We start from the raw sequence: 63,790 nt of genomic DNA on the forward strand, positions 1-63,790 counted from the left end.
TGCACTGTGCCTGGGATGAGCTTCCAGCCCTCTTGTAGGAGGGAGGAGCAGTTGGGGAGGGACAGGACATGGGTATCCAACTGTTCTACCCGGTGTGCCTAGTACTCGATTCCTGAGCCTGTTCTGCCACAGAAACTGGTGGCTTCTCGGCTTCTCTAGCTGCAGGTTTAGAATTAAGCTTTCCTGGGTCTGTTAATGACTACTCCTAATCCGTTTGCTTTCCAGCTTCTAAAATTCTGCCCCTTTCTCCTTTTTTCTCTGTCCTTACAGATCTACACTAAAAAAAAAAAAAAGAAAGAAAGAAACTTTTTGTCATTTTAGTGACAGAAGCCAAGTGAAAGAGGAAGCAAACATATGTGTTCTAGGCATCATTACCAAGAAATCTTTTTTTAAATTGAACTATCAATTTCACATGCCATAATATTAAGGCTTTTAAAATGGTACAGATAAGTGGTTTTCCTATATATCCACAGTTGTGCAACCATCACCACTGTCTAATTCCAGAATATTTTCATCACCCTGAAAGGATATCCCATACCCATCAGCAATCATTCCTCATCCCCTTACCCTTGGCAACTGTTGATCTACCTTCTGTTTCTATGGCTTGCCTAGTCTAGACACTTCATATAAATGGAATAGTACAATATGTGGCCTTTTGTGTCTGGTTTATTTCACTTATCATGATTTTTTAAAATATATATCATGATAATTTAATGGCATTATTAAAGTGTATACCATCCAAATTTAAACACTTAGCATCTAATCTCAGTTTCACTTGAAATAGATAAGTGAATTTTATTTACATATCAATACTTTTCACTCTTTGATGATTTAAAACAGAATTTTCTAAAATAAATTTTGTCAAACTGTCTCTTTAGATGTTTGGTCAAATTCACTTAGCATGATGCTTTCAAAATTAATTTTGTGGCATGAATCAGTACTTCATTCCTTTTTTTATTTTATTTTTTTTTTTTTACAAATCCACACTTTCATTTATTTTCAAGAAGTTTAAATCCTCGAAGGGTACAGCATCACACGGGTTCTGTGTCCAATGGCCTCAGCAGGAAGGTTGCTTCGGAATTTGGCGCGAGCCATGCCGCTGTCTCCGTGAGCTCGAGTTGTCTTCCCCAGGTTACTCTGGTTCTGTTAGGTTTCCCCCCAGGAGTTACTGTGTTGTTCTTTGCTTTGTACACATAAGCACATCTCTTGCCTAGATAGAATTCAGTTTCATCTCGAGCATATACACCTTCAATTTTCAGGAGAGCAGTGTGTTCCCTTTGGTTCCGTAGACCCCATTTATAGCCAGCAAAAATGGCCTTGGACCACAGCCTTCCAGACATATTTGTCGTTTTAGAAGTCCCGTTCCTGGCAGGCCTCCACAGGGTCCAAGATGGCTGAAAGAGACATTCCTTTTTTCTAAAAAAAAATAAGACTTGTATTGAGACATTAATTCTTCTTTATGGCTAAATAATGTTCCATTGTATGGATATACCACATTTTGTTTACTCATCAGTTGATGAATATTTGGGTTGTTTTTGCTTTGGGGCTATTATGAATAATGGTGCTCTGACCATTTGTGTATAAGTTTTTCTATACATACATGCTTTAATCTCTCTTGTGTAGATATCCAGGGGTGAAATTACTGGATCATATGTAACTCCGTATTTAACTTCTTGAGAAATTGCCAAATTGTTTTCCAAAGTAGCTGCACCATAGTACATTCCTGCCAGCAATATCTGAGTTCCAATTCCTTCACATCCTTGTCAACACTTGTAATTATTTGTCTTTTTGATTACAGTCATTGTAGTGAATGTGAAGTGGTACCTCACTGTGGCCTCAATCTGCATTTCCCTAATGACTAATGATGTGGAGCATCTTTTCATGTGCTTATTGACCTTAAATTTGCTGAAAATGTAAACATACACACAAAAGACATAAAGATTAATAAAACAAATATGGTTTACAAGCCACAGATAGTGAGAAATAAAACCATGCCAACAGTTAAACCTCCCCTGGGTACCTTTCCCAGACCCTCTTCCTTCCCTCCCTGTAGAGGCCTCCACTGTCATGAATTTGAATGACATAATCTGAGCATTAGGAAGCAGAAGGGTGGAATGGTTAAAATCAAGAGATGGATGCATGATTCTGGGCAAACATGTAGCCTCTCAAAACCTCAGTGTCTCTATCTGTAAATGGAGATAATAAAACAGCCCTCAAAAGGTCACTGTAAAGATTAAATGAAACATAGCATCCAAAATGATTAGCACAGTGCCAGCTCAAAGGAAGGCTGGGTAAGTGCTGGCAAATAGTACCATAGCCTTAGAACCAGGGACTCAGGTTCATAAAATGCTTGCATTAGCAGACAGCAGAGAGAACACTGAATCCAACTTTCCTCTCCTGGCTCGAAGATGACATAACTGAGGCCCTGAGAGAAGGAAAGGAATTTGTCTAAGTTCACAAAAGGGGGGCAGCCCCTTTATGTACCCACTCATCTACAGGTGAGAGGGGAGACAAAAAGAATTTTTGTCTTTTTTTTGCTTCAAAGTGATTTCCTGTCTAGGGAGTGAACATTTGCCTGTTTCTTGAAACCTCCGAAGAGCCTTATGAATCCACAGGTCTGCCCAGAAACAAGTGACGAGGGCCCTGGGCAGCCAATGGAAACATGCTGGCCTTTTCACCTGCCTCAGGGGGCTCCCCCTACTCATCCTGTCCCATTAAAGGCAACTTGCTGAAGTGGGGGTATTTCCAGCTTTGTGGCTTTCACTTCCACTTCTACAGGTGGGCGGAGTGGCCTCCTGTGGACGAATCAGATTCCTCCTCAGCCCCAACTTCAAGAGGTGAGCAGGGGGCTCAGCATTCCAGATACGCAGGCAGCAGCAGCAGCAGCAGGAGTGGGGAAGACCAGAGGTCAGAAGCATGGAAGACCAGCGTGACCTCATCTCCAACCATGAGCAGCTGCCCATGCTGAGCCAGCGCCCTGGAGCCCAGGAGAGGTATGTGTGAGCAGTAGGAAAGAGCAGCCAAATCTTGGACTGCACAGACGTACGTGCACAGGCGCCTCAGAAGGAGCACTAGACCAGGAGTCAGATGAGGCATGAACTTAGGCTCTGACTCCAACACTAACTGGGTGATCTGGGGCAAGTCTCTGGCCGTCTGGCTTCAGTTCTCCCTCTTGTAAAATGAGGGAGTTCCTCTAGGGCAGGGGTTTAACTTTCTTTGCATCCCATACTTCTCTTCTGAAAATCAGAGAGCTCTGTACTCTTTTCCTATACTTTCCCACAGTATCAGGAGCTTCCCAGAGTCCCTTGAAGCTGGGCCATGAGTCCTAGATTAGAAATTTTGAAAATATTATGGATCCTAGATGGAGAAGCAGATTTTCTAAAAGAGAATGGCAGAAGCAGCTCATCATAGAGGAGTTTCCTCCTAGTTGTCCTAAGTTGGTATATGTGTTTATATCAAGGGAATTATAGTTGCAGGTGTCTGTAGAGTAGATGAAGATGTTTGCTATCACAGGAGGGAATGAGAGATATTAGAGGAGGGTCAAAAAGGGAGAGGTGGGGGGCTCTGGCTAAATTTCTAGAAGGGGCTGTGGGTTGATGTGTGTGGTGCCCTGCCCATGCCCCTCTCCCTTGCAGCAAGGGGCTAGCGCAGCCATCCAGAGGACCCTTTCCCAGATCCTTATCCATCTGTTTCCCTGAAAAAAAATGGGGAATGGTTAGAATACAGCTACCCCAATGTCCCTGCATGCCCCCCCTAATAATTTGCATATTACAGGGACTTGTTGTGACGTCAGCAGTTGCCAGGCAGAAAGGGGTTTGGGAGAGACTCTCAGAGATGTCATGAGGAACTGCATACTGTGGGACATGTAACGAGATAGACCATTAGTGCCTGGCCTGTGAAAACCCTGGGAAATCCCATGGCTAGGAGGCCCAGCTCTTGTGAGGGCTGGATTCTGGTTGAGGTTCTGCAACTGTCGTGTATGACTTGTATAAATCACAGTTTCTCTCTGGGTCTCAGTAGTAGCAGCAGCAATAATAATGACAGTGATTATGATAATAGTTCCTATTCACTGTATACTTGTTGCCAATCCTCAGTCCCTGTTAGATATTAGTATGATTAGTTTTGTGGTGGGCATATAACTAAATGATAACCTCAATCATAATTCTTTTACTAACTCTTTAAGTTGTGTACTTTTATTATTCCCATTTTTACTTAAGAGAAAATTGAGACTTATATTAACAAGTGAGTCACCCAAGTTATTGCAGCTAGTGAACCCTGGAGCCAGAATTTGAACCCAGGACTAGTCTGATATTAAAATTTGAGTTTGTCTACCATCTGACCCCCTTCTAGAGGGACAATTTGCATGGAGGGGAAATGGGTCCCCTCTGAGCATAGGCCACCCAGTGAGTTGCAGAGCCAGCGTGGGCTCAGTGAGCAGAAAGGGTGCCCCCTTGTCAAATCCTTGTCTGGTTTTCCCTCAGTTCAATCACTGCTTCTAAAAACTGTCCTGGTCTGTTTTGGACCCTTTTGTGAACACTTCTGCCTGGCAACACTTGTACCATGATTCCTCCTAGTTCTGGTTGGCTCCTGACTTTGGCCAATTGTTTATTCAAGAAAGAGGCATTAGAAAGGAGGAAGTGACAAGAGTTGGCACTCATCCAGAACCAGGAGACAGGCCATCAAGATGCATAAAGAGGAAGGAAACCAGATGCTAAAGTTAATTATTAACTCCCTTGAGATTATGCTCAGTGTTACAGACTGCTAACTAGGCGCCAGGTACGGAGTCAAGAGCTTTATCCTGATCTCATTTTATATAACAATCCTTTGAGTAGATATTTTTACCTCAAGTTACTAAGAGAGGTTGAGTGACTTGCCCCTGTTCCCTGAGCTAAGGGAATGACAGAACCAGGATTACAATCCAGGTTACAAGGTCTTATCTTTATTACTACTCTCTAGATTCTTAGACCTTATGAGAAACTGAGGTTCAGAGAATAGACGGTGGGAGGCACAGCTGGGACTCAACTTGGGTGTGGGGTTGCTGAAGACGTGAGGCTATAGAGCTTGAACTCAGGAAGACCCAAGCTTGGGTGGACTTTTCACCACTTCAGAGGCCAGGCCGCCCCTCTTCCTTGGGAAGGCCAAAAAGTAGGATTTGTTTTCCTCTCCTGTCTGGTTTTCTCCTTTTCTCCACACAGGACTTTTACATTCTGTTTTCAGAGTAATAATCCCCTGGACTGGGCCTTGGTCCAGAAATCACAGAGGATTGGCGAGCAGAGAGGCAATGAGAATGAGCCATGTTTGTGATGTCATGAATTACTAGGCAGCAGGGTCTTCCTGGGGTTTCCTCAGCTGTCCTTGCTGGTTCCCTCGAGAAGACAAGGCCCTTGTTCTTGGCTCTTCCCCACACAGGGGCAGCTCCAGGATTTCTACCTGGGAGGGCTATAGGGGCAGCAATGGCTGAAGGTAGGGGGTTGGGGGAATATCATCAAGCTGTAAGTTCATAGGCACTTATTTGTGCTTAAAGCGTGTGTTTGTTAGGGGAAGCTGAGGGCAAGGGCTGGAACTGGGGGTGCACATTCCCCCATTCCCAGCCAGTCCCCGGGGCAGCCACCTCGGTGGACTCTCCTCTGACCTATGTCCCCCTCCTCTCCCCCACAGCAAGTGCAGTCGTGGAGCCCTGTACACAGGCTTTTCCGTCCTGGTGGCTCTGCTCCTGGCTGGCCAGGCCACCACTGCCTACTTCCTGTACCAGCAGCAGGGCCGGCTGGACAGGCTGACGGTCACCTCCCAGAACCTGCAGCTGGAGAGCCTGCGCATGAAGCTTCCCAAGCGTGCGTGCCCTGCCTCTGTCCCGACAACACCCCCTGCCCCTCACCTCAGAGAACCCTCATTCCTGCCCCAGCTGGGCCCACTGGCCTTGCCCTCTGGTCTGGAATTGCAGCCCCTCATCTGGGTCTGGGCTCTCGGTCCCCGGGTCTGAGTACCCTCTTCCCTGGGCACTGGGGCCACATTCAGGCTGTGCCTTCTACCCCCGCAGCTGCCAAGCCTTTGAGCCAGATGCGGATGGCCACTCCCATGCTGATGCGGGCGCTGCCCATGGCAGGCCCGGAGGTAAGGCCAACCCCAGGGCAGTAGGAGAGGGAAGCTTACCCCGCCTGGATGGAGGGCAAGTGCCAAGGGGCAGGGGAGGATGCTGGCCCAGGAAAAGTGCAGCTGGAGAGGGGGTCCTGGCTGTTTGGGGGAGGAACAGGAATTCCAGGGGTGAGGGAGGAAAGAGCCTCTTGGGGCCCTCTCTGGGAGGAAGGCCCAGCCCTCCACAAATTATAAAGTGCTTCTCATTTCCCAGAGCATCTCACAGTCCCTCCTATTTTTAGAGCCCTTGATATATAGATGATGTTTCTGTTCACAAAACTATCTCCTGTCCACAAAGCCTTGGGCAGGAAAGTTTATGCAGAGTAGAACAGAATATTGAGGCGGGAAGACAACCTGCTCAAGCTCTCACAGTGGGAGGTGGTAGAGGTGGACTTGTTGAACATCTAGGAATCCAGACTCTCACCCAGACTCCAGCTGCTGGCTCTGCTCTGGGCCCCACCCCCAGGGGCCAGTGCTGGGAACTCCTCCTTCCTTCCTTCCTTCCACAGCCCATGAAGAACGCCACCAAGTACGGCAACATGACCCAGGACCACGTGATGCGCCTGCTCTTGGTGAGGGAGCCCAGCCAGGCAGCCCTCACCTCCCACCCCATCCCCACAGGCCCTTGACTGGGGCTGTGCTCCAAGACCTGCACCAGGCCTGGCTCACAGCAGATTCGTGAAGGGACACAAATGTGGCCCTTAACCTTCTATGAACTTTGGCCCCACTGCTCCCCACTTTTTTGTGTTTGAGATGGAGAAACTAAGGCCCAGAGTCTGGAAGTGACTTGCTGAAGATGTCTGTTTTAATCCTTCCCAAATTTTTACTGCATGTCTACTCAGCACCAGGCACTGTGCAAGGCTCTGGAGCCACAGTGGGGAGCAGTCAGATCAGTTCCTAGTCCATGAAGATCGCAGGCTAGCATGGGAGACAGACAAGTGACCAGGTGATGAGGGATGTACAGGGGGCTTTGAGAGAAAAAGAGGCCGAAGATCTGACCTAGATGGGGCGGGAGGGTTGGATGAAGTCAAGGATTCCCTCTGAAGGAGGTGAGACCTGGAAGATGAGTAAGAGTCTGCAAGGATCAGAAGACTGAGGGCTGTTGGTAGAACTGGGCCTGGGTCTCCCGACTCCCAGCCCCGGGGTGTTGTAGCTGGTCCCCTGGATTACTGTAACACGTCCTCTTCCCCATTAGCTCCAGTGTGCTGAGGTCTGGACTCCATACCTCAGAACCAAAGATCAGGGCAACATGAGCTGTACATTAAACCTTGCCTGCCTGGAAGCTTTTTAACCTTCCTTCTTGCCTTGCTACCCTGCAGAAGGCGGACCCCCTGAAGGTGTACCCACAGCTGAAGGGGAGCCTGCCAGAAAACCTGAAACACCTTAAAGACACCATGGACGGCTTGGACTGGAAGGTCAGCAGCTTTTCCTGCACTGGTACCCTGCCTCCCTGTCTACAGCAGCCCTGGGACAAGGGGCGTGAGCAAGGAAGCCTTCTTAGGAAGCTGGAGGCGGCTTCCCAGCACTTAGGAAGCTCCCACCATGGGAGAATGCTTGGACTCGAGGAACCACCTTGACCAAACCCTGTGGGGTGTCTAAGGGGGAACCAGGTCCCCACTGGCTCTTCATGTCTCTGTCCCCAGGGGCACAGTCAGTAGGGTGGGAGTGGGCTACTAAGCCTGACCCTCTGCCTTTATCCCCATTAGCTCTTTGAGAGCTGGCTGCATCAGTGGCTCTTGTTTGAAATGAGCAAGAACTCGCTGGAGGAGAAGCCCTTTGAGGTTCCACCAAAAGGTAAAGGGAATGTGAATCTTGGGGAGGCGGGGTTTCTGGGAGCTCGCTCAGGGATAGGGCCTTGAGTGCTCCCTGATCCAAGCACAGGGCTCTCCCAGCCTCTCAGCTCTCACTCCTGTTTCTCCTGCCTGTTCTTCTGGGCTTGGCTGCCCCTAGCCCCCATCCTGTCCCTTCAGGAGGTGACCTCCCTTGTGGAGGATGGAACTGCACAAGGAGGCCTGGAGCAAAAACCACCTAAAACATCTCAGGAGTCATAGCAATGACCTTCCCCACTCAGCGCTGCATCCTGCAGGCTCCCATGATAGGGTTGGGCTCATGATTCCCACCCTTCCAAGGGACCTCTCCCAGGTCACACAGCCATGGCTGCTAGATAAGAGGGCCTTGGGGGTTCTTCCATCTCATAGGCAACGTGTACCAGGGTTTTCAGCCTGAAAGCGTTTATGGGTGCTCTGTTCTCATCCTGGAGCTAATTGGCTATGTGACTTTGGGCAAGTCTCTTTCCTCTGGGCTTCAGTTTCAGAAGTGGAAGATCAATCTGGAACCCCAGGATTCTCCATCATGGATTCATAGAGGGCACCTTGCATGTTATCTTGATCAACTCCCAGCTAATGTTCAAATCCTCTCTATAACAGCCTCATCACCTGGTAACCCCCATTTCTACTTGGATACCCCCAGGAATGTGAGCTCAGACTTAGCAAGGCGTCTACTGCTTTTCTCTAGAAATCAGAATCATAGGTGCAACTCTAAACTCTAATAGGCACTGAGTGTCAGAAGAAATCATCATGTTCTGGGATGAATTAGCATCACAGCCATTCACTTCCTCTCTGATCCTGGACCTTGTTGGTCCAGGCCTCAGTTTTTCCATCTGTGCAATGGGTAGAGCAGGTGCAGCCACTTGGACAGAAGGCATTAGGCACACAACAGTGGTACGTGGACCTCTGGTTCTGCTGAGACCCCAGCCCAGAGCCTGCTCACTCACTGTGTTCACCATGCCTGTCGCTTCAGTACTGACCCAGTGCCAGGAAGAGGTCAGCCGCATCCCTGCCATCCACCCGGGCGTGTTCAAGCCCAACTGCGACGAGAACGGCAACTATATGCCGCTCCAGTGCTATGGGAGCATCGGCTACTGCTGGTGCGTCTTCCCCAACGGCACCGAGGTCCCCCACACCAGGAGCCGCGGGCGCCATAACTGCAGTGGTAAGCAGTGGCCACTATGCCAGGAGCAGGAAGGATCAGAAAGGCTGAGGGGCAGGACGTCCCTACTGGCACACCATGGGCTAGGATATGCAAGGTGCCAACTCGGGGAGCAGCCACTCAGCCATGCATCCACCCACCTGTGCATTCCTTATTTATTTGTGTACTATTATTTCTCTCCTTATGTCTACACTCATCTACTTAATTCGTTTGTCCTCCAACCCTTCCACTCTACCCATCCACGCATGCATCCAGGGTCCTCCAGATCCACCCATCTGATTTCATCACCCCCTCCTTGGCCTCGCTCATTCAGTGCCCCCGTCACATCTCATTGCCGCTTGCAGCCATCCAACAAGCATCCTTCCATTCACATCTGTTCTACCAAGCACCAGGCTTGTGGCAAAGTTGGGCAGAGCTAGCCCACCCAGGCTCCTTGCCAGTGGGTGCAGTAGGCTGGACTGCAACTAACAAGTGGGCTCTCTGCTCCTTTGCAGACCCAATGGAGATGGAGTATCCATCATCCGGGCTGGGGCTGTAAGCAGGATTTCAGTCAGGTAAGCACGCTTGCAGGGCATCTGGTCTCCAGCAGCTTATCCGCAGAGGGGCCAACTCGCTCGTGGATGATGACCCCAGGCCATTCTCCAGTTTCCTTCTCACAGAGGAGGACCAGGGCTGGGGATTTCCGGGGCCATGGCGGTCAATTCTTGTATCCAAGCAGGAGGCAGTGGAGGGTGAAGGGCCCTCGACTGCTCTGAGGCCACAGGATGCTGGGAGGGGGCAGGGACAAGTGACTCCAGCACTAACCTGCTGCTTCCCTCCTTGCAGTCGCCCCGTGAGCTCAGCAGACGCAGATGCCAGCACCCAGACAGCCCTGCAAGACCACAGCTTCCCTCCCTGCCCCAGCCCCTCTCCTTCCATTACGCACCCTTCCCCTTGCCGTCTCCCACCCTGCACCTCATTCTATGAGACTCTGCCTCTCCATCATCTTGGACACAACAATCATATCAGAACAGCATAGATCAGCGGCACACTTGCTGCCCAAACTCCCATCCACTAGCAGGGACACACGGCCCAGGGACATGGACCATGAGTGAGGCTGACCCCCACTGCTGACACCATAGCAGGCTGACACGGAACTCCAAGACCGAGGCCCACGGAAGTGGTTGGCAGGTGCAGGGAGAAGGGACGGCACTGTCCCAAGTCCCAGGATGGACAAATCTGCTGTCCCCTCCCCTCCAGGCCTCGGCTTTCCAGCCCTTTAACTGGGGGCATGAGCCACCCCTTCCCTCTCCCCAGCATCATACACCCAAGAAGAACCAGCCTCCCCAAACTGCAGCCCCTCCCCTCACTTTCTGCCATCCCCCAGTTCCCTCTGCACAGCCAAGCTTGTCATCAGCCCTCCGGCCATGGCTCCTGTGAGAATAAAAGGTAGTGAGTAGAACACTCCTGGCTCTCAGCTGTTCTGTTGGGCGTGGTCTGTCTACCCCAAGGGGGTGAACTGAAGACGTTGAATCCTGTGGTCGACGAGGCAGGTCACAGCCTGGGGAGCCCACACACAGATGCCGGGCTGGGGTGCTGCAGTGTTTGGACACAGACCACTTGTCCATGTTTCATACAAAGGAATACTTTACTTGCAAGAAGTAGAAACAGGCTCTTGCCCGTAATTCTTTAAGCACCAGCTCTTCTGGGCCCAGCTTCTCCTGTCCCCGTTTTCATGTCTATACTAAGAACAGTACAAGTGTAATGACAGATGGCAACAACGCAGGCCCTTGTGTCGGGACCACCCGGGAGTGGGGGCTGTGGAACTGGGGGCCAACGTCCTACTTAAGGGGTGGCCGCTGTGTGGCCCCAGTCGCTTGTTGCTGGGAGGAACACAGGCCCCTGTGGTCACATTTCTGGACTTTCCAAGAGGAGCCCTAAATGAAAAAGTTTATTGAAATCTCCCCATTTCTATGTCTGAAGATTTGCTAGGGGTCAAAGGAACCCAACAGGACAATGCTCTGCAGCCTCTGTTCTAGCCAACACACTTAGGGGAAGAGACGCGACCTGGGAGGGAGTCCCTGCCCAGGGGCCCCCAGTTAAGGGTACAGTTGACTGTCACCCTGACTCTCCCAGACGCCCCAAGCTCAGTGCTGTTTCTGCACGGACTCTCGCTGTCTCTAGCAGAAGGCTAAAAGCCTTGGACCGCCATGACCAGAGGTGCTTCACGCTGCTCTGGGCCCAGGGAAGTGGGCCACCCCCATCACCGCCATCACAAACTCCTGTGGATGTCACCCTGACACATGTTTTGTGTACCTCCACTTCTTGCCTTCATCACAGCAGAACCTTTGTAGATTAGCCTGACCATGCCCAAGCTCCCCCTTAGCTTAGATGCCACCTCCTCCAGGAAGCCTTCCCCACCCCATCAGGGCCCTTCACTAAGTCTCCGCCTTTGGCAAACAGGGTGTCACTCACCACAGTATCCCAGAGTCTTGATACACCATCAAGAATAAATCTTGAGCATATGAGGTCTGTTCATCTCCCAGTGTCAGTCAGACTCTCCCTTCCAAGAAACAATCAATTGCAGAGCATTTGCCCAGAGGCACTGGGAACTTGCACCTTTCCTTCAAGTCTTTTATTTTTTGAGTTCTTACAAAAAAAACATACAAACAAAACAGGAAAAAACTGACAAAAGGAGGACAGAGCCTCAGCATCAGCCAGAGACCAGGGCATGAAGGAGCCGCAGACTGGGCCTCACTGGATCTATATAGCAGAGGCAGAAAGTCCTGAGGCCTTGGGGCATGTTGGGGCTGAGAAGGGAGGGGCAGGTCACTTAAAAAAATATATATATACTGTACACGTCCATCCATCCGAGGCATCCTGCGTTGGAGAGAATTCAGTGAGCAGAGGTCATGGGGCCAGGCAGGCTTCTTCTTCCTTGGACCAGCCTCCCTGCAGGGCTTGCTGGTTTGGCCAGCATGGACACCGCAGCTGGCCATCGTCTTCTGGGGAGGGAGGGGAAGTTAAAAATTCAATTCCCACCCTCGGTGGGCAGAGGGAAGAGGCATGGGGCTGGCCACCACTTGGCTAAGAAATCCCTGGGAGAAGGAGATATAATAAGACTTCCCCAACTTTTTCTCCACCAAGGAGAACAAAATCAAATCAAAAGTTCTCCCCATGCAGGAGAGGAGCATTAACTAACCCCGGTGGATACCTGGTGGTGCTGACTGTGTCCCAGGAACTGGGACGAGGGCTTCAGAGCTTAGCTTCACTGAAGCCTCACCACCTGCCCAGGCCTGTATCACCCCTGTTTACAGCAGACTGGGGCTTACTCAGCTGGGCGGAGCACTCCACCCCTTCACCACCACCTGGGAAGCACAGAGTCATCAGAATGGCTTGCTTTGAGCAAAACATGTTCCTTCCCATGAGGAAAGGCCCTCGAATTACAAAATTAGAAAGAAAAGGAGTGACAGTGGCGAAGGAGACTGAGCTGTCCCCGACCTCGAGCCTTATCCTCGCGCACAAGGAGGAAGCATGCCAGTGCGCCCCTCCCCCACCACATCCCAGCACTGCTCCGAGCAGCTCAGTGGTGGTCACTGTCCAGACTCTCCTGGGTCATTCTGACTCTGCAGCTCTGGTTCCCGGCATCACCCACTGCCCTTGGGGAATTGAACCTTCTTTCTCCAAAACCCCTTCCCCTCAGGCCTACCCACGAGGCCCAGTCTCGCTCCTGAGCACCACGGCAGATGCTGGAGCTGACCTCCCGCCCTCCCCAGCGAGCAGATGGTCAGCAGGGGTTCCCAGGTCAGGAGTGTACCTGCCGCCTGGTGTCCCTCAGACAGTCTGCTCTGCCGTCTTCTTCTGTGAAGAGAGAAGCAGGAGAGGCTCTTGTACCTGAAGTGTCTCTCCACCCACGCCACCCTCACCAGGAGGGGCTATGACAGTTCCTTCCTGAGGCTCCGTGGCTCCCCCAGAACAGATACTGGGGATACAGAGATCCTGAGGGTGCAGAGGGTGCCCCCTGCGCCCTGGAGGATGGAGCCCAGGACTTGGCAGCAGCAGACGCTCTGATTTTCTGACCACGGCTGTGGCCCTGCTGGCCATGGTGAGAACCACATCAGCGTATGAGGAGCTGAGGGTCCCTGGTCAGGCGATCAGCCCTTAACATGGATAAGGCAGACCGTTAGTGTTTCTGCCGTGGGGATACCCCGCCAGCTGGGGCACACACACCCAAGGGAACCTTTTCTCTCACCCAAAAACCTGCAACAGCCTAGCTGATCTCCTGGCCCCAGGGGGGCTTCTCTTTTTTTCACTCGTCATAATAGCCTCCTACCTCACAGGCAAGATAGGGCCACTCCATGGCCCCCACATGCACAGACCTTGGGCCTCTCAGGGTGGCCGCCACCTCCGAGCTCTTCTCTACTGTCTCACAATACACAAGCCCCCGTTCGGGACTCTGAGAATGGTAGGGGCACAGGGACTGGGTCTGGCTCACATTCACCCGGGGACTGGGTCTGGGTCCCCTTTTCCAGCCCAAGACTCCTTGGGACTCACTCTACCTTTCTCTTCTTTTTCTTCTGTGATGGTGAGCCAGGGTCTTTGGTTGAGGCCTTTTTTGCTTTCTTCTTCTTTTCCTTTTTCTCCTTGTCTTTCTTTTCTAAGGGAAGAAAGTAAAATTGCTACACAACAGATGTTAATCTTAAGGGTTGGGTCAAAGTGGGCAGACACAGAGCATGTCTCCAGGGTCCCTAGAGCTCGCTCCTCTCCATGCCCCACACCCTGAAGGGCCATCGAAGCACAAGTCTTATGATTTCTGCCCCCATGGAAGCCCTGGACTGTTACCATTTTAACTCACTTTGTAAAATTTCTACACACTGATTTTAAAAAGACACTTTCAACCTGTAAAATGGGAATGAGTGATCACCCATCAGACAGGGCTGGGGTGGGGGTTAAACGTGGCCTGGCTGCACAAGGACTCCAGCACAAAATGCAGCAAGGGGCGGCTGCTATCCAGGAGCCTGGACCCCAGGAGCCTGGGCTGCCAGTGCATGTGGCTGTGGCCGCCATGAGGGAGTGCAGGGCTCTGCGAGCAGAACACGCCCTGGAGCTGTGAGCGCCATCCTGGTGGTGGTGGCCCCGCTGCTCTAGCACCTGGTTCTGGCTTTGCCCATCCTGCTCCCAAGACGGACAAGACATTCTCCGCTCTCTCTGTGCTGGCTGAGGGCCGCTCGCACGAGTGGGGACTGACAGCCCTCAGCAGGACTGGGGAAGTGCGCTCTGGGCTGCAGCGGGCACTTACTCTTGTCGGATTTCTTCTTCTCTTTCTTGATCTTAAGGTTGCCGTGGTCTCCCCCGTCACCCTTCGGGGTCCCCAGCTCCCCTACTGGCTTCTCCTTGGCCCCTTGAGAGCCGGGAGACTCCTTCTCCTTCTTCTCCTTGACATCACCACCTGCTCTGTCCTTCTTGGATTTACCCTTGACAGTCCTGGGGGCCTTTTCTGAGGAGACCACCTGCTCTCCGCCATCTGTGGCTGCCAGCTGCTTCTTTTTCTTGCTCTTGGGGGCCTTGGGGGTTGTCTGGTCTTCGGACAGCTTCCGCTTATGGCCCAGGCGGCCCTTCCGGCTGCCTTCCTTGGCGGTGTCCACGGCCTTCTTCCTCTCCTGCTCCAGCAGCTCCGTCAGCACCTTCGCCACTGAGGCCTGCACCTGCGCCTCGCTCAGGGGCCAGGGCTCGCTCAGGAGGCGCTGGGTGATGTTGTTCTGCAGCGCCAGCATGGAGGCTGGGGGACTCCCAGGCCCCTTCCCGGGCTTCTGAGGTGTGGCACCAGCTTCTTTTTTGCCTATGGAGAGAGGACCCGGGGTCATGGACCTGAGAGAATTGGGGACTAGACCTCTGGTGGCATGAAAGCCAAGGGGGTCCAGCACAGACCTGACCTTCTCTGATGTGGTACAGATGGGACCATGGGAACCCGCCGGATCTCCTGCTCACACCTCTCTGCCTGCTTCTAACTTAGAGCTCTTTTCATGTCTCCTCACACTGAAAACTCAAGTTCAGGTTGGGGATGGAAATTAACTCCAGAATGTTAACTGAAGGGCTTGTAGTATTAGTTGCTCAGTCGTGTCCAACTCTTTGAGACCCCACGGACTGTAGCCCACCAGGCTCCTCTGTCCGAGGAGTTCTCCAGGCAAGAATACTGGCGTGGGTTGCCATTTCCTTTTCCAAAAGGGCCTGTAATCTGCCAACAAATCAAAGAATCTATGGGACAGGATAGACGGTACCTTCCAGTCAGGAGCCCAGGGCAGGGAGACAGGATGCCTGGGCCCTGGGTCTGAAAACCAAACTCAGTTCTCTGTTTATAAAATGAGGCACTGGATGAACACTGAATCCCCTCACTGTTCTAAACCACAGATGCATAAAAAAAAGCCAAGGTCATGTAGCCATCCAACTTATGCCCACTTGTACCCTGTGGGCCTGCAGCCCTCCGCGGTCAGGGGTCCAGGTGGCTTGGCCTGGGGGTGGGGGGTGCAGAGAACGTGCACATGGTGGCTGACTAAGCAGGTTTACTGCCTGCCAGAGCGACTTCTGCTGCAGCCTTTGTTTAGAATTTTCCACGCCTCTGCTCTCCTTTGATAATTGTGTGCTGACTACACGTGTGAAAAAAACCTTCCACAGCCCCCTCTAAAATGTCTCCTTGTCACACCCGCCTCTCACAAAGAGAAGAACACTGGGGAAGAAAATGAGCAATGACTCCTCTTGCTGACCCAGCACTGGGCAAGCCGCAGCTAGAGGCCCCAGGACTGGGAGCTGAGCATCTGTCCCGGCACTGCCCCAACTTCACAGGTCCCTTTGGGGTCTCACAGCATAAGAGTGGCGACACCCTGGGCTCTGGGAGGGGCTGGTAGCTTGGCCCTGCTCCATGTGGGGAGGATAAAGCTTTTCCCTGCAGGGTGCAGTGGGACCTGCAGCAGCTCTGGCTCCAGAGCCCCGGGGGGCCGGGGAGGTGGGCAGAGGGAGGCCCACTTTAGTCCTCTGGTGCTTCGTGGCAAGAACAGGAGTCAGCTAGAGAAGGGAGCCAAGGAGAACAAAGGGTGCCTCAGCAACCCACTTCTCTGCCTCCTGTCTACCACACACCCTAGAATGCCAAGGCCAGGGAACCTCGAGAGCTGTCCCAGGCAGACCCTCTGAGACACCTGTTCCAGAGTGCTGGCACAGTCAGCAGTGGCTGATACCCTAGGCCAGGTGACCTGAGCACTCAAGTCTGCCCTCCAAATACCACGTGACTTTCTCCACATGTGCCATTTCCTGTATGTGACACCAGTGGATCCATCAACCCCTGCCCTATGTGGTTAAGGTACCGAGGTCCAGAGTCGCCATGGGCTTCTCTGAGGCTTCAAAGCACGTCAGTCCTTTGCCTGGGGTCTTCACCATGTGCAGGAGACTTCTTCAAACGTGACCCCATCTTCTGTCTGAGCTATCCCAAGTACCTACACCCTGTACCAGGAGCCCACTTATTAGGAAGAAAAGTCAACAGGAACAGCTAGAGAGCGCCAAGGCCTAGCCTGTAAGTCAAGGTGCACTTCCTCTAAGGTAGGGATCAGCCTACAAGGTGCACCAGCATCCCACAGGGCTGGATAACCCCACCTCCGGGCAGCCCTAGACTACAGGAGCCAGACTCTAGGGTACAGGCCCCTGCACTTTTGACGAGCACCTCCAGGCCTGATGTAGCAGTACTAGACCTCACTTGGGGAGGCCCTGCTGGCAGACAGGACCATGTTGGTGGGACTGCTCCTAAGGGAAGCAAAGGGGCTCCTTGCCTTGTTCTTCTACATCCTGCTGTGTCCTTCCTGCGGCCCTCGACTCACCTGTTTTAGGGGACATGGTGCCTGCTGCTTGCTGGGGCTCCACTTCCTGCTTGCCCTCTGGGGCATCTCTGGTGGCCGGAGCAGAGGAAACAGAGGGGCTGGCATCTGGTTTGGGAGTGGCCTTTGAAGTCTTGGAACCGGCTGGAGTCAGCCCAGGAGTCACAAAACCTGACAGGAGAGACTGAAGAAGCCCAGCGTGAAGAAGCCCAGCAGTGCACGGCCCACAGAGGAGACCAGCCCCGGGACCCTCAGGCCAGCTAGGCGGTGGGCATATCAGCCCTGTGTGCGTACCTCCGGCACTACTATATTAATACATATTTTAAACGGGCGCACTTAAAAAGGAAACTTATTGCTGATGCAAACGGAAAAGCACTAGCACTTGCCACATACAGATGATAACCTTAAAAGAAATCCCATCTGTTATCTGTTAGAGAATGTTTTTATCTGGAAAACACCTAAAATCAAGGTAAAGCCTTTCTATAGACTCCAAGAGTCTGCTTCTCACAGTTTTATGCTGAAGTGGGACCTCAGGAGAGGAGCCAGGCAGACAGGACCCTGCCCAGGGCCCCTGGAAAGAGGACGGGCCTGGTCCCAGACCCATGACCCAGGGCATGGTCTCAGCCTACAACTGCATGGTGGGTGAGAGCCTGGCCTGGGACTCCCACCTCAAGGCTCCCGAGACTGCCAGCCCCTCCCCTTGCAGTTACCTGGGAAGGTGCCACCACCTCGTCGTCACTGGACTCTGGTGTGGTTTCTTCCACCAAGGTCTCCCTCCTGGAGGGGGCTGGGCCTACAGGAGAAGCACAGGTAACTGTTGGAAACCCCAGGTTCCCTCTGCCCGCTGGACAGGCCAGAGCGCTCCGGGAACAGGAGGGCCCCAAGGTGGCCTGGTCCCTATTGACACGCCTCACCCTCTGATCTAAGGCATCATCTGCCCCTCATTGCTCCCTTCCATGGTCTATTGCTATACACGGCATTTCCAGTGAGACACTTGCATGCCCAAACCTTCTAATCCCCAAGAGAGGTATGGTCCTGGGACTCTGGGGATCAGTTAGGGAAGCCTGATCCCAAAAGGTTTGGCGTGGCCAAACAGTCAAATAAAAAGATTTTTCATGTTGTGTGGACCAATTTGGTCACAGGGCTGTGCAGCTGGGTAAACTGAGGTCCTGTGTGAGATGCCTAGGTCAAAGTCACAGAACATGGGCAGATGCAGAGCAGAGACCTGAGCCCAGAGCTCCACCAGGCCCGCCAGCATTCCCCTCCCAGGAGCCTCACCTGGCCTGTGGGCTGACGGGGCCGCCTGGGACCCCTCGGCATCGTCCTCGCTCCCTGAAGAGCTGCTGTTGCTGTCATCCGAGGGCGCGGGGGCCTTGGCTGTGGGGTTCCCCGAGGGAGTGGCTGTGGCCCGCTGCGCTGCAGGAACCTCAGGCTTTCTGAGCTTGTTGGCCATTCTGGCCGGGGTAGGGGTGCTCTGGGGACTCGCCGTAGAGAGTGTTCCCACAGCACTGTCAGTCTGATTCGGGGACAGGAGAGAGGGTGGAAAGGGAAAATTAGAGGAAATAAGATCTGGTGCTTACTGAATATCTCAGTGAAGGGCCAGGTGCCACCAGAGGCTCCGCACACAAGCCCCATTTAATTCTCCCACCACTCTCTAGGATGGGCAGTGGGAGACTCCCTGGCAGTGATTAGGACTCCAGGATTTCACTGCCAAGGGCCTGGGTTCAATCCCTGGTTGGGGAACTAAAATCCCTCAAAAAAAATGTTTTGGTGGGGGGCATGCACAGTAGAAGCCTAGGAAGGTAAATGCATATGCTGAGGTCATGGGGTAGTTAAATGCTGGCGCTGGGACTGGGGTCCCTGCCTGCACCTGCCTTCTACCTCCTGTGTCTCTGAACACTATAGCCTCTGGGGTGAGGCCTGGCCCCCAGCTCCCCAGCTCACCCCACTTGAAGACGGGGTCTTGGCAGCAGGAGGCTGGGCCTCACTGGCTTTCTGGGCAAGAACCTTCAGGGCAGCCTGTGTTAGCGGGAGGTTCCTCTTGGTCACCTGTGAAAGGCAAAGGTGAGGAGCTAGCCTGGCTCCATGCAGACAGGACCCTGCCCAGGGCCCCCAGAAAGAGGACCGGCCCAGACACATGACCCAGGAGCTGGCCTCAGCCTAACACTGCATGGGTGGGTGAGAGCCTGGCCTGGGCTCCTAGGTTCTTGGCATGCCATCTAGGCCACACCCTGGTCACATCCTGCCTGGCTGGGGCGGGAGGGGACCCATAGCTGCCAGAGGAACGTGGAGGTGGAGTGGAGGGCTGAGGGGTGGTTGAAGGGGTACTGCCACTGACTGGGCAGAAAATAAGCTAATTGTATCATTCTCAGAGGATCCACAGACAGCTCCCAGCCCAGGGGAGGGAAGGGGCTCAGGCCCCCCTGGAGGCCCTACCACTGAGTCTGAGCCTCTAGACTAGTGGCTGCAACAGACTCAACAGGCTCCCTGGTGCCGCTCCTGTTTCCCACGCCTGCCAGCAGCCAAGGAGAGAACGGAACGAGAACTGGGTGTGATCCCTGGCTAAAATCTCCAGGCCCCCTTCAGCCCTCACCATGGGCCGTGAGGCCTGGCCCCTCTGCCCGTTACCCCACCTTCTCCCAGCTCTCACACCCCCAAGTGCTTCCCTAGAGGCTTCTGTGCCTGGGTTTCCCTGCCTGGAGGGCTCCCCAGCTTGCCCAGACCTGGCTGCTTCTCTGGCCCCAGCGTTGGCTCCTCTGGGAGGCCACCCCGGCCTATCATTTCTAAGGCAAGTCATCCCACTGTTCCTTGCTTACATCAATACTACTCCCTTCAAAGCACCCACCAGTTGGTGAGCACTTTAACTCTTGGTCTCCTTGCTTAATGGCTGTCCCCTGCCTTGGGAATTCCATTGAGGGCAGGGCCCCTCCCTGTCTTCTTCCTGCCGTACCCCTAGTTCCCAGCATGGACAGATGCTCAGCACCATCTGCTGGCTGAAAGGCCAAATGGATGCAGGTTGGTGGGTGCAGTGACCACAACCCAGCCACCCACTCAGCAACCATGCTCCCAGGAAGCTCTTTTGGGTCGGAGGTTGTGATGAGCCCCAATGAATGGAGGTGCCCAAGTTCTGCTTCAGCCTCTCCAGCTCTTGCTCCTGCCATCTCAGGAAAAACGGGGGCGGGTGCAAGGGCTTGGGAAAGCAAACGGCTATGGCCCCACAAGCAATGGGCCCCAAAAACAATGAACGAGGATCCAGGAGCCCTGGGTTCCGACCCTGCCTGATTCTGGACACGTCTCAACCCTCTTGCTGAGGGCGTGGCGCTCAGTTCCATCGTTTGAACAGCGAGCCATCAACTCTCCCTTGCTTGGTTTTTAGGTTCCAGCAAGGACCAGAGAAATAAAAATGCACTGAAAATAGTGAAGGCTCGGAAGAACACTACTGGTCACTATGATGAACATTAACAAAGGGCAACTTTTGTTCACAGCAAACCGTGAGAGAAAAATCAAACCTAAAGCCTGATATTGTTGGAGAAGCTGCTAGAGTCGTGTTGGTTCTGCCCAGGGAGCCACGTGCCAGAGGATGCTTCCTGACCTTCAGGGACACGGATCAGGGTTATGGCCAGGCCAGGAAAGGCCCTGGCTTCCACGGGGTAGGTGAGAGCAACTACAGTGCCACCCAGCAACCCTGAGGGGAAATGGTGTTGAGGAGGGGACCCCTCAGCCCACTGGCCCGTCAGCAACCCCTTGTCCACCAGGTACCTGAGTGGCTGAAGCCTCCTGTTTCTTGCCTTCAGACCCCCGACTTGTGTCCTCACTGCTGGGGGCCCCCACCACACTGGCCCTGAGGGCCGCCTTTGGGGGGGCCGTGGGCACAGTCACCACGCTGGTCCTAGTGGCTGAGATGGAGGGGGAAGGGGTATGTCAGGGCAGAGAAGCCCTGTGGCCTCCACCAAGCAGCAAAACCCGCTCTATCAGCCCATCCTGGGAAACTCGTGTGGTGCCCAGGGCCCATGTGGTAGAAGCCCCTTAAGCCCCCTCCCAAGCCTTCCAGGCAGGAGTGGCCACTGTCTCCATGTTTTATAAGGAGATGAGACAGCAGCTGTGGGCAACACCCCAGGCCTCTTCCTCAGCTCCTCCCCACCTGCAGTCCCCCTCACTGGCTAAGCCGCTCCTCCTGAATGACAGGCAGAGCACTGGAGCCAAACACGACTCTGCGCATTTAAAACCCTCTCTCTTAGAAAAGCCTTGGTCATGTGCAGAGGCTCAGTCACATGTGTTCACTGCAGCACTGTTTGTAACAGCCCAACACCCCAAATAAAACCCTTAGCTTCCTCCAACTCGACACTGACTGAAAAAACTGCAGGATTCCCAGGTGACCACTCAGTAGCCAGCGGGGATCACGCTGTAACTACGGAACATCACAACATGTCAAGATTACTGAGCATATGTACAGTATGGTCTCACTAAAAATACACAGTGAACCTTTGGTTTTTGTAAAGTTAATAGCTGTAAAATGTTAACAGTGATTATTTTGGACAGTGGGATTACAAGTGATGCTTTTTCTTTTGTGCTAATCTGCATTTCTTAATAAACCCGATAAGATCAGGTATTAATATCCTCATCAAAAAGTGTTCTGGTAACAACAACAATAATGATTACCCATTTTCTTGCTATCACTGTGGGAATCACAGATTGTCAAAAGTCAAAGAAAGTCCAGATCTGGTCCTGTCTCCAGAAATTCCTCCCTACACCTCTCTGTTTAGGGATTACTTGATCTCCTTTACATGCCACCAGGAATGGGAGGCTCACTACCCTGCAGCTCTCTCCAAGTTCAGTCAGCCAGCTGTTACAAGGCTCCTTCTGAACTACAAACCTGGTCAGTGCAGCTTCCAGTCTCTAGTCTGGGTTCTACCTTTTGGAGCCCGCACAGAGAAGCCCTAGCACAGTTATTGCTCAAGCCAGATCCTCATGGGGATGAGCCAACATAGGGTCGAAACCTTGCCCTAAGCCCCTCCAGAACAACTACTTGCTGACACTCAGCCAGTGTCTTCTCCCTTTGGCACCTCAATGGATGTGTGCACAGGCCTGGCAGCTGCAGCCAGGAAGTCAGCCCTGCAGGGTGGCCCGTGCTCACCAGGAGTCAGGCACTGTGTAGCGGGGATCACATCCTCATCCTCGCTCTCAGAGGAGCTCCTGGCTGTGCTCTCCGAGGCCTGAGCCTTCCTCGGGGTGCCTGTAGCCTGTGCTTGGGCGGGGGTAGCAGCTGGGCCAGCTGGACTACGATTAGGGTCGACAAAAATCAGAGGGGTTTTAATCACCTTGAAAAACAAAAACAAAACACACCCCCCCAGTGATTAACAGCTTGGCCAGGGGAAAGGGAAGGTAGGTAGGGGAGGGTGTTACAAGGCAAGGGTTCCAGAGAGCTCCCAGACTCTGCCAACTCACTCCCAGCCCAGGCACCCACCAAGACCCTGCACAGCATCTCAGAGCTCACAGGAGCCCACCCGACCCTCAGAGGAACCCCTGAGATCAGCAGTATCAGCTCCATCACACAGATGGGAAAACCACAAGTCCTGAGAGTGGGGAGAGAGTTGCCCAAGGTCACACAGCCTAACTGAAGCCGAGTCAGGCCCAGAATGTGGAGGTCAGCCTCCTTCCTCTCGCTGACTTCAGAGACACACACCTGCTGTGCGGGGCGTTCTGAGCAATGCCCCGTCAGCTGCCTGACGGTTCGCCCAGGGGGCTGTTCACAGTCTAGTTGCCCCCATGCCCAAGACTCGGATGCTGCCAGGATGCAGGAATGTGGCCAGGATATGCAGCAACCCAAACTACACAGGCCCAGGATCTTCAACAGGTAAACTGCTCAGGGAAAACCAACTAAGACCAAAGGGACCCAATGTAGCCGGTGGCTTTTATCTAGATTCCTATTTGACCAGATACAGAAAACGTCATTAGGCAACCGGGGAAATGGGGACGCTGACTAGGTGGGCCAACTTTTTAGTGATTGTGCTTTTAAAAAAAAAAAAAAAAGGAGGAATCTAGTGGTGTTGGGGAAGAGAGTGAAGATGTGGATGAACCAAGACTGGTCACAAGTCCAGAGCTACCAAAGCTGGGATGGTGACTGGCGACTCTACACTGTTCTAGCTTGGGGCATGCTCTGCATTTTCCAGTAAGACACTGGAAAAAAAGAGAAAAAAGTAACACTCCCTGTGGACTCTTGGCGGACGTCTGGGAACCGCAGCGCCAGTGAACGTGCCCACCGCATAGAAGGACACCTGGGGAGCCTACGTTCCACTCCCCAGAGGTCAGGTCTGGTCTGAGTTCTGCCCCCACCCCGACCCCACAGGGAGACAGAGGGCAGCAGGAGAGCAGGAGGGAGCTGCCCATGGCCATGGTCTGGAACCCAGGTCTCTGCCACCCCACTGGGACTGACTCCGCATCCTCCAGGTTGCTGCAGGAAAGGCAACATGAAATGGAAAGCAGAAAGGGGCCCGCCCGAGGGGGAAGCTCTGCTGGGCCCGGGCCCTGCCTACCCCTGCCAAACAGCCTCCCCCACAGCCGCTCTGATCTGCCACTTCCAGAGACTTCCTTCCCACGTGATGAAAGAGAGAAGGATGGAAGTGGGAGAAGGCTTTCAGTTGAGGGAGGGGGGATCTATATATATGTGAGAAGACAGAGGAACAGATTGTCGGGGAGAAGAGAGGCAGAGAACCCACTGAGGCAAACAATAGCGTCTGGGATATTAAAAGCAGCTCCTCGGCAGAAGCCTCCACCCTGCTCTACCTGCCCACGCTGCCGGCCCCGCCTCTGAGCTGGGGGTGGGGGTGGGGGGCCCACGGAGCCCTGGATGGGAGAGAGGGTTCAAAGGGGGTACGTGGAACACACTTCTGACCCCATCTCTGCCACGACCTCGCTGTGTGGCCCAGCCCCTGAGATTCGTGAGCCTCATTCTCCCACCTGCTGGAAGGGCTCTTAGTAATCCAGTCTGGGCTCTCTCACCAAAGAGCTTCTGGTCTGCTTCGCAAACCACAAAGCACGATACACATGGGGTGACAAGGACCTTCTTTCTGGGGTGGGTCAGGAAAAGACTCACTGAAGTGGAAGCAGCCTGAACACCTGGCTGGACCCCCACTCTGCCCCTGTAGGTGCTGGGCAGTGAGGGCGCAGAGGGAACACACAGGGTCCCTTTCTACTGCAGGGGTCAGTGCCTGTAGGACCAAGCCCAGTGGCCTTCTAGAAGTCACAGCTGAGTGCACCACAAGAGTGCCCTCGTTCAGGCCATGGCGGGGGTGGGGGGCAGACTGGCCTAGCCTGCTGACCCCGGGGACAAGGCACACAAACACGGGGGACCCAAGCCATGGGAGGCAGCACTTCTGAGGCCTCGCCCAGGACTGTCTGGAGTGGTCACACATCCTAGGCCCACACCTGAGGGAGCTGAAAAATCCCACTCCTGGGCATGTGGCCCAGAGCCTCCATGGTTCACCAGCCCTCAGGGAGTCTCACCCCAGGGGTTGAGAGGGCCAGTGGCCTCACACAGGGTAACCAGCAAACTGGTGTCAGAGCCAGGGCTGGAAGCTGGTTCTCCAGGCACCAGACAGGAACTCTTAGGATCAACCATGCTAGACCTTAGATCTCTGATTTAACACCTTAGCTTCAGCTTCTTAGAGGTCTCTTATTTCTCTCCAACTCAACCTGAAACTCTAAAGGCAGGGTCTTGCCTGTTAAATTTGGTACCTACCCTAGGCCTGGCACAGACTCTGGCCTGGGATTAATGCCTGCACAACAAGGCTGAGCCGCGCAGGGACCATCCCCTGATCTGTCTTTGAGAGCAAAGGGGTAAGCCCAACCCCTGCAGCGGCGGAGACTGAGGCACAGTGAGGGGACCTGGGAATGGACCCACAGCCCCTCTCTGCCTCCCAGCCTGGGGCTCTGCCCACCACCCTGGTATCAATCCCTTACTCTCAGTGATGGGCTAATAATAAAAACAGTGAAACTCATCAGTAGAGAAGTGCTTGATAAATGCATAATAATGATAATAATCATAATTAGAGAGCTGGGGATTAAGGAGCTAAAAAACCCCAAAGTTGGGAGGAGGCTGCAGCTCCCCCAGGCTGTGCCGTCTTCCCTGAATCCTTCCGGGGGATGCACAAAGTGCTGACTGTTTTTTCTTTTTCTTTGCTAACAGGGACTCCAAAACCTTGAGGACTAACGTACCAATTAAATGGTTCAGTTTAAGCATGATGTTCATTTTAATTGTGTTAGTCCACCCCCGCAGAGAAGGGCAAAGCGGCCCCCTCCCTCCCAGCTGTTTAGATCCTGCACACAGAAGGAGGCAGGCTCCAAAAGGCTCCTTGGAGAGCCCGAGGGCAGGGCCCGAGCCCCGCTGTCTTCCTGCCACAGGGAGGGGAGTGTCAGGGCAGGGCCAGGGAGCGAGCAGAGTATGGGCAGCCTGGGTTCTGACGCCAGGTCTGTCCCCTTATGACAACCATGTGACGCCAGGGCAGCTTATCCAACTTCTCTGGACTTATTCATTCCTTCCTCCTCAAAATGGTAATAAAAAGAAGCACCTTTCCTCATAGGGCTGGTCTGGGGATTAAACAGAAAAATGAAAATGGGGACTAGCATAGTCCTTGGCACTCAAGAAGTGGCCAATGGTAGACGGAGTTGTTCACAGTTTCTCTCAATAGCCTAGGTTAGAAGAGTAAGACAGTGAGCACCCCAACACCATGGGTGTGCATGACACCTGACCCTACTGATGGACTAATCAGTGTATGATATGATATTTAAGGGGAGCTGGATAGGGAGACCCCACTCATCTGACGGTTGGGGACTCCGGCATCTCTGAGGGGCCTGGCTTCTAGTACCTTGGGGCTAGGTGAGGACAAAGGGCAGTGCCGGCTGTGGGAAAGGCCTGGGGTTCACACAGAAACTCAGACACCTGCCAGGTGAATGCTAGCAAGCCTCTGGAGCTGGGGAGACAGGGGGGCTTGGTCCCGCCCTCAGGGGTAGAGCCAGGGGAGGATGGCTGGCAGCGTGTGGAGATGGGCCGCAGCTTCCTGAGCGAGGTCTGGGACCAGGCCCGCGGGGCTCTGACAGACCCTGCAGAGAAGGCTCCTGGGTCCCAACAGGAAGTAGGGTATACATGGAACCAGGGCCCAGTGCCTGCCTCTTCCCGGGCTTCTTAGGGGTCATAAGAGTTCGGGGCGATCACTCCAGCTTGTTGGGCCTCGATTCCTGGCACACCACATGCCTCCTGCAGTAACAGGCCCTCCCTGTCAGGCGGCATGCTGTGTATCCGCGCCTCGGAGGTGGGAGCCAACTCTGACCCTCCTTTGGCAGGCTCTGCTTCCTGCCTCCCAGGGTTATTGTGGAGATGAAAGTGTTAAAAAAAAGAAAGGGCTCGGGAAGCGCTGTAAGTGGGACAGACCTGCCCTCCCCATGCCCCCCGCCCCCGCCCCGCCGTCTCCCAGGCCCATCTGCCCAGCTCTTAGCCTAAGCAGCCTCAGGGACAGGCCCGGCCTACCTGGCTTGACGGTAGGTCCTCGTCACTGCTGGTTGAGGACTCCTCTGCTTTCTTCTCCAGGGATGCGGAGGCCAGGGTCTTGCTTGTGGCAGTTTTGGAGCTACCCTCTTTCTGAGAGGACAAGAACATGGTGGGCAAGGGGGCATTTGTTAGCTGAGAGGAAGCACAGCTGAGAGGCCAGCGAGCAACGATCCTCACTCTCCCGGGAAGATAGCATGACGCCCTTTACCCACAGCGTGTGTGGCGGGGTGGCCAGCATGCCCCACAGACACCGGGAACACAGGCCTCCACGCTGCCTATCCTCCCCCCAGAGCTGACTCCAGCCATGAAAGGGGTGTGTGAGTCAGGTACCACTAAAACCCAAGGGCTGGCGGGCAGCTGGCCAGGCATCTGAATGAGAGGTGACGGCAGCCCGGGACAGGTGGCAGGGGTGAGCTAGAGGCCCCAGCACAGCTCACATCTGGCTGTCACATCCCCAGCTAAAAGAAGGAGCCGGTCGAGAGCAGTTCAACCAGCTGTTATCCTCTCCTGCCAGCCCACGAATAAACGAGGGGGCTGGCTGGCGATGGCAGTCAGGAGCCAGAGGAGGACCTAGAGCAGGGACTAAACTGAAAGGTGCTGGTGGTGGAGGGGGGCCCAGGCCAGGGCAGAGGGCAGCTCTGTGCCTCCCTGTTGGTGTGAAGGTCCAATTTTTACCACTCAGAAAAGCAGGACCAAACTGCTAGGGCCTCCAGTTTCTTGAATGCACTTGCCAATGCAGGAGACTTGAGACATGGGTTTGATCCTTGGGTCGGGAAGATCCCTTGGAGGAGGGCATGGAACCTACTCCGGTATCCTTGCCTGGAGAATCCCATGGACAGAGGAGCCTGGCGGGCTACAGTCCATGGAGTCGCAAAGAGTTGGACATGACTGAGCGACTTAGCATGCACAGAATTAATTATTTGGCTATACTGGGTCTTAGTTGCTGCATGTGGGATCTAGTTCCCTGACCACAGGTTGAACCCAGGCCCCAGCACTGGGAGCACAGAGTCTTAGCCACTGGACCACTGGGGAAGTCCCTGGAGTCTCCAATTTCTTAAGAAAAGCTAGAAGATCCTGATTTGGGTGTGCACTTCCAAATCTTTTACTGGGTCGACTACAGTGCACACTGCAACAGCCAAGTCCCCGTGTCTCCCTTGCTAACAGAACCCTGACTCTGTCCTGGCGAGCCCCACCACAGGCTTTGGAGAGGGTGGCCCTTTCTCCCAGGCAATCGTAGGAACTGCAGGCCCCTCATCAATGTGTGGCATTTTTTTTTGGGTGGGGATGGCAGAGGACAGGTAGACCACATGCCTTAGATCTGGTCAAGGAGCTAAGTGGAGGGGAAGTCAACTGGAGGATTTTTCTCTTTAGGAGATGCTGCAGCCCTGCTGTGACAATGAGGCAGATAAAACATGGAGACAGAAGAAATCTGAGTCACCAATGATGCTAGGCTGAAGGGACCACCTTCACAGAAGCCCTACCATGAAACTTCATGCCCTGAGATAATCAATCCCCCTAAGATCCATCTGAGCGCTTATGAAGTAGCTCTTGTTTTCTCTTGCAGATTAAGATGTCCTGACTGATACAATAAACCTGATTAAAACTTTACAAAAAGTTTCATGGTCCAAAACACGGCTAGGACCCTTGTGTCTCAGTCTGGCATTTAGGCTCCCATAGATATTATTGGTAACAAGCAACTAGAAGTGACTGCTGCCTGCAGGACAGCTGGCCTTTGCTGAGCCCATCTGACTTCACAACCCCTCTCCTTTCCACACTCTCCCATCTCTTCCCTGTCTCCACTTCAGTGTCTAGAGAACCCCAGGTCTTCCTCCAAGCTCAGCTCAATCATCTCATCCAGCCTCTCAGACACTCATTTTCCCAGCTCCATCAGAAGAAGCACTACCAGAACATGCTCCGGTAACCCCGTCACCTTGTCTTACCCTACAGACTACAAGTTCCTTGAGGGCACGGCCAACGTCTTTCATGCCTTCATCTCTATCAACAAGACAACACACTCAGTAGTTGATCTGCTACACCGAAGGCAGAGAGGTTAGTGCTATGAGCACTTACACCTCTTGGTGCTTCTTTACTTGTGAAGAAAATACAAATCTAGGAGGGATTAGAGCTCAGCCTGGAGCAGGGATTGCCAGCTTCCCTTAAGGAATGGAAGATCTGGCCACACATGTCCATAAGGTCACAACTGGCTGGAGCCGAGAGGGACCATCGTTCTAGTTTGCCCTTGTTGCCACCACTCCCTCGGTCTCTCCTGACACCAAGGCTTCATGTCAGCTGCCGTCTATCACCTCCACTAGGCCTGTACCACTCAGGTCATTTCCTCCACATGTCTGAGCCCTGTGAGTCCTGGAGTCTGTCACCCTGAACTACACATTGTAGCCACTCCTGCAAGCAGACAGAGGAAGAATCATCCAGATAAAAGTCGGGTCCTCATTCCTTCTTTCTCCCCATTCCCCAGGCTTCACACTGAGCTAGAAGAACTCTCTCTGAGACACACACATACCAACAGGAGGCCCTAGGCCCCGTTACCTACAGGACAACAGGGTGAGGGATGTGGCTTCCTCCTACTCCCCAGGGCCTCATGGTACCTACACCACATCGAAGCCCCCTCCTGGTTCTCTGACTGGGACATCCTTGAGGGCCTTGCCTGGCCTCCCATGGGGCTGGTGGGCCCATTAGCATCGTGGAGGCCTTGGTAGATATGGGAGTACCAAAGCCACCTTTTATTGGGGAGGCCCTGGTTTCGCTGAGGGCGTGGGGGGGGGGTTGTTTACAGGAGGTTTTACCTAAGGAAACATGGGAGACAGCAGCAGGGGGAAAGGTCCCTGGAGTCAGAGCCTAAATCTGGTCTTGCTTCCTCACTTGGCCCTGAACCCAAGTTTTGACATGGGAGTAGGTGGCGGTAGCTTGGAGGCCTGGCACCACAGCTGCTTCCTCGGGAGGCCTCACCTGGGCTGAAGGTGCAGCTGCTGGCGCGTCCCCGTCACTGTCCGACTCCTCCTCGCTGCTGCTCTCCGAGTCCTCCTCCTGCCTCCTGGCCTGGGCGGCTAGGGGTCCTGCCTTCCCAGGGGGTACCGGGGTAGCCCCTTTCTTGGGGGATGCCTTGGTGGGGGCTGAGGCAGTTCTGACCTGGGGGGTCTTTCCTGAGGGCTTCGCCTGGAGTGAGAGAAACAGGATCAGGAAAGGGGGGGATGGGAGACGGCTGGGGCACGTGCAGCTGTGCTGCGGGTGGCTCCTGGCCCAGAGGACAACCACGGGGCTGCTCTCCGCCCCCCGGGGCCTCACCTGAGCAGGCGCCTCTCCCTCACTGTCCGACTCCTCCTCACTGCTCTCCGAGTCCTCCTGTGAGCCCCTGACAGGCCCCGGCTGGGCCTGGGCTGTTGCAGCCACTGCCTTCCCCACAGCCGGCACAGACGCCTGGCCCCTCCCAGAGACGGCGCTGCTCTGGGGGGCTCTCGCTGGCGGTTTTACCTGAATCGGGAGGCGGGAATGGTATTAAGAGGAAAGAGGAAAGCACTGTTCCCTTTAGGTGAAACCCCAGCCAGGGCACAACTCTGGGGAGGTCACTCCCACCTGTGCAGAACCCTTGTCCAGGCTAGGACCATTGCGTGGTCCTCCCTTCCATTCCACCCCGGCACCTCTTTTGGCTCTGGTCCTACTTGCCTTGGCTGGGGACCCCACTTTGGCTTGAGCAACAGCAAGGGTCTCCTTTCCAGGAGCTGGTGCTGCCGCTTTGGCTGAAGCCACTCTGGTGGCAGAAGGGTTGGCTTTGGTCTGAGGGGTTTTCACTGAAGTCTTCACCTGGAAGAAAAGGGAATTAATTATGTAAAGGATGTAAGCAATGAGCCAAGAATGCCAATTCTGGAGTCAGATGCCGGAATCTGGATTCTGACTCCTCCAATAACACCTGTATGAACCTGGACAAATCATTTGATGTCACTGGGCCTCACTTTCTTCCTCTGTAAAATGGGAATGAGGAAGGGTGAGGACAAAACGTGAGATATCACAGTGTTTAACACAGTGCTGGCACACAATAAGCACTCAAACTCATTACTGTTGTGAGCACTTTTTCTTCGAGTTAGCTAAGCATAAGACTACCCTGAACAAAGGTTTTCCAGGCTCCCTTTCAGCTAGGTGGCCATGTGATTAGCTAACGAATGTAAGTCAAGCATACATTTGACTTTCTTACTCATGTAGATTTGTCTTCTTCCTTCCTGCTGCCTGGAATACTGAGGCAATAGCTGGAGCTCAAGCAGCCATCTTAGTCTATCAGGTAGAAGCCAGGTACTCAGGATGGCAGAACAAAAAGGAAAACCACTGTTGTCTGAGGTTTTCTTCAGCTTAACCCTAACCTTAACTGATATCCAAGGAATCCCCTAAAAGTTTATCAGTGTCTCCAGCAAATACAGACCTAGAAACACAACAGCAACAAAGAGCAAAATCCTTAATAAGAGTGTGAAAGGAAACCTTGCTAACGTGAAATAGGATGAGGGATTTGGCAGCATCTCAAGGCCCATCTCATTCAGAGATGTCATCTGAGCAGAGGTATGCCCCATAATTTAGCTTCCCTCATTTATATAAGACCGAGTGAAATTAACATTCATGAATTGAATAAAGAAAACAGTCTAAAGCATAGCCTATGTGTGATGAAGAAAAGGGGCTAATCAGCACAGAACTCAAATTATCAGAGGGGAGTAACGTCTTTGACATAGACTTACAAAAACAAAAGACACCATGTCTAAGTTGCCCTAAAAAGTCAGTAAGTTTAAAAGGATTGAAATCACACAAAATATATTCTATAGCCACAACAGAATTAAATTAAAAATCATCAACAAAAACAAACCTGTATTAATTCCATACATTTAGAAATTAGCCCACCCTTTTTTTTTTTTCCTGGTGTGTGGCCACGTTGCATAACATGGGAGATCTTAGTTTCTTAACCTGGGATTGAACCAGCCTCCCTGCAGTGGAAGCACACAGTTTTAACCACCGGACTGCCAGGGAAGTCCCTCAACCCACTGTTTTTTAAAGATATTTACTTGGCTGCACTGCATCTCAGCTGCAGCATGGAGGATCTAGTTCTTTGACCAGGGATTGAACCCAAGCCCCCTGCATTGGGAGTGTAGAGTCTCAGCCATTGGACCACCAGGGAAGTCCCAACACACTTCTTAATAATCCATGGCTCAAAGAATAAAATTAAAAATACAGTACTTTAAAATTCATGGGACAAAGCTAATACAGCCCTCAGAGGGAAATTTATTGTGTTAAATGTTTAAATTAGAAAGAAAAATCTAAAATAAAAAAAAAAAATCTAAGTTTCCATCTTAAAAGGCTAGAAAATGAAGAGCAAATCAAACTCAAAGTGAGGGAAGAAATAATAAAGATCATTGGAAATTAATGAAAAAGAAAACAGGAAAATAAGAGAAAAAAAAAAAAATCAATGAAGCCAAAAGTTATTCCTGTGAAAAGAATGAAATTTGTAATTCTTTAGGTAAAGTAACCAAGTAATAGGACAGAAGACACAAATTACCAAAAATTATGAAAGAAAGCAGGACATCACTACAGATCCTATGGATAGTAAAAGGATATAGAGGAATGTTATGGACAAACTTAAGCTAATCAACTATACAACTGAGATGAAAATGGACAAGTTTATAGAATGGCACAAATTATTAACTGCACAGAAGTATTAAAAGGTACAAAATATAAACTTAATTCAAGAGGAAAAAAATCTGAATACACCAACATCAATTAGAGAAACTGACTGAGTCATTAAAAATCTTCACCCACATACACAAAAAGGCCAGGTCCAGATGGCTTTACTTATGAATTTGAATTGCGTGAAGAAAAGAAATAATACCAGTGCAACACAAACTCTGATAAAAGAGGTTTTATGAGGCAGGATCACACAATACCAAAGCCAGGCAAAGATATCACAAGGAAACTACAGACCAATATTCTTTGTAAACACAAGACACAAAAATCCTCACAAATGATTCGCAAACCAAACTCAGCAACAAATAAAAAGGAGAATGCACTCAGACCAAGATGGACTTATTCCAAGAATGAAAGATTGATTTAATACCCCCAAAACAACTAATGTCATACATATTAACAATAGAAAAAAAAAATCACTTTCATAAAGAAGAAGCACTTGACAAAAACTAACTCCAATTCATGATAGGAACTCTCAACAAATTAGAAATAGAAGGAAACTTCCTCAATCTGATCAGAAGCATCTATGAAAAACTTAGAGCTAACATCACACAACTGAATGCTTTATTTTTAAGATTAAAAATAAGACAAGGATGTCTGCTCTTACCACTACTATTCAACATTTTATTGGAGGTTCTAGCCAGTCCAATAAGGCAAGAAAAAGAAATAAAAGTTACCTAGATTAGAAAGGAAAAAGTAAAACTGTCCTTAATTTGAAGGCATGATCTGTATATAGAAAATCCTAAGGAATCTACAAAAGTCACTAGAACCGATAAGCAAGTATAACAATGTCATAGGACATAAGATCATATACGTCACAAATTCAGGCCCATAAGGCACCACACTACTTATTCAGCCATTCATCAAACACTGACTAAACATCTCTCCCCTGCCTTTCTCACACCAGGGCTATCTTTCTTTTCACAGCATTTAAATCATGAATTATCTCCTTTCTGAGTCTTTGGCACATTTGGTTTTCCAGAACCCATCCTGACTTGTTAATTTGTTTGTTTTGAACTTCAGTTTCCTCAGTGGACGCTTTACTTCCAGCTGGCTGGGTGGGTATCTCTGAGCAGATCAATTTCTGACCTCAGCAATGCTGAGAACAATGATTAGAAATACTGATTAGAAACCAGTTAATATATATGGCACTGAGGGTGAGGCCATACAAGTATTGTCTCATTTAATCCTCATAATAACCTCACAACAGAGGCAGTTATTATCTGCATCCCTGGATGAAGGTAACGAAAAGAAGTTGGCCAGTTAGACTCCTCTTGTTAGTCCTGCTTGTTTTAGCAGAGGCTTGTCAGACCTCTTGAAGCTAGGAAAGGCAGTTTCGTCTGACAGAGCACCAGGTTATAAGGCTAGGCCCCTGCAGAGGGATTGGCTGCTCTTTTTCAACCCAGGAGAACATAATGCCCCAAAATATGACTATTTCTGTGGCTGGAAAAGTTGTGGTAAAAATGTAACAGAAAGGGACTTCCCTAGCGATCCACTGGTTAAGACACTGAACTTCTATTCCAATGGCATGAGTCTGATCCCTGGTTGGGGAACTAAAACCCTGCAATGCATCTTGGCCAAAAAAACAAAACAAACAAAACCTTAGTAGAAGGAAGTGGGAAAGGCTTTGGAGTCAGGGGCTGGTGGGGCTGGATCAAATCACCAAACAACTCCTCTATGCTCCAATTTCTTTGTCCAGAAACCAAAGCAAATGAACACTGTCTCATGGGACAGGTGGAAGGCTCAAATGCGAAGACTAGTACTTAAGTGATCAGCACAATGAAACTTTGAAGGCACTGGTCTGGAATGTCTCTATAGCATGGAAAAACAGGATAGGAGCCTATTGAGCTGAGACTCTGGGAAGGCCAAGAATAGCTTAAAATTTCAGTAAAGGAATTACGGGACCTTGGGTCTCACAAGATAACAGTGAGAGCAAGACAAAAAAAATTCACAGAAATGTGTACTCTGGTACAGGGAAACAAGAAATGACTAACATGAGTGGTTAGTGAAAAAAAGAGCGACAATTAAAAATAATAAACGGTGGGTGGGTGAGTGAGCAGGGAGTGAGCTATCTTCACTTCTCCCTGCTTTGCCGGTCTGGAAGACAACTCTTGAGTCTGCTCCCTCAGGGAGATGGATGAGAACTTGCTGTGTGCAAGCCCCTTGGCTAGATGTGGCAGGTGAGAGCTCATCAAATTCAACTCTGTGCAGGTCAATTTCCAACTTACAGAAGAATAAACAGAGGCCCTGATGGATTGTAGCACTTGCTAGGACATGGAGCTGGGACTTGAACCCAGGCAGCCCAGCTCCAAAATTCCCACCACTTCCCATTGACATGGTCTCCCCTAGTGATCCCACCAGAACGCTCTGCTTGGGGAACTCAAAAAGCCAGGCACTCTCCTGGCTCTCGTACAAGCTAGTTTCTCTGCCTGGAAAACTTCACATCACCTGGCCAACTCTTTCAGCCCACAGTTCAGGTGCCACTTCATCCAAGAGATCTGCTTTCCTGCAAAAGCCCTAGATATCATCATCTGCCATGCTCTGCTGGCCTAGGCACACACCCTCCATCTCAACCCTGTTATACATGCTGATACAATCTGTGGACATATCCGTCCCCCATCTAGGCTGGGAACCATGAGAGCCAGGGCCAAAGGAGCCCCAGACGGGATGGAACCTGGTCGATGGAGTACTCAACAGAGCTGGTGTAAAAAGAAACCTCAGTGGGAGCTCAAAAGGCGATGAAGGAGACCCTGGAGCTTGACCCTGCAGCTCTTACGGGCAGAGGAGATGAGTGGAAAGTGCAGAATGAGGCTGAGCTGAGGGTGCCGCTCAGGCTTCTGCATACCCAGGTGGGGCAAAGGCAGCCCAGGTTAGCCCATCCTCAGCCCCGTCCCAGGCCTCACCTGTGTGGGAGTTGCGGCCGCTTCCTCATTGTCTGACTCCTCACTGCTCTCTGAGTCTTCCTGCACCTCAGTCTTGACCTGTGCCACTGCGGGTCCTGCCTTCCCAAGGGGCCCTGGGGTGGCCCCTTTCCCTGAGGGCCCCTTGGTGGGTGCTGAGGCAGCTTTCACTGGGAGGCTCTTCCCTACAGACTTCATCTGGAATAACACAGAAGAGAGGCCTATCATAGGGGCCCAAGGACCCATGGGGGCCGGCCCCAACCCAGCCAAGTGAACTTGGCCTCACCTGTCCCCCTGCGGCAGCAGGAGCTGTCTCCTCCTCGCTCTCGGACTCCTCGCTGCTTGAAGAGTCCTCCCCCGGCTTCTGGGTGCGCCTGACTACGGCTGGGGATGATGCGCAGGTGGGTGTACTCACTGTTGCTGCTGTCCGGGGGGCTGGGGTGCCAACTTGCACTGGGGGGACCCTGGCAGATGCGGGTGTAATGGGGGTGCCCTTCTTTGGGGAGGCCTTGATCTGAGAAGTTTTCACTGCTGATTTTGCCTGAGGGGACACATAATTCAGAAGCTTGAGAAGGATCATGGACTCAGAGCCCCCATGTGCCCAGGGCTGGAGCTCACTGCCATCCCTCCCCACAGCCCCCCGTGGAGCTGACTGGTTGGCGGGGGGCAGTTCAGAGGCAGGCCGTGTAGCCGCCCCTCCCAAGACCCTACCTGGGCTGGAGTCTTGGCTACAGGAGCTTCATCCTCACTGTCTGACTCCTCCTCACTGCTCTCCGAGTCTTCCTCAGCCCTTTCGACCTTGACCTGGGTGGTTGCAGGCCTGGCCTTCTGAGGGGGCCCCTTGGCGGGACCTGAGGCAGGTCTGACCTGGAGGGCTTTCCCAGAGGACTGTGCCTACAGCGAGACACAGAGATGAGAGGCTCACCCGGTCCAGGGAGGGGGCTTCCGGCACTGAGCAGGAGAGATGAACCTCGCAGGCAGAGGACTCACCTGGGTTGAGGTCCCTGCCGTCTGCACCTCCTCCTCGCTGTCTGATTCCTCCTCACTGCTGCTCTCTGAGTCCTCCTGCTTCCCGTCCTGGGCGGCCACCCTTGCCTTCTGAGGGAGCGCTGGGACCGCACCCTTCGCCGAGGGTCCCGCACCCGTGGCTGAGGCAGCTCTGACCTGAGAGTTTTTCTCCAAGGGCTTTGCCTGGGAGTGACAGAGGACAGGACGGGAAGCTTAGTGGGGACCGTGTGAGGTAAGACAGGAGGTGAGGAGGGTGACAGGGTCTCTGCAGGCGACTCCCAGGGCTGGGCTGAGCATCCTCCAGCCTCACCTGAGCCAGGCCTGTAGTCTGCCGCACGGCCGTGGACGCCTCGCCCTCGCTGTCCGATTGCTCGCTGCTGCTGCTACTGCTGCTGCTCTCCTCCTCCTGCTTCCTGGGCTGGGTGGCTGCAGGCCCTGCCTTGCCAGGGGGTGCTGGAGGGGCCCCTTTCTTAGGGGAAAGCACCTGGGTGGGTGCTGAGGAGGTGGCTTTAACCTGGGGGATCTTCCCAGAGGGCTTTGCCTGGAGAGAGAGAGAAACAGAATTGGGGAGAGAGCCCAGACGGTGGACTCGAGGAACACAGGAGAGCAGATGGGGTCGAAGACACCAGACACCACATGGCCCTGTGCATGACCGGGGCATGTGGAGCGGGAGAATAAGCCCTCAGAAGGCCTCCTGGGGTGGGGTGCCAGCTCCGGGATCCTTTCTCCAGGTCCCACCTGCACTGGGCTCTTAACAGCTTGTGTCTCCTCCTCGCTGTCTGACTCCTGGCTGCTGCTCTCCGAGTCCTCCTCTGGCTTCCCCGTCATGGCCTGGGTGGCTGAGGGCCCTGCCTTCCCAGGGGGTGCTGGGGTGGCCCCTTTCCCAGGGGTCCCCTTGGCAGGACTAGGAGCAACTTTGATTGGGACGGTTTTCTCCAAGGCCTTCACCTGGTAAAAGAGAAAGCATGGTTTGTTCATTTCTTTCTGAAAACTCTCTTGCAATGTCTTAAGAATAAAGCCTGAGCCCTTAGTGAGGCTCACGAGACTCCTTGCTTCTCTCCCTACTCCCTGCTTTGACTGACACTCCAGCCAGTGTGACTGACCAGCCAGATGGCCATATCTCCTCATTCCTGGGGCCCTCACACCCCCGTCCATCTCACCTCACCACCAATGCCTCATCCCCTGGGCACCAGATAAGATACCAGTTCCTTATACCAGTTTTCCATGATGGCCAGGGTGGATAGGCTCCTCACCTGGGCAGGCTCAGGGCTCTAAGGGCCTTTTACCACCAGTCTGACCCCTCATCCTTGCTGCTCTCTGACTCCAACAGTTTCCCAGTGCCTCTGGTTTTCCCTCAGGACATGCCCAGCTGCAGCTCTGGCCACCCACGCAAGAAGGGGATTCTAGCAGATGGACTAGAGCTGGACTCCTATTTGCTAACAAGCCATGATTTGGCCTGAGAAGCCAGAGGGCCAGGTAACTAAGACTTCTCAAGTCCCTTCACAGCAGGACCAGCCGGGACAAAGACAGCAGCCTGTTTACTAGACAGGGGAATGGAGGTGAAGGGGGAACTGGGCAGGGTTCTTCCCTTTGGGCAGGAAGGGCAATTTCCAGAAGCAGCTGAAGCAAAATCAGGTGCCCTTGCCCTTCAACTCCCAGAGCCCCGCCTCCCTCTCCCCAAACTCCAGGGCCAGTGTCCTCTGGCAGGGGAGGTGTTCTTTACACAGCTGCCCTGGCACCGGAAGAGCAGGCCTCCCTTGGGCCTCACCTGACTGGGTGTCCCCGCAGGGGCCTCCTCCTCACTCTCGTCGGACTCCTCGCTGCTCTCTGAGACCTCTTCTGGCTTCTTGGCCCTGCTGGCTGGGGTCACAGCACTGCCTTTGACTTGGGGTGTCACAACCCCTGCCTTCCCTGGGGTTGGGGCTGCACTTTTTCTCGGAGACTCCTTGACTGCAGCGGCTGAGGATCTGACCTGCAGTGGTTTTACTGCGGCTTTCACCTGGAACAAGAGCATGGGATCAGAGAATCACCCTGTCTACCACTGAGGAGTGTAAGATGCTTCATTGTCTATAAAGCTCTCTCTTAATATCATCTGGTTCTCAAACAACTCCCTAAGATACCATCTTTACACCCATTTTCCAGAAAAAGACAAGAGGCTCAGAGGGGTTAAACCACTAACGCTGATAGTAAGGGGCAGAGCTCTCAACCACCAGCCTCCTTTATACCACCTGGCACACAGGGCTCAGTGGAGGGGCAGCCTCTCTCAAGCAGGACAGCTCATACTTGTCTACCCCTCCAAATACTAACACAGGATCTGATCATGGTAGCTACAAGGGCCAAGAGGCCAGGACCTGAACTCTAGTCTTGGCACCAGCCTGCCCGGATTCCTGGGGCACACTCCCTCCCTCTCTGGGCTCTGGCCCACTGAAGCTACATGTTTGGCTGCTGGCTTCCAGGGCCAGGTGTGTGCCCCTTCCCTTGACAGAGCCTGGAGATGGAAGCCCAGGGTGCCTTTATAGCTGGCTGTAACTAGGGCCCAAAGGTGGGATGGAATGTGAGAGGCAGCCCGCAGTTAGGCCTGCATCTTCAGGGGTTACTGGTTGAGGTGGGAAGGTAAGGTAGGAAGCACTGTGGGTGCCAGGTCAATTTGATCCCAGAATCCTATTGTTCTCTCTCCCCACCTCTCTGCTGGCTGCCCTGGTGCCAGCCTTCAGCATCTCCCGCCAGTATTACTCCAATAGCCCCCTCAACCATCTCACTGCATTTATGAAGCACCGTCCTCCAACCCAGGCCACAACCAGCGATGTTGTGGAACCATAAATCAGGCCATCTCACCTGTGTGCCTGTAACCCTGCAATGGTTTCCCACGGCCCCCAGGACTAAACCCAAACTTCTCTCAGTGGTCCTCATGGTCAGGCACGGATCTGGCCCCTGCCTACCTCAGACTTCATCTTACATCACTTTCCCCTTCATTCATGAAATTGTGGCTCACTGTTCCTGAAAAGCACCAAATCTGCTGTGTGTCCATCCTTGCCCATGCTGTCCCTCTGCCCACATCACATTCCTGTTACTGCTCCTCACGGCTTTCTACATTTTCCATTCATACTAACCATCACCACTGCAGTTAGATTTCTGAGGGTCCCTTTCACTCCCCCACGGCAGCAGGAACCCTGCCTACCACTCGGAAGGTGCACACTAAGGAATAACCTGCAGGGACTCCAGGTCACGCTTCACAGAAGAGACAAGGCCACGGACTTCCTCAGGCCGGTGCTGAGACCCAGCACTCACCAGCAGACCCAGAACCCCCTCAGTAGCCTGACCCCAGACGGCCATGCGCCTGACCCCACGGCCTTCGCTTGTGCAGCTTTTCCTGCTCGAACACTCACGCCCTGACAGGCCCGCGCCGGGGAGCCCCCTGTGCGTCAGGCCCTGGTCCCCTGCCACCTCTCCCAGAAAGTCTGCCCCCACCTCACAGGTAGGATGGCGTCTCCCCCCACCAACTCCAGGCCCTCTTCCTGCCCAGAGCACAGTGAAACTCTGGCTCCCAACCTGCCCAGGGCTCAGCCTTCCAGCTCCTGGTCACCCCAAAACACCCACTGAACGGGGAGAGGTACCACTGGGAGGTGAGGCCCCTGGCCAGGCCCCGGGAGGGTTAGAGGTTTGCAGAGGGCTGCTCTGAGGGTCGGGGACAATTACCTCCAAGTCTGTCTCATCGCTCGAGCTGGTGGTATCCTCACTGGAGCTGTCAGCCTGGTCGGCGGATGCCATTCCTGAGGGATAAACAAGGAGAGGACTGAGGGCCAACCCTTTATAGACCCGCCTGCCTCTCGTTGGCACCCTCCACGCCAATTACTCAGGGCCAGGTATGAGTACTGCCTCCTCCCCGCGTGGAAGACGAACAGCTGAGGTGCATCCCACACTCCCCCCTGCCCCTGCACAGCTGAGGGCCTGGTAAGAGGTGTAACAATAGGTCCTAACACACAAGCGCCAGCACCTGGGGGCTTAGAAAACCTCCTTCCCCCATCACAGGGCAGCAGGCAGGGCAAATGCCTATTTTACATGCGATATAGAGGCAAACCCAGGCCTCTCGGCTTAGCCTCTAAGCCTCTGTGGAGGGCGCTGGTACCCACCCAAGAGCAATAAACCAGAAAATGCTCCAACCCCACGCCGGCTGCTCACACTCCCTCAGCATAGCCTGAGGTGTCCCTGCAGCAGATTCTCTCTCACCCAGGGGAGGGGAAAGTGGCCTGAGGCGGGGGTCCTCGCCGTCATGGAGACAACCGCCTGAATTCCAGAATGTCCCGGGGGCCTGACAAAGCAGTGACCAGGTCTGCCTCCCCAGCCTGCCCTTGGGGCCTGGCCCTAGAGGTCGGGGCTCCTTACCAGGCATGGTGGCGGTTTTCAGGGCTGACACGCTGCCCTCCTCCTCGGTTTCTGACACCAAGACAGCATTTGCTGAGGGCCCTGTCGTCTTCTGGGGTGACTTCCCAGCGAGGAGGTGGGCCACTGCCTTTCCAGGGGCAGGGTGTGTCGTGGAGTTCACTGTCTTGCTGGCTTTCGTGGTCTTTGCCTACAGAGAACAGGAGTGACAGACACTGGGTACGGTCAGGTGGAGAAGAGCACAGACCACTTCGGCTCCCACCTCCGCCACTTCTCAGACCCGTGAGCTCGGGCGCACGACCTCCGTAAGCCTCTGTTTCTTCATCTTCGAAGTTATGGATTCATCACCAACCTGTGGCCAGTCAAGGAAGGCGCTGAAAACGGTACTTCCCCTCGCAGAGGTGTGAACTGAATTACAGTTCTTAGGACACAGCAGTTTTGCTAAGCAGTAAGTAGCAATTTATTGTAGATGTTATCATGGCCTCGTGATTATTTCTACATATTTTTTGCTAATGCTCCAGTCAGTATCAGGGACACAGTCCTTAACATGTCTGAGACACTGCTTTGTGGATGACCAGAAAATGATATTCTGCCTTCCAAGTAGTTTCCAGTCTAGAAAATGTTTCTCGAGCTTTCAAAGCCACAAGTGTCTTGTTTGCTATGGTGTCTCCACTGCCTCACGTAGTACCTGGAACATAACTGTATTGGGAATGACTCTCTGAGTGAAGAGCTGAATGCAGGGCCAGAGCTGAATGCAGGGCCAGAGGAGGAAAGGAGCCGTCTACCCCAGGTATGTAAGGTGCCCAATGGCTCACAGCAGTAGGCATCATCGCCATGTTACAGACAAAAACCTGAGGCCCGAAGAGGTGAATGGGACACACCATGATCACACAGCTGGTGACTGAGATCTGAATCCAAGTTAGGCAATTACCCACAACCCAATCCTTCTCTGATGCCAGGGAATGTATCCTACAGGGCACTTCACCGCCCATGGGTGACAGTCTGGTAGATGGTCCCACTCACCTTGGCTTTTTCTTTCACACTTGAAGACGAAACTGTCCCTGTGACTGAGGAGTTGGTAGCTGCTAGTTTCGGGGCTGCAAGACACAAATACCCGTTGGGTGAGCCAGACCAGCCTTTTCGCAGGGAAGAAGAAAGGTTTACAGCTCACCTAACAATTCAATTTGTATGGCTGCCTGGTGTTGGCATGAGATTTGAGGCTGCGCCTGGACTGAGGAAGGGCTCGGTAGTGCTCAACCACATCCCCCAGGAGCAAGAGGGGAGAGTGGCGACATGAAAGTTGACTGACTGCATCCCCAATGGGGTCCCAGCTCCCTGGAGGCTCGAGATACCGAAGGCCCCAGAGGAAAAGGGATTGGCTCCCAAACCCACTGCACACTACCCTGAAGGCCCAAACAACTCCAGGGATGCCATTCCCACAGGCTACCTGCCACACTGCAGCCCCGAACGCCACTTAGCAAGACAGGGGCAGGTCACGCAGCCCCAGGTCCACAGAGAAAGCTGCTCGAATTTAAACCATTTCCCAGTGGGTGGGGAGCTACACTACAAGACTGGAATCTTGTTAGATGTTGGTTTCTAGATCCTTGTTGCCTTGATACCAGGATACTGTCTCCTTTGAGCTCAGGTTAGGGAAAGATTTCTAACGTATGCTGTAAAATAAAGAAGATGCTGTTGGGGGCTTCCCTGGTGGTCTGGTGATTAAGAATTCGCTTGCCAATGCTGGGGACACAGGTTCAGTCCCTGGTCTGAGAAGATCCCACATGCCACAGAACACCGAGGCTTATGCATCACAACTACGAAGCCGGTGATCTACAGCCTGTGCTCTGCAACGAGAAACCACCACAAGGAGAAGCCTGTACAACCAAACAAGAGTAGCCACCCCCTCTCCGCAACCAGAGAAAACCTTGAACACAGCAAGGAAGGCCCACCACAGCCAAAAATAAATGAATAAACAAAGCCAAGAGAAACAAGTGTTGATTAGGTTAAAAAATATGATGCTGTTGAGAGGAATGACATGATCTTTTCCTGACATTTAATTCCATCTCTCATTTTTTTTTTTAAATTTATTGGCTGAGCTGGGTCTTTGTTGCTTTTCTCTAGCTGCAGAGAGCAGGGCTACTCTCCAGTTGTGGTGCGTGGGCTTCTCACTGTGGTGGCCTCTCTTGTTGCAAAGCACACGCTCTAGAGGGCAGGTTCAATAGTTGTGGTGCACGAGCTTAGTTGCTCCGTGGCATGTGGGCTCTTCCCGGACCAGGGACTGAACCCATGTTTTTTGCACTGGCAGGCAGTCTCTACCACTGAGCCACCAGGGGAGCCCTCTCTTGATTTTTAATTATGGAACATTTTAGGCCCATTCATAAGTACCGAGGAAGAGGATTAAGCACCCAGCCCCAACCATTATCAACTTGTGGCCAATCTTATTTCAACTGTGCCCCTCATTCATCCATCCCCAGTGAGTGTTATTCTGAAGAATACACCAGACATCATATCATGTTGCCCAACAATATTTTAGCAAGATTCTCTCAATGAGGACTCTTAAAAAGTATAATTATAATTCCATTGTTAGAGTTTAAAAAATTCATTAATATTGAGTAACCAATCAGTAGGCAGTTTTACAGCTGTTGTTTCAAATAGTTTGTAAGTATGGAAGTAGGCCTGTATGGATGTCTATCTGTATAAGTGCAGATGCAAAGGGGAGCGTCGTCAGCATCGTCAGGCTACCCTCCAGGAGATACGTTTAGGGAGAGAAAAGGGAGCAGGCAAGGGGAACAGGAAACCTCCCACTTCTCTGTTTCTGCAGCGCTCACAGTGAACTTGTTTTGCATTATAATTTTCAAAGATTAAGCAAAGTACAAAATATATATTCAGTATGATTGCCAATATTTGAAAAAACATGCTCAGGAAAAATAAATGGAAGAATAATTTGCCAAATTATACATGGCCAAGAATATGGGTAATTTTCCCCTACCTCTCTAAAAAGTCATTTTCACTTATTCTATAATGAATATAATGAAGCCTGTATTTCTTTTATAATCAGAAAATATATTTAAAAATTAAGAAGTTACCTTCTATGTAAGTAAAAATCAATAATTCAAAGAAGAATGGTAATTCTTCTGTGGAGCTGTGACCACTGTTGGTTAAAGCACAAACTACCTGGAGAATGGGGGGAGGAGGGGTTGTGAAGGCCTCACAGGGTGGCCCCTGCCAATTCACTGGAGCCAGAGTGCCTGGGACAGCGTGCAGGTGCTAAACCTGCTCACTTCAGATAGGCAGCTGCTGAAATTGCCCCTGAGCACACAGAAGAGGCGCCCGCCAGCTGTCGTCTCTGAAATCTCTCTAGCAGTTCTTCTGAAAATGTGGGCTGCTTTTCTGTTTTTATCAGAATTATCTGGAAGGCTTAAAAAATGCAGCTCCTGGACTGGAGAGACTGATTCTACAATCCTCTAGACTCTAAGAGCCCATCCATGTTTTTGTTCACCACTGGATTCCTAGCGCCTGGGACACAATGTCTGGCCCAGAGGAAGGGCTCAAATCAAGACTGAAATAGGTATGTGGGGCTGTTACAACCTTCCCTTTAAAAGGAGCTGGTCCTCTGAGGGCTCATGGAAGGTGCAGCTGGAGGTGGACTCTCCCTTGGAACAATCCAATATACAATAGCCTGTCCCCAAGAGGAGCAGGGTACTGCACTGAGCCCCCAGCTCAGAGACAGGGGCCTTCTCAGCACCCAGGGCTCTTACTGGGTTTGGCGGTTTGGGCTTCTGCCTCCTCCTCCTCCTCCTCTTCTGAGCTCTCTGAGCTGCTGATGGGATCTGATACGCGGGTCCTCTTGGCCTGCAAGGCCGCATCTTCCTCTGCCTTCCGTTTCCGGCCAATCTCCGAAGTTCTGCAGGACAAGGGTGACTGGCAAGCTCAACCAGGGGGCAAGGACAACCCTAGGAGAGTTGGAAAGGAAGACCTCCCACATCCTCCCTGTCCCCAAAGGGAAAGTGTATGAAGAGACTTTAAACAGTGATGAAACAGAGTGCAGAAACAATTTTGTGTTGTGCATCTTCACTCATTTCATTGTATTTTTACAGTATATTCATCTCCAAACACTCAGGAAGGGTGGACAGTATTTTCTAACAGCGGCTAAGAGTCACAGAGCTCTAAGTGCCGGCACTATATACACTTCACAGAACCATCCAGGCTCCTCCTTCCTTCAGGACTTGTGGCACCCACAGTAACCTCTTCTTGGAAGACTGCCCAGGTCCCTGTTGTCCCTCAGGCCTCAACTCCCGTACAGCCTTCTCAGAGAGGCCCTCCCTGGTCACCACCGTCCTCTAAGATATTCTCTGCCCTGTTTCATTTTCTTCAAAGCACTTTTCTCTCTCCTGTTATTTTACTTACTTCCTACTTGATGCCCCCACTGCATGCCCTGGGAGGGGAGGGCTGGCAGAACTTTTTCCAGCTCACTATAGTACCTAGCCTAAGTCTCACGGCTAAGTGACCTGTCCAAAGTCAGTCTGAGGCTCTGGGGAGGATAAGCACTCAGATGGCTGAGTTGCCAGAATTTTCAAGCATCACATCCTTTGAGCCCAGCCTCCTGGCCGAGGGGGTCACTGTCTGCGTGCCACACTCTCCACGTGGGACAGATGTCGCTCTGCCATGGTTTGGGATGTGCTGCCTGGCTCCCTTGTTCCCAGGAAGGCCACTTGTTGGGAAATCTTCTGCAAAAACATGTTTCATTTATCACACATATAGGTTCACTCTGCCTCTCTTCTCCCCGTGGAATGTAACTTTCACAGGTGCAGAGATTGTTTTCTTCCAGTTTGTTTCCAACTACATCGAGAACAGTTCTGTCCCACAGTAGGTGCTCACTAAACAGAGGTGAGTAGAGGGGTAATGCCTCCACTGGCCAGGTTTAGCACTTCATTTACTATTATTATCTTCATTTTACTGAAGGAGACAGACTTGGGGAGGTCAAGTTTGTCCAAGGTCATACAGCTGGGTTTGAACCACCAGGTTAGGCTGGCTCTGATGGGTGTGAGGTCCTCATCCAAGTCAGTACCCCTCATCCAGAGAAGGGGCTGGTGGTAGGGGAGGGCATGTGGTGCAACTCACTGAAGCAGTTCTCTGGGGAAGGAAGTGCTGCACAAATAGCCAGACACCTGGGCACGTGGAAGAGGAAGTGGGGGGTATGCCCTGTGCTCACCTCAGCAGCAGAGAAGAGCCAAGAACTGAGGGCTGACAAAGCTTGCAAAGACCTCAGCTCTCTACTGGAAGCTGGGATCCCTTCTCTACCATGCCTGCCTTTGCTTACACACCTCTGATGACAGGAATCTCACCACTCTACCGTAGCCCACATTAGTTTTGGACAGCTTTGATGACCAACTGCTTTTATTCAGAAGCTGACACTTGTCTTCCTAAAGCAGGTTCACATGGGTCCCACTTCAGTCTCTCAGGCCCCAGGGAACACCCCACTCCCTTTGTCTCCAAACATGTGCAGATAGTAGTCCCTCCACTGCCCCTCTGCCAACTCTTTTCCACCCAGACAGTTGCGTATTCACTATCATTCCTCATGGGTCACAACTGCAGGTCCCTCACTCCCATAGTTGGCTGTGGTCAGCCCAGTTCATTGAAGGAACGATTATCCCCTCCTTCATTTTCAAACCATTCCTCTGTTGATATGTCCTTGGATTATCCGCCCTCCTTGTTTTGCATGTTTCACAGGCATTTCACGTTCAACATGTCTTTGAAATCTTTCACTCCATGTTGGGTTCCTTCCATTCAAGCGTACAAGTCAGACACCTGGGAGCTGACTACACTTCTTCTCCAAACCATCTGCAGACCCTCATCTCATCCTCCAGTATTCTTGCAAACTGTCTCCCTCCTACGCTATTCCTGCCTCAAGCCCATCAGCCCTTGTCTGGAAGCTGACATCCACAGCCTGCCCAATCAAGCCAGTGATCTCACTGCTCTCCACTTCACCCTTCCATGGCTGCCACGGCTTTTGGGGCAAAGACACAACTTCTCCTCATGGGTGATCAGGCCTGTTACGGGGTGGTCCATGATGACCATCCAGTCTCGTCTGCACCGCACTGCAGTTACAGGCCTCAAATCAGCAGCTCCCTCTGCCAGGTACACTCCATCAGCCTTTCCACACCTATTGCCGAGTTCACTTCCCCGATCCCTGCAGTTCTCAACTCAAAGGTCACCTCAAGGAAGCCATCCCCTAAACACCTAAATGAGGTGAGGCTAATCTATTCAGGCAGTTTTGGCGCCAGGCACCTCTTTTTCATAATCCTCACCACCACCGTAATTTTACACTCACTTGTCTCATTCTCTGTGGCGTGCTTACCTCCCTGACTCCAATGTCCGCTCCAGGAAAGGAGCCACCATGCATGTCTCACTCATGACAATATCTCTGTACTGAGAGCCCGGCATTCAGTAGTCACTCAATAAATGCTCATTGACTGAATGAATAACAAGCTGCCGAGAAGCTCTTGTCCTTAAGAGGCACTGAGCACAGCTCTCAGAGTCCTCTCTACTATCAGACAGACACCCATATCTGTGGTGTAGCTTCCTAGAGGTGATAACAGTATCTACAGTGGGTTATGGGGACAGATCTTAGACCAGATTAGTATCCTAGCTGATTTCATGCTGAGAGCTTGGGGTGTCCCTCCTGCACTCCCTCAGCCCCATTAGACTTACTGTTGCCAGTGTGTATAGATGTCCAGAAGGGTTACAGACTGCCTCAGGAAACTTTTCTGCAGAGAAGCAAAGAGAAAGCAGCAATTAACCCTCCTGAGCACAGCAAGGTTCCTCGTTGGGCCCCACTCTCATGACATCATGATCTGCAGAGAGGTGGTTGAGAAGGGGGTCTTTCTGCTCTGGGCAATATGTCTGCTCGGCCCTGCCAGGACCACCCGAATCTTTCAGAGACACGCAGGGCAAGTACTTTCAACTAAACCCTTTTAAGACAATATTCTGGTGAGAAGTACCTTTGACAGAGTAGAGTGGAAATATTCCAGGCTAGCATTTATCCAGCCTCCCTGGCACTCTCCAGGCTTAGGTGCCACAAGACAGGACTTTTTCCACCTCTGACCTTTCAAAAGTCAGGCTGGTCAATCTCCCCAGGCAGACTAGAGGCAGACTAGACACCCACGCTGTCTGCTCACCCACTGGGCAGAGACTGGAACCAAATGGTGCCAATCCTTTGGTAGAAGCAAAGCCCTTTGGAGCCAAGATCAGAAGTCTACTCTCTCTGCAAATGTCAAGAACCTGGGATGTCAAATGCCCCAAGGAGGCTGAGTGAGTGAAGTGCCAGGGATTTAGGCACAGTGGCCAGGAGGGTGCATCTGGGGTCAGGTAAAGAGAATTTGTTAACTGGATAGTCTACTGTCTTCAGCTCTTTAAGCTTGCAGGTTCTTTCTTTATATGGGGATAACAGCAGTACCCATCTAAGATGTTGCTCTCAGGCCTGAAGGAGACAACCTACAACAGTAACTGCAAAGCACAGCAGCCAGTAACATTCAGACTGTAACTGACAGTGACTGAAAGTCTAAGTTTCACTTTCCTTGGCCCCAGGCACACTGGCTTCCTCACAGTCCCTCAAATCTGTCAGAGGACTCCGCCCCCATGGGGGCTGGCTGGTCTTTCTGTCTAGAATGCTCTCTCCTGCCAACTGTATGGCTCACTCCCTCACTTTCTTCAGGTCCTTGCCCAAAGTCACCTTCTCATTCGGGTTTCAAGACCACCCTATAGATAATATAACTCTGACATTCCTTATCCCTTCTACCTGCCTTATTTTTACAACTAGCACCTACCATCACCCTACACATTGTATCATTAACTTAAAAAAAAAAATTCAGTCATTTGTCTGTTCCTGATGGAATGTATGCTTCATAAGGGCAGGATTCTTTCGTCTAGGCAAATGCCCCAAAGAAGATAGGTACTCCCTTTCGTTTCCTGTAGCTGTTAAGTGATATAAGTGAAGTAAGAAAAGCTACTGAGGTCCAAAGATTGTGAAAAGCACAGATGATGTCTTATTTGTAATCCTTTAGTCTCTCCCAGAGGTCCTGAGAGTAAGTATCACGACCAGAGCCTACACCATAGCCAAAGGGGCACTGACTAATCAAGTCAATAGCCACCACACCAACTTAACACCTTCCAGTGGCTTACCACTACTTTATCAAAACCAAAGGAAGCCCGCTCCCTGCCTCTGTCTCCCCAGAGATCTGTCACCCTTGTACCCCACACTTCAGTCATAAAAAACTTTCTGGCGGCCAGTACATATGCAACACTTTGCATCTCTACTTGGAACATCCACTTCCTTCTCTCAGATCTCAAAGCAGCATTCACTTCCTCAGGAAAGCAGTTCTGGATATCCCTGACTAAGGCAATCTGCCATTCCTGTCTTAGCACCCTATGCTTCTCATTATTGGCAGTTAATGCAGTGTTGAGTGCACGGTTACTTTCGTGGTCCTTTGATTTATGTCAATCTCCCCTAACAGATTTAGCCTGTAAACTCTAATTAGTGAGCCAAGGGACCCTCCCCACTATTCTATATTCCATCACCAGCACCCTCACTGCCAGATTAACAGCTGCTCGAGGAATGGATGAAGTAAGAACGACTACAGCGCGAGTTCAACTCCCCATCAGTACAGAAGAGCTGCTAAGGGTTTGAGCTCCAGCTCAATTAAGTAGCTTCAGGCCCCTTCTCGGGGCGCTCTTTCGCCCCTTCCAGGGCTGGTAGCGATCCACTCCTCAGACTCGCAGCAACCTTTTCGCCCTAGGGGGCCGCGCCGAGCCACGTGGCCCGAGACTTCGAAACTTTAAACTGTCGCTCCCGGAAGGGGGTGGAGGTAAGGGGCGCGGGAATTATAAAGCCCAGAGCGTCCGATCTCACGTCCCGGCCCGCCCACTCCACAGATAAGGAAACTGAGGCCCAGAAGAACCGGGAGCCACAGAGTTGCGGGGCAGAGGTTGCGGCCCCTTCGGCACCCCGGGCCGCGTCTCAGAACACAGCGGGATCCGGGATCTGGGCGCCCGCAGGCCGCCAGAGGAAGAGGCGCGGGCAGCCTCTCAGTAGATCTTGCACGCGGCCCTCGGACACGGCCCGCGCACGCTTACCTGGCCGCTCTGCTCCTTCACTTCCCGCGCCGCGCGCACATAGCCCGCCTGCAGCAGATGCTGGTAGATCAGGGGAAGCAGCTCCCGCCGCTTCCTGGCCTCAGCCATGCCCGCGACCCCCGGCCTGTCCGTTCACCTGCACGCCCCCTCAGTCCCCGCCCGCTACTTCCCTTGTGCCCTTAGACCTCGCGCCCCCCACTTCCGGCTCCTCCTCCGCCCGCCGCGCGGCACGCCGGGAAGCGTAGTCTTATCTCCAAAGGTGGCCGGCCCCGCCTCGGCGGGTGAAAGGGGAGGAGGCATGGGCGGCAATGAGACCGCCTATTGGGGGGGGGCGGGAGTCGGATCCGGACACGCCCCCTGGGCCGCCTAAGATTAGAATACCTCCCTCTTAAATCCTTCAGACTCGCTCCTTGAAGGCATTTGTCTTCCTCTTAGCTGTGTGACAGCTGCAATCGGGTTTTACTCATCTCTGAACATCCTATTCTCCAGCTCTCTCTAGACTCGAACTTCCACTTACCCACTCATTTAATCATTTCACAAATCTTTTTAGAACACATGAACCGGTGCTATTTGTCATCGTTCATTCATTCATTGAATAGTTATTGAGCGCCATACCTTTGGCAAGCGCTTAGGCTAGGACTGCAGGATATATAAGATGTGGCAGCTGCCCTCAAAGCTCACAGGGAAGAGAGAGGCAGGTAATCAAGCAACTATGGTTCAATGTCTTCTGCGCATTGTCTGGGGCAGGCACAGCCTATGGGAGAAAGGAGGGGCCCCTAACCCCAAGGGGGTATCTAAGCTGAGGCTTAAAGACAGACTAAGAGTTTCTAGGTGCAGAGAAGAGGGCTGGCATCCCAGGCAGAGGGCACTGCATGAATATAGACAGGAGAAACCATTCCGGTACAGGCCAGGAAACCAAACATAAAACGCGGTCTGTGCTGCTGGACTGTTGAGTTGGAGGGTTGAGGGAACCAGTGAGGACACAGAAGGATGGACACGTTAACAGGGCCTACAACACCCCCTCCCCCTGGCCAGAGTTTGCACTTTGCTCCAAGGTCAATAGCCAGTCTCTGTCTGATTTTATGCAGGAGGGTAACTTGGGTTTGTGTTTTTTAAAGATTTTTTAAAGACTTCCCTGGTGGTCCACTGGCTAAGATTCTGCACTCCCAATGCAGGGGACCTGGGTTTGATTCCTGGTCAGAGAACTAGAACCCACATGCCACAACTAAGACTTCTCATGCTATAACTAAATAGTCCACATGCCTCAACGAAGACTGATGATCCTTTGTGCTACAACTAAGACCCAGCACAGCTGAAAAAAAAAAAAGATTGCTATAACCAAAAGATTGCTATGACCAATGCATAGAGGATGGATTTGTGGAGAACAAAACTGGATGTGAGGGTGCTGTAGTTGTGGAGAGGAGATTGGCAGGGAGAGGGTGCATTAGGCTGGGGAATATTTGAATCAGCTATTCTTTTTTTTTCTTTTAACATATATTTAAAATTTTAATTTATTTATTTGGATGTTCATTTACTTATTTATTTGGGTCTCCTTATTTATTTGGTCTTCTGCACTAGGTCATCATTGCTACTCACAGCCTTTCTTTAGTTGTAGTGCTTGGGCTTCTCATTGTGGCGATGGCTTCTCTTCTCGCAGATCATGGGCTCTAGGGCACTCCAGGGCTTCAGTAGTTGCGGTATGTAGGATCTAGAGCATGGGCTCAGTATCTCTTGGCACACGGGCTTAGTGGCTCCATGGCATGTGGGATCTTCCCAAAACAGGGATTGAATTCACGTCTCCTGCATTGGCAGGCATATTCTTAACCACTGGACCAACATGGAAGTCCTGAATCAGCTGTTCTTAACTTCATGTGTCCATCAAGAAAGTGAAGAGAGCAAGAAGCACCCTAACGTTTGCTGTAGAAAATTCCAAAGGTGTACAGACACATAACGTTTTCCGACCAATTTTAGGATACAGGGTAAGCACATACCTGACCATCCTAGGCTTAGGAACAATTGCTCCAGCAAGAAATAGGGACAGGACCAGGTAACTGATGGAATATGGTAAGTGAGGAAGAGCAAGGAGACTAATCTACATTCAGCTATTTAGCAAATATTTATTGAACAACTACTGTTGGAAATAAAACTATTGGAAATAAATAAGCTCTACCCCAATACAGCTTATAGTCTAATAGGGAGACATAAGCTAAACAAATACATATGATTTGTTATGTGTATTTTGTTATTTATATGTTTTTTTATTTAACAAAAACAAACATATACAAATACATTGTTACAAGTGGTGAGTAAGTGTAGAAAAGAAAAGGATAGAGTTTTTTTCTTATGGGAGAGGGGTCTTTAAAAGCTATGCTGGAGTCAGTCTGCCCAGGTTTAAACTCCTGCTTTGTCTCTTATTAACTAGGTGACCTTCGCTAAGTTACATAACTTCTTGTTGCCTCAGTTTCTTCACTCATAAGATAGAGGTAATTATAATTTCTACCTGATAGGGTTGCCATGAAGAGTAAATGAGTTCTAAGCAGAAACGCACAGAAAAGTTCCAAGAATAGTACTGCGCTTGTGTGTCTGTTAGCCATTACCATGAAATCATCTGACAGGATCTATCTTTGCTTGAGGGTCAGGGAAGGATTCCCTGAGGAAGTGATCTTTGTGAGGACCTCTGAACTAAGTGCAGGGGAGAGTGGGGTAGGGGGAAGAATCCTAGGCAGAAGAAAGGACCTGTGCAAAGGGCCTGAGGCAGAAGGTACCACTGAGAGAAGAGGTGAGAACACGCCTTCGTGACAGGGCCCAGAGGGAGAGCAGGGGGATTGGGGAGTTTGGAAGGATGGCAGAGGCAGATTCTGTTTTGAGGATCTTTCTCTTCATCCTCAGAGATTTAGGAAGCCACTGACAGTGTAGGTCCAAGAAGGATAGGATAATATTTGCATTTTAATGTGACCCCTGTAGGTAGAGAGTGAAATGGTGTGTGTGTGAATAGCTGCAAGATGACAGGTTAGGGTTAGGAGGGCAGGCAGACATCCAGGGAGAATATCACAGGGATGGAGCTGGTGGGAGCACAGGTGGAGGGCTGTGGAAGGTTCCAGGTATCAGGAAGCAAAATCACCATAGAGGTGTGTGGGAATGGAGGGGATGGAGAGTGTCAGGATGACCTCTGAGGTTTCCATGAAAACAGGCAGTAGTTTTTCACTGAGATGGGGAAAACTGAAGGTGAACTGGGAGGGGTTGCTGGGTGAGTGAGGATGGGAGGCTGCAGAGGGGGTCATGAAAAATGCAAGTTCCACTTTAGACATGTTGAGCTTGAAAGACCTTTGGGACCCTGGAGGTGGATGTTGAATAGGCCTGGGTTTGGAAGCACACGAGGATGGGAAGTTGTCAGGAGACAGATGATCACGTGGCTGTGGATGAGGCCCAGATTGGCCAGAGAGAAGAGAAGGTGCCCCAGGATGGAGCTGTGAGGCACACCCACAGGTTGCAGCTGTGAAAATGGGGGTGTACCTGCAGAGACTGCGAAGGAGGGCCCAAGAGGTGGGAGAAAATCCAGGAGAGTGGGCATAGGGAAGGAAGCCAAGGGAAGAAAGCTGAGAGTTTCGGGCAAGTGGGAAGAGTCAAGGGGCAATACTCTGAGAGGTCAGAAGGATAAGGATGGGACCAGCAGCTTCAGTTATTGACAGACATGGGACTGTTGGTGGTTTTAGAGAATACTCTTTGTGCAAAGTGATGGAGGGGGTCAGATGGCAGCGGTCTGATGAGTGAAGAAGGGGTGAGGGAGGCAGTGGGTCTTTTGAGAAGTATTTGTGTGAATGGGAGGAGAGAGATGTTGTGATGGGCTCCGTGTGTGTGTGTGTGTGTGTGTGTGTGTGTGTGTGTTGGGGGAGGGGAGCTGTGTTAGAAGGTGGAAGAGACCTGAGTTTGTTTTCAGGCTGATGGCAGATCAAGGGGAGAGATTAATTAAGGGTGTGGGAAAGAGGGGAGGCAACCAGTGAGCGATGTTCACGAGCATGTGCGAGGGGATGGGATCAGGAGCGTGGGTGGAAGGGCTGGTCTTGGAAAGAAGGAGGGACAACTTCTCTAGAACCAAAAGAGGGAACAAAGAGAGGATGGGTGCAGATGTAGATGTAGGTTTGTAGTGGGATGTTAAGGGAGATTTCATCTTCAGCTTCTATTTTTTCTGCAAAGTGGGAGGCAAGGTCTGCTGAGAGCGAGGGAGAGGTGGTGAGGCGTTTGAAGGAAGGAGGAGAGTGTGCATTCAGAGGAGCAAACTTACCCACAAAATTTCAAATGCCTGACAGTGTTGACAACCCCAGTGTGTCCTATCCTGTTGGCTGGGGGATTTCCCCACTGTGGCTCACCTACCCACGTGCAAGCAGGGGAAAGTCCTGGGTGAGGTTTATCCAGGCCCAGGGCTGTGCCAGATGGGTGGAGAAAAGGGCATAGGGGTCTAAAATGTTGGCAAAAGAGATGCCTAACCTTTGGGCCCTGGCATCTAGGCGGGGCAATGTGGAAAGTAAAGACAGATGCAGTCCATTTTCAGGGAGAGAGTGGAAGCCTTCATGGACTGGGCAGCCACAAGGTCAATTACCAGGAGCCTGAGCTCAGAGGGGATTGGCAACACAAATTGATGACTATGCCCTGGCAACTGACTGGGTGGCTGGTGGGGCTTCTCACTGAGATGGCAAACAGGGTGATAAACATGTAAATCCTTAGGAAGATCAAAGTTTTTTTTAACCCTTCCAAGAACCAGTTTCAGCCCCTTGGAGTATTATGGCCCCAGTTAAGAATGCCTGCCTTAGTAGAATGTAAACTCCTTGAAGGCAGACTGGTGGTTCTCTTGTTGGCTGCATTATTCCCAACCCTAATCCATAAATACTGGCCAATGCAAGGGTGGTTAGAGCCTGCCTCCTGAGGAAGAGAGGAGGGCAGAGCAGACGGGGCACACGTGAGTACAGACCTAGAAGCGGAAATGTGGGAGGCTTCTCGAAGTCAGTGGAGAACAAAGTGAGTTGTCTGTCCTTGGATGACCTTGGAAGAAATGGAGAATCGGTATTAAATTAAACGAAAACCAAACCAAGACAGTCTAATACCTTTTGTCTGGCAACAGGTTGTTTGTTTTTGTTTTGTTCCTAATAAAATTCATTTTAGGCACTTATGCTTTGTCCTTGGCTCCTGCGAGGCTGCCTCTTCTGTGGACAATTTCTTTATTTCCTTGATTTTCCAAATCATACCCTTCACTGAATTGCCTTGGGGGCCCAAGCATAAAATCAAAACATTAAACTGATAAAATATAACATGGCAACAATTAAGGCAGCAACAAACAAAACAGTGCATTAAAAAAAAAAAAAAAAGAACAAGATGAAGCACACGCAAAACTGGCCTCAGAGCATTTTTCTACCACTTAGAAAAAGATGTCTTTCTTAGTGTTAGAAGCCAGAAACTTCCAGGCCACTCAACTGTGAGCGACTCTTGGGTAGGGTAAGCGGTATGCCTTGGTTATCTTGACTTCTTGAGCAGGGCACTCAGGAAATAAGTGAAGGAAAGAATGTTAATAGAAGGGAAGGAAGCTAAGCAGGTAGGACTCTACTCCCTTATTTTCCCAGCAAAAGTGGCTGCTGCACAGAGGTGAGAGGTAGCTCAACATAAGGAAGAGGATCCTGGGCCAGGAGTCAGGAAACTGCTTTTTTTGACCTAGCACTGCTGCGTGACCTTGGGCTAGCCTCTTGCCCTCTCTGATCTTCAAATTTTCTTTTCTTCTTTGGAGAAACTGGACTAAAACCAACACAAACACTCTCAAGAGAGGCTCCCTTTGTCCCCAGCACCCAAAGTTGGCCCCCTGGTCCACTGTGACCATGGGTTCTCCCTGGGCCACGTCACTTGGGCCAGCTGATTTCCCGCAGCTTTCTTCTCTCTTCTAGGATGACAGTTTCTCTATTTCTTTTTTCCTTCAATCTCATTGGAGTTTTTAAAGGTTATAAAAGATTGAAAAGTTATTACTGAAGTAACAAGTCAAACAGTTTATAGATATATAAAGACTGAGTTAATCATCTCTCTTTCATTCATTCCCAGCCCACTTCCTCCCATCTAAGTACTAACCAGGCCTGACCCTGCTTAACTTCTGAGATCAGACAGGATCAGGCACTTTTTGGGTGGTATGGCCATAGACCCAACCCACTTCCTGACACCCAAGGGAGGCCCTGTGGGGCTCCCAGGTACAAAGTCCTTCTTGTCTCCTGTTTCTTATAGACAAGACTCCAGCTTCCAAGACTTTCCCTGAGTTCCAAAGGGCAGATTTGAATGGCTGCCAATTAAGAGAGGAGCAGCAAAGTTAAAGGGACCAGAGAATCTCATCAAGATTGGAGGCCACCTGAGACCAGATTAAGCCCTGGTCACATATCAGAGATTTCACCTTTGAACCATTGTTATAACACCTTCATCACATCCCCCCAGGTTGGGGACTTCCCTGGCCATCCAGTGGTTAAAACTCTGTGCTTCAAATGCAAGGGGTGTGAATCTGATCCCTGGTCTGGGAACTACACAGGCTGGATTGCATGGCCAAAAAAAAAAAAATCCTCCTGGGTTGGGACACATAGTCTTTCAAGGCAGAAACCCGTGTGTCTCCTTTAGCTTGGCAAAGCAATAAAGCTGCCCTTTTCTGCTTCAACCAAAAACTGTCTCTGAGATTTGATTCGGCACCAGTGTATAGAGAGGCTGAGCTTTCAGTAACATTCCCTATACTCAGACCCCTTCAACCAGCTCAGGGGCCTGGCCTCATGTTCTTCCTTGCAGACAGACACAGGCATCCTTGGCAAGATTTCAGTCTCCTAGTCCACTCTCTTTTTTTTGTTTTACACAGGGGGGTCATGCTAAACACAAAAGTCCACAACTTACTTTTTCAGTTAGTAACATATCAGAGCTGTTTCTCCAGATGTTTGGCTCTGCCACGGGCTTTTGAGTAGTAGGAGCAGCACACATTTGTAGAGTGGGTACCACGAGCCTATGGGATGCACCATAGGAAGCATAGAGCTAGTTATAAGCCCTGTTTTTGATGTTGCTTTGTTCACTGCACAGCATGAAGGATCTTAGTTCCCTGACCAAGGAACGAACCCATACCCCCTGCAGTGGAAGCGTGGAGTCCTAACCACTAGACCACCAATGAAGTCCCTAACAGCCCTCAGGTAAGAAAACTGAGGTTCAGTGAGGTCAAGGCCTCAGCCACACAGCCAGGGAGTGGCAGGACTTGGACAGGCTCTGGCTGCCAGAGTGCCCTAACCAGCCCCCGGTGGGGCAATTGACAGAGGCAGGAGACAGCATAATACAGTTTAGTGCCTTCTAGTTGTTTGGCTAAGACAACAGTGCCACTCAAAACAGCCTAGTAAATACATTTGTACAGACTGGAGCTTCATTTTTGTAGGATGGAATCAAAAGTGGGACAGAGGAGATGCATGGGTTTATTTTAATAGCTAAAGCCAGAGTAATTGCCCAAAGGCTTGTAACAAACCACAGTCTCATCGGCATAATTTCTTCTTTATGTGATTTTCTTTCTCAGAGCTGAAAGTGTCCTTGGACAGCAAGGAACCCAGTTGTCTCTTCTTGCCCATAAATGTACAAGCCCAGTGGTAGGGACTGACTTGGAGGGGTCCCCAGTGGGATAGGGGCAGAGGTAGGCCCCATCCCTCTTGGCTTGGACCACTGCTACACTGTTCTTCCCTCCAGGCAGTCTCTGCCCTCATGCTCTTCTCTCCTGTCGCTCTCTTCTTGCCTATCCTTTTATTTATCTTTTAAAACAATATTTATTTATTTGGCTGCACCAGGGATCTTAGGTGCGGCATGGGGGACCTAGTTCCCTGACTTGGGATTGAACCCAGGCCCCTTGCCCTGGGAGCACAGAATCTTAGCCACTGGACCACCAGGGAAGTCCCTTGTCCCTTGCCTGTTCTTCACACCACATTTGGCATGACACTACTCCTCTGTTTACCAAACCTCCCCCAGATGAACCACTGACCATGGGATCCTATCACACTTTCCTAATAGACATTCAAGCTCATCCCAGTCCATTCATCCTTCAAAGCCAAAGGCAAATGCCACCTCCTCAGTGATGCCTTCCCTGACTATCCCAGCTTCTCATCTTATCTCAGCATCGTTAAATGCAGCTAGGCCCGCTCTCCAGGTGGCTCTATCCAGGTGGAGCCACATTACAGAAGGACTGGCCAGGAGGGGGCAGTGCACAACCAAAGGAAGGTCTCTCTAAAGGTCAAGGTCACCAGGGTGCCTGGAGCCCGCCCCACCCTCCCACTGTGGGTGCATGCCCCTTAATCTCTCCAGTGTGTATGCCTGTAGGAATATGAGGTTCCACCCAGTGGTGTGAACAGTGGCAAACGCCACCTCTCTCTGTGTCTCAGTCTGCATCTCTGTAAAACAGCAGGGATGGACCGGTTTGATGTTTCTGAAAAGTGGAGAGAAATAAATGGACATTTAAAAATGGAAATCACTATGTATTTATTTTAAAGTGTATTAGACCAAAAAAATAACTAGCACATCAAACCTGTTATTTCACAGATATTATTGCTTAGAGTGGGGCTAAAGTAGGCATTCAAGTAAAAAAAAAAAACCAAAAAACAGTGAGTCAATGTAAAAGAAAGTATCAATTAAATAATAGTACAGGTAGTAAGATGATGGTAAATGGCTACAATTGGGAAAACACTGGTCTGCCTCTGATGTTCTAGAATTCTGTGATTTGCAGTGACTCCTGTCCTCGCTGGGGGTGGAGGCAGGGAAGGAAGGAAGGAGCTGCTCTAGGAGCTGGGGTGCTGGGTCTTGGAGCGGAGGGGCAGAAATTCGGCAGATGGGCCGTGTCCCCACCACCAGCCCTTCCTTTCCCCGTGGAGGGTAGGGTTCTTGCCCTCCTCCCCGCCTTCTTTCTCAGCTTCCCTGCAGTTACTAAGGAGTGGGAGGCTGCGAGGGGCTGTGTTCTGAGAGCTCATCTGCTCCCTCTTTCTCACCCAGCACCCTGTTTGGCATAAACTATTCAGGGTGATGATTAACAAGGATGCGGGAAGGCACTGGGGATGGGGAGAGAAAGCAAGGTGGTGTGTTTAGCGTTTGCTCACAGATGTGGATGTCCAACCTGGAATGACCATCTAATGATTCCCAGACTTGCCCAGGCATCGGCATCACTGGGCGATTCATTAGAAAGATGACTCTAGGGCCCCACCTTAGGCAATTCTGATTCTGGGGCCCCAGCGTCTATGTTTTACAAAGCTCCCCAGTCCCTGCTGAAGCTTCTAGGTTTGCTTCTCCCTCAGTGTACCTGGGGAGACACCAAGGCTCAGAGAAGTTGTGTCACTTACCCAGAGTCACATAGCAACTCAACAACAGATGTCCCAAAGACCCCCAGCTCATTTCTCCCGCTAAGTATCCCTTGCTGAGCCTGGTCCACAGTCTGCAAAGAGAACGCCACTGGCAAACATAATTTTTTTGAGCCTCCTTTGCCTCTGGGCTTCTTAAGGATTTTCCACAGAAAAGAACATGCTGTGTGAGCAGCCATCTGCTGAGAGGGCCGGAAGGGTTGTTGAGGGGTGGAGGAGGGTGACAATGGAAGGGGTGGCTGGGAGATGCAGGTTTCTCTCTGCAGTTGTCAGCCTGCACAATTAGCCTGCTGAGGGCAGGAGCCAATTCGGATGACACCATCAATAGTTGGGTTTTCACATGGGATCCCGAAGGAGCAGAATTAGGAGCAGTGACTAGGATACATTTCAGATGGGATTTTCTAACAGTAATTAGTGACCCGGGAAGCAGTTGACCCTGGAGCAACTGTCCAGCTCCCTGCTTTTCTTTATTATAAAACATTTAACATGAAGAATACAGGGCCACATACATATGACTCCCATGTTCCCAGGGACCTAGATTGTGAAGCATGACATCACAAATAAATCGGGGCTTCCCAGCCTATTTCCCCAACCCTGCCCACCCCGCCCAGCCCAGCCCGGAGGGTCACCACCGCATTCCCTGAGGTTGCTGTGAATCATTCCTGTACACGTTTTCATATTTATGCTATGTATGTATGTATTCATAAAACACATAAAGTTTTGCTTTGCAGATTTTTCAAGTTTTCGTAAATGATATAATATTGTACGTTGCCTTCTGCAACGTGTTTTCGTTCAACATTTTGTTTGAAATTTATCCATGTTAATGTGCAGAGCTCTGCAGAGTACATTATCACTGTTCTAATCCTTTTCACTCTAGGTACCACAATTTATTAATCTTTTCTTTGGTTGATGGGCATTTATTTCCAGTTTTGCACCATACAAACCACACGGCTGTGGACATCCTAGAATCTGAAAGTCTGGCTAGTTTCTGCCGTGCCCCATCTAGACTTAAGCTGCAATCATCAGACTTTGGAATTTATGTCAGTCTGAGAGGGGCCAAATGCCTCTCCTTCATATTTTTTAATTTGTATGTCTCTGATCATTGGAGCTGAAAGGTTTTCATCGTTTTATGGGTCTTCTGGATTTCCTCTCCTGTGAATTGCCTTTGTATCCCAGGCTGTGTTTCCTTGGGTTGATTGTGTCGTTCTTACTGATCTGTGACAGCTCTAATCCTGGGTCTGCTGTTACTATCTTATGCCAGTCAGTGACTTGTCTTTTCGCTTTATTTATGGAGTCCTGATGCATGAGGGTTTTACATTTTAATATAACCAGCAGCACCAATCTCTTCCTCTGTGATCTGGGCTTCTGTTAGCTGTAGAAGCTGAGCCTGTTTCTCCAGTGTATCACCCCTTGGGAGGCCTTGTGGTGGAGTGAGAGGTGGGTGACTTTTCTAGCTGGGCCGACCTGGGCTGAATTCAGCCTGAGAGGTTCATGGGCTAGGTGAACTTGGGAGGAAGTTATTTTATCTCTGGGTTCCAGCTTCCTCACTTTTAAAATTGGGATGAAGGAGAATTCATTCCTAAAGAAAATCAATCCTAAATATTCATAGGACTGATGCTGAAGCTGAAGCACTAATACTCTGGCCACCTGAAGTGAAGAGCCTACTCATTAGAAAAGATCCTGATGCTGGGAAAGATTGAAGGCAAGAGGAGAAGGGAGTGACAGAAGATGAGATGGTTGGATGACATCGCCAACTCAGTGGGCATGAATTTGATCAAACTCTGGGGGATAGCGAAGGACAGGGAAGACTGGCGTGCTGCAGTCCACGGGCTTGCAAAGAGTTGCATAATTTAGTGACTGAACAACAACTAGTGGTTAGGACTCAGTGCTTTCACTGCCGTGGGCAGGGTTCAGTCCCTGGTTGGGGAACTGAGATCCTGCAAGACTCACAGCGCAGACAAAAATAAAAATAAATAAATAATAAACTAGGGATGAGGACAGTCTCCAGTTCTCTGGGAGGTGGTGAGGAGGAGGGCAGTGGCATGAAGTGTTGAGGCCCCCAGGGAGGACTCACTGAGAAAAGTCTCTAGAAAAGTTAACCCCTGAGACCTATCCAGTGTGTCTTCCCCTGCCATGTCTGGCCCAAAGGGATGAGCAGAGTCTACTCCAATCTAAGTACTGGTACATCTGAGTGGGGCTGCGCCTTTGGAGGAACTGGAACATGGGGAAACCAGATCTACCACCCCTGGGTCCTGCTTAGCAGCTCAGCAGCTCTGGAGGCAGGGACGTGAGTGAGTGGCATTCCTGGTTCTGGCAGGAGAGGAGGGAGGACGCACACCACAGCGGCCGAAAGCCGCCCATTCAGCGTGACAGCAGACTTGGGAGAGCACCTAATGCCTCCAAGGGAAATATTTGTCAGGGAAAGAAAGGGGCACACGGGCTGTGTGACTTGCACTCATATGTGACCACATGACGCCCACATAAACGGGTCTCTTGAGGCCACAGCAGGTGGGTTACCCCTGTTCCCTCCATCCTGGGTACAGCACTCTGTGGGGGTGGATCAAGCTGGGAGTGGGTGGGCAGAGCCCTCTCAGGTCAGCAGCCTCTTGGATGAGGCCACACAGCTGTAGTCAACAAGGCCAGAAGATGCCTATTTATTCATCCTACTTACTGACCCCGAAGCACTACCACTGACACCATTACCACCATGGACGGAGGTTTCAGCCTGCTCAGATGACCAGAGCACTGGATGGCAGTCGGGAACACTTTTTACATTGAAACTGATTTCTGGAGTAGGTGGTACATACTCATGATGCAAAATTGTAAAGGTACAAAAAGGATGCAGAGAAAAGTAAGTCTCCCAGCTTCCCACCCCTCCCTTAGATTCCTGGGAGGAAGCAACATTACTGCTGAGTATATACACATATGTATTTACATGACATTGATCGTGGCGCATTATACACACAGTGGTAAACCTTCTATTTGTTTTCCTACCTTATCTTGCCTCTCCAAAATTCAGGACCTGAAGTATAGCAGGCTGGAGTGAATGTTCTAAGAATGATGGATTAGTGAATGGGGGGTGGTGGATGAGTGAATGATATCCATCCAGGTTTAGGCCTCTTGTACTCGGTATTTTGAGACATATCCCTAACCTTGGGACATTTCCTCTTTCCTTGCCATGTTGCTGCAGGTGGATAAATTCAGGCCTTCTTGACCCTGGCACAGAGCCATAACAGGGGAACCAAGTGAACAAGGCTGCTGAGCAGCTTAATTGTCATTTCCACCAGCAGATGGTTACCAGGGAGACTCAAAGAATGTTAGAACTGGGAGGGGTTTTTCAGAGGCAGCCTGACAAAATCTCAGAATTGGGGTGGGTAATTCCACCAGTTCTGTATGACTTTTTAAATGTTCATTCCAGTGATAATCTAAAACAATTAAAAATGATATTTTTGGACAATCTGATTGTCCAGTAATGCTGCATGGCCACATGACTATTCCTGTGTTGGTGTTTGTGTTTATGATCATATGGGCACTGGGAGAATCAAGGATTCCACAGCCCCCTGAATAAACCAAGAATTTCATGTAGATCAAACTGAGAAGGTTCTTATATTTTGTGTGTACAGAGCCCCGCAGCCAAGATCCCTTGACACATTCTTTGGATCTTTAAAGGCATCTGAACATTACTCTAGTACCAGAAACTCGGTGAAGACAAGAGGACGCCAGGCGAGGGCTGGGAGTCTGGATGTGAGTCCTGTCTCTGCCTCTGATTGGCTGGGTCACCTGGACTCTCCTGTCTCTTCTGTTTTAATTTCTCCATCAATAAAACAGGGATCAAAACACCTTCCTCACAGGATATTACGAAGGCAAAATGAGAGAGTAAATCTGAAAGTTCAGTCTTTATAAACATGTTCAGCCCTCTCATTTCATGAAGGAGGGAGATGAGGCAGGAGGAGGTGAAACAACTTCTTCAACATCAATTATTGGCAGAGCTAGGCCGGGAACCCAGGCTCGTAACCTCACCTGGTGCTCCTCCACGGCCCCGGGCACCTAGGCCATTAGCAATGATAGTGTGATTCTAATTCTGGAAAGTGTAATAATAACACCTCAGAGGGGGCCTGCCACTGTTTGGGCAAACACACTATCTTTATTTTTATTTGTTAAAGAGATTGAATTAAGGAAACCAAAACAAATAAATGAGCACACTGAACTCCCCACAACCACACCTCTCTTCCTGGAGCAAAACCAAATTCTTCCTCAGGCAAAAGGTCAGACAGGAGACAAAACACCCAAACAAGCCCTGTAGGGCCTGACACTTTGATTTACCAGTTGGCTGTGGTGAAGGGCCGCTGAGCTGGGTATGTGTGTTTCATTTCCCACACCTGCTACTCTGGGAGATGTGGTTTCAGGGTCAGGGTCACCCAGGGCAGGCTCTGAGCCTCAGAAATCAGGGACCATGTCTGGTCAATGGTGTTTCCTCCAAGCTCAGCTCAGGGCTTTGCATACAGTAGGCGCTCAATCAATGTTTTGAGAATGAAGGCGCATATGGCTAGGCTAGCATCACATTCTTTGTTTTTAAAGATTCGGAAGTGTGGGACTTCCCTGGTGGTCCAGTGGTTAAGAATTCACCTTCCAATGCAGGGGACACCTGTTTGAGGGGCTTTCCTGGTGGCTCAGATGGTGAAGAATCTGTTTGCAATACAGGAGACCTGGGTTCGATCTCTGGATCAGGAAGATTCCCTGGAGAAGGGAATGGCTACCCAC

General features: G+C 51.3%; 2 protein-coding genes and 1 pseudogene across 9 annotated transcripts; 1 reads left to right on the forward strand and 2 right to left on the reverse strand.

Moving 5' to 3' along the window:
- Positions 1-993: 993 nt before the first annotated feature.
- Positions 994-11,651, reverse strand: LOC122439703 (annotated as a pseudogene).
- Positions 2,721-10,563, forward strand: CD74 (CD74 molecule). The gene is made up of 9 exons (XM_043464970.1): positions 2,721-2,993; positions 5,659-5,831; positions 6,038-6,111; positions 6,642-6,704; positions 7,452-7,547; positions 7,839-7,926; positions 8,932-9,123; positions 9,615-9,674; positions 9,946-10,563. Exons 1-8 carry the CDS (start codon positions 2,917-2,919, stop codon positions 9,656-9,658), a joined length of 807 nt encoding a protein of 268 aa, XP_043320905.1. The 5' UTR covers positions 2,721-2,916; the 3' UTR covers positions 9,659-9,674; positions 9,946-10,563.
- A 68-nt stretch (positions 11,652-11,719) lies between the features above and the next one.
- Positions 11,720-49,845, reverse strand: TCOF1 (treacle ribosome biogenesis factor 1). 8 transcript variants are annotated; one of them, XM_043464964.1, is made up of 27 exons: positions 49,653-49,844; positions 47,232-47,287; positions 44,279-44,424; positions 41,544-41,617; positions 40,524-40,710; positions 39,837-39,910; positions 37,909-38,139; positions 36,879-37,088; positions 36,451-36,681; positions 36,123-36,323; positions 35,844-36,026; positions 35,419-35,673; positions 35,136-35,330; positions 30,181-30,318; positions 29,803-29,988; positions 29,467-29,673; positions 26,482-26,592; positions 22,093-22,276; positions 20,718-20,854; positions 18,903-19,007; positions 18,237-18,474; positions 17,669-17,751; positions 16,962-17,142; positions 14,399-14,938; positions 13,659-13,756; positions 12,917-12,960; positions 11,720-12,101 (listed from the first exon to the last, which is right to left on the reverse strand). In XM_043464964.1, the coding sequence occupies exons 1-26, from the start codon at positions 49,758-49,760 to the stop codon at positions 12,934-12,936; spliced, it is 4,386 nt and encodes a 1,461-aa protein (XP_043320899.1). In that variant the 5' UTR covers positions 49,761-49,844; the 3' UTR covers positions 11,720-12,101; positions 12,917-12,933. The 8 variants fall into 8 exon arrangements, 6 of the variants coding, with proteins under 6 accessions (XP_043320899.1, XP_043320898.1, XP_043320900.1 ...); XM_043464963.1 differs by having other exon boundaries at positions 11,720-12,104; positions 49,653-49,843; XM_043464965.1 differs by lacking the exon at positions 18,903-19,007 and having other exon boundaries at positions 11,720-12,104; positions 49,653-49,843.
- Between the last annotated feature and the right edge of the window lie 13,945 nt (positions 49,846-63,790).

The sequence above is a fragment of the Cervus canadensis genome, chromosome 4 (assembly GCF_019320065.1).
Source record: "Cervus canadensis isolate Bull #8, Minnesota chromosome 4, ASM1932006v1, whole genome shotgun sequence".
Taxonomy (NCBI): domain Eukaryota; kingdom Metazoa; phylum Chordata; class Mammalia; order Artiodactyla; family Cervidae; genus Cervus; species Cervus canadensis.

Excerpts from the sequence above, each read along its gene's own strand:
- TCOF1 (XM_043464964.1), bottom strand. The coding sequence starts at position 49,760 with ATGGCTGAGGCCAGGAAGCGGCGGGAGCTGCTTCCCCTGATCTACCAG. Across the intron at positions 41,618-44,278 it reads AGCCCAAACCGCCAAACCCA|CCCCGAAACTAGCAGCTACC; the intron begins GTAAGAGCCCTG and ends TGTGTCTTGCAG. Across the intron at positions 35,674-35,843 it reads TAGCCAAGACTCCAGCCCAG|GCAAAATCAGCAGTGAAAAC; the intron begins GTAGGGTCTTGG and ends GTGTCCCCTCAG.
- CD74 (XM_043464970.1), top strand. The coding sequence starts at position 2,917 with ATGGAAGACCAGCGTGACCTCATCTCCAACCATGAGCAGCTGCCCATG. Across the intron at positions 2,994-5,658 it reads CGCCCTGGAGCCCAGGAGAG|CAAGTGCAGTCGTGGAGCCC; the intron begins GTATGTGTGAGC and ends TCTCCCCCACAG. Across the intron at positions 7,548-7,838 it reads TGGACGGCTTGGACTGGAAG|CTCTTTGAGAGCTGGCTGCA; the intron begins GTCAGCAGCTTT and ends TATCCCCATTAG.